Raw genomic sequence first — 72,089 nt, forward strand, 5'->3', positions numbered from 1 at the left:
TGGGACTCAGTCAGTTTAGACTTTTTCTTAGGTCTACCGAAGACACAACGGGGATTCGATTCCATCATGGTGGTGGTGGATAGTTTCACCAAAAGGGCACATTTCATTCCATATAGGAATACTAGTGATGCCACACATGTAGCACATTTGTTCTTCACAGAGATATTCAGATTACATGGCTTGCTGAAGTCTATTATTTTAGACCAAGACGTAATGTTTACAAGTCATTTTTGGTGGACCTTATGGAAAATGTTAGACAACAAACTGAACTTCAGCTCAGCTTATCTTCCACAGATCGATGGGTAAACCAAAGTGGTGAATCAAAGTCTGGGAAATATATTAAGGAGTCTGGTTGGTGAAAATTCTTGACAGTGGGATCGTGTACTTTCACAAGTAGAATTTTCTTATAATGATTTTCCCAATAGAAGCACGGGTAATAGTCCTTTCCAGATCCTCTACAGAATGCACCCACATGGAATACATGAGTTGCAGGATTTGGGTCAGTTGGAGCACAAGAGTGTGATGGTGAATATTTCGCAAAGGAAATCAACGATCTTCATGAACAGGTCAAATTAAAATTACAGCGTATCAAGCAAAGATACAGATAGAAAGCAGATTTGAAAAGGCGGGAGGTACAATTCAATGTAGGGGACTTGGTATTAGCAGACCCACGCAAGGAGAGGTTTCGTAAAGGTGAATACAACAAGTTACAATGGAAGAAAATTGGGCCTTGCAGGATTCTTTGAAGGTTTTCTGTGAACACTTATGAGTTGTAGTTATCTCCAGGTATAGAAATCTCACCGATTTTTAATGTGGCATATCTATACCCATACATTGCGTCAAATCAAGAAGACAGTTCAGAAAGATGAACACGAAACACCCAGAATGAGAACGACTCATGGATTAAAAAGATGCCCCCAGCAAAGCCTTTAGAGATCGAACAGATCTTAGAAACCGAGTTGGCAAACGACTCGAAGAAAAGAATATTGTGGTACCTAGTTAAGTGGAAGGGCCATCCTATAGAAGATAGTTCTTGGTTAGATGCTAGCCAGATTCAAAGTGTTGGGTACTCTATTGAAGAGCTCATGGATAGGAGCCATGAGATTAATTTATCCCACGAGCCTGATGTAGGAGCATCCAACTGAAAAAGGGAGGGCTGGAAATGATTTTTTATTTTTGGTGGAAAGAAAGAAAAATATTTCAAATTTTGTTTTATTTTTTTTACTTAAATTAAGGCTGACACATCCATTTTCCTTTAAAAATTAAGCAAGCAAGAAAAATAGGATTAGTTAAGAGTACGTTTAAAGAAACTGTTAAATAACTGAGGAATAGTTCCTCAACTGTAAGAAACTGTTGTAAGTCATTAAAAAGAAAAAAACGAGATCCTCATGAAGGAGGCTGCCATTCAGAGAGAACAAAGGACATAGAATTTGAAATTACAATTTTTCTTGAATATCTATGAAAGCAAATGAATCTAGAACCTGTCATTAAGGAAGCAGGACAATTTCTCCTTTTCATATGCATTAATGTTTTAGACATTGCATTAAAGAAAAATAGTGAAATAATTCATTAAGAGGTCGAATGACATCGACAAAAATGTTGTGACTGAAGGCATCTCAGACCAGGAACTAGATAAAGCAAAGCCATCAAAGATATCATATCGTTCCTCAAAAAAAAAACCTGGTACATTTACATTCGGCATTCAAGCACACATGAGTATTCGTTACATTTCCAAATTTAACAGTTCATTATACATTTATATAACCCAAAATAGTATAGGTTTCAAAAGCCCACGAACATTGAAAAACAACAATTTGTATGCCAATATTAGTCAAACAACGAGGGTGTGAAAACCCACAAAACCATACAAACACACGGAGAAAGCGAAACCCCAAGGGTTATACCCAACTAAGGTTACTGCAAGTAAAGAAAAGAAAAACCATAATACAACCACAGAGGGATCCTACCATATTTTTCCCCAAGCTTGTGAGGACTCCCAAGAACAAGGTAGCGAAGTAGTGTTCTCCAGGCATGACATGCGCACCACCACAAAAACAAGGCGAGTAGTCAAGAAACTAGTAGGGCAAACAAAACAAAAGGACATTGAGAAGATAAATGAAGGGAGGAATAGTGATTTACCTGGAAAAGGCCTAACTCTGAGCTAGAGGATGAGAACCGAGTCTCTTGCCAGAAGGTTTCTCCCAACAGAAAAACCATAGGAGAAGTTTACTTGCTCACCAAGGAGCCAGAGGGTTAGAGACATAAAAATGAGATGAAAAAATGAAATTGAAACAAAAAATTGCCTTGAGTAGTGTTTTTTGAGCCACCCACCACAGTTGTAAGGAAATAACCTGCGGTTACACAGAACCAGATCAACACTAGAAAAACACCAAAAAAACCGTCACGAGCAGAGTAGAGACAAAGCTTGAGCTGGGTAACAATGGAAAAAATGAAACAATTTGTAGATTGAGAGTCGACTTGAAACCTATGAGAACCAGCAAAATAAACCACCACAAGGAACAAGAGAAGGCACAGCACTAAAAAACAACCACAAGGAACAAGCGAAGGCATAACGCTAACACACTACCACAAGAAACAAGTGAAGGCATAGTGCACCCATAGAGCTGAACCAGATCAACTACGAATACAAGAATGAACTCCTAATTTCCCTCGGCATGTGTGAAATGTCAGAATTTGTGTAACCAAGGCCAGTACAAACGACAAGACAAAACAATTAAGCACATTAAAACCTCAGACCAAAACCCTGTATTGTTTATTTGAAAAATCGACAAGATTTATACGGTCATTGATACGTGTCCCTCCTCGGGATTGCCACCAATGTCATTCCTAGTTGCCATGCAAAGCAGTTCTTATATATTCATACAAACACACGTTTTACATTGGCTAAATTTGATGCGGGAGCATCAACCAAAAGGAAATTATTGTAAATAATAGACATAGGGTCATGCATTAGCTTCCTAAATTCCAAATTAATTAGATATTCTCAAATAAAACTAGGAGAGCTTTTAGGCATAAAGGAGTGGATATGGACTTTAAGGGATAAGGATAGTTTTCTATTTTAGAACAGAAAAAAGAAAGAAAGATGGAACAAAGCTGAAAAGATTCTTTTCCATGTGTATGCATTGCATGTAGAGTTAGAGCTTTTAGTTGAGTGATTTTGGGATTTTTTATCATGCTAAGTTTAATAAATTATGGAGCCTCATAGGCATTGAAGGCAAGGAAGTGTGAGAGTGAGGGAGTGAGTGTGAGAAGTTCTCCTTGGGAGCCTTCGGGCAGTTGTAAAAGGGCCATAGATTTGTATATCTGGCCATGAATGTAAAGCTCTTGTGAATGTTTGTTTTATGTAAATATGAGTATGTTCTGCATGAGCATGATTGCTTAATGAATTCATAGATATGGCATCATTGAATTTCCTTTGGTATATGTTTAACTCTGTGGCAGACAGAGTTTAGATTTTAATTCTTTTATTATGGTGGATATCGTGTTTTTCAACACGCAATTTTTAACTGTTGATACGCTGATATTCAAGTGATTTCATATCATGATATTATTATGAATGCGTGGAAAAAGGATATTATCTTCTGCGTTAAAAACGAATTTTGAAGATCTCTGTTCGGGCCACTGTCAATTTGTAGCTGAGGTATACATTGCTGGCAGTCCATGTAGTCTGAGCTGTTGTCTATGGCAAAGAACAGCGTAGTAATGCGAATGTATGTGGCAAGTATCCCCTGAATAGCTGCGCCATATGAAGATGAGCAAGTTCTGAAATTAGAAGCCGGAAAATATATAAATAGTTTCAATTAAAGCGTTGCATAATTAAAGGCCGCTATCAAGTGTATCTAATTAAGAGTACCGAGCTATAGCTGCGTCGATTGGAAGAGCAGAGGCATGTATATGTCTTTTGCATGGTAAGGAATGTTCATTGGCGTAAGTGGGTGTCCACATATATTGGATGCGCACGTTTAAGTTCTAATTGAAGCTGCGTAAGTGGAGAACTTGAGGAACGTGGATACCGTGGATATATATATGTGGCAGCATATATATTGTTATTGAAGCCAGCGGCGTTATTAGATCAGCGACGGTATATATATATATATATTGGATGCGCCTGTTTAAAGTCCTATTGAAGGTTCGTTCTTTGTATGTTTAATTACCAAGGATAAACAATGTATGCTGGTGCTAGATTACAACCCGTGACATTTATTTATATATGCATATATGCCTGCGGTTGTTTCTTAAATTGTGCATAAATCTATTTGAATGTGTTCATTTTAAGAGTTTTATGAAGAGCGCATGAGTTAAATTCAAGCTCGGGTTGTGTTTAATCATGAGATTACAAGCCATGAATCAAGCTTTATATGCTTGATGGGAGAAAGATCCTGGTAGTAGTGGGCTGGGAGCGGCCTGGGCTGCATCAGGTGGTATCAGAGCTAGAATGCTCAATTGAAGATGTTTGTTTTTTTTTTTGAGAACTGAAGTGGGATGAGTGATTTTTGATCTGATATGCAACTACACAAGTGAACAGGATTGTAGAAGAGGGAAGAAGACAAGATCACGCAAGATCTTAAAGGTAAGATGATTTCCTAATTTGAAATTTGTGAATTGAAGTTTATGGTTGCAGAGAAGTGGCAGTGAACCTGAAGAATCCAATAAGGAATTGGATAAAGAGGACAACTGAAGTGTTCTCAGGAGAGAGAAGGAGATTGCAGAAGCCTAGAGGGAGTAAAGGTGTTGCTCAGGAGAAGGTTCCAGACTAAGGACCGTGCTTACCAAAAGACTAAGTAAGGAGAAGCTTAGTGAGGTAAGATTGTAGCCAGGAGGACTAGCTGTTGCAGAGGCTTTTGCAAAGGAGAATCAACAGAGGTTGAAGAAAGTTGCAGATAAGAGAAGCCTAAGAGCAGTGGAGAATGCTCGAAAGGTTCCAACAGAGGACCAATGATTACCAAAAAAACTAGATCCGGAGGGAAGGATTGGTGAGGTAAGTGGCGGCAAGAGAGTTTGTTGTGGTAGAGGCTTCATGCAACTCATAGGTGAGGAACTCATGGCGAAGGAGATGACTACTGATAGTCATAACAGAGGTTCAGGAAAAGGCCACGTTAGAGGACATAAGAAAGAGGATGCCAAGGTAAATGGCAAGAAGATGAGTCCAGAGGAAGTTGAAATGGAAGAATACATTTGTGAACCAGAACAAGGAGAATTTCTGGGAGATAGTGAAGATGAAGGCTTGAAGACTGAAACTTCAAGTAAGACCAAAGGGTCATATATTTTTAAATCTGACAATTTGTGGATGGTTGCAAGTGAAAGACAATTAGCTGATGGGATGACTGTAGGAATTCGAGAAAGAGAGATTGCAATAATGAAGGTACAATTGCAGGTACTGGAAGAATGGCTACAAGAGAAGAAAAATCAAAATAGAAAATGGACCTTTCCACTGAAGGGAAAGAGAGTGATTTGGTGACAATTGCAGAGGAGGTTGAGGCAAATTGTGATTGCCTTGTTGAAAAAGGGACTTAGAGTTCTTGCGCCAGAGTTGGAGTTTGAAATTCCCACATGCAGATATATTAAAAGAAAAATGTTGAAGGAAGCAGTCAAGACTGAAAAGTCTCATAATTTAAAAACTAATGAGTTGTGCATGTTTGTAGGTACAGAATAGGAAGATAAACAAAATTTAGAGTTTGTGCAAGAAGAGTTGAACCTGAAAGTTGTTCAGATCGATAATGAGTTAGCAAGATCTCTGGAGAAGAAGGAGTCTAATCAGGATGTTGAGGCAGAAAGAGAAGGACCAGCTGATGATTGGTCAAACACTAGTGGAGGTGTGCAAAATCATGTGAAATTTCCAAGGTCTACTCCTAATGAAGTTGTTGAATTGTATAGGAAACTAGATCTCCAGAGAAGAGAGTTGGAGAAACAGAGGACTCATTGGATGAAGAAACAAGGGAAGAGAGCCTTTGGGAATGACAGTCATAAAGCTGAAGATGGTAAGAAGGAAGGACTAGCTAACAGTCTCATGGTGAAGGCAAATCAGCATACTGATGTGCTGATTGGGATGAAACAGCATACTGAGATACTGGCAGAGGGAAGTAAGGCACTAATGCCTTGTGATTTTTGTTTTAACATGTGTTTTGTGAATGCAGGTATGGTCGCCAGTGCTGAGAAACATTTGACTCAGCAGAACAGTCAGTTAAAGAGAAAAGAAGTTCTCTGTTCCAGAAAAAAAGAGGGGGTGGATGATTGGGTGGCAGTCAGAACAGAAACCAGCATAGAAGTAAGAAATCAGTAGCTTGAAGATTTATTAGACAAGGAAATTGAATTAATTAGAAGAATCATGCTGAAAGTGTCTCAGAAAAAGACATCAGCAAAGAAGAGAAGTAGTAGAAGCAGCAAGAGGAAGACAACAGAAGATTGCAAGAGTACAGCTAGTGGAGCAAAACAACATAAAGTGTGGAGACCTGGACAAGAACAGACAGAAGCAGTGGCAAGTGCAAAGTTACAACACAAGATATGGGATACAGGCAAACATAGAGCTGAACACATGATCAGGAGATCATGAAATTTTTCTACCTTGGGAGTATGATGCGGGAGCATCAACCAAAAGGAAATTATTGTAAATAATAGACATAGGGTCATGCATTAGTTTCCTAAATTCCAAATTAATTAGATATTCTCAAATAAAACTAGGAGAGCTTTTAGGCATAAAGGAGTGGATATGGACTTTAAGGGATAAGGATAGTTTTCTATTTTAGAACAGAAAAAAAAAAAAGATGGAATAAAGCTGAAAAGATGCTTTTCCATGTGAATTCATTGCATGTAGAGTTAGATCTTTTAGTTGAGTGATTTTGGGATTTTTTATCATGCTAAGTTTAATAAATTATGGAGCCTCATAGGCATTGAAGGCAAGGAAGTGTGAGAGTGAGGGAGTGAGTGTGAGAAGTTCTCCTTGGGAGCCTTTGGGCAGTTGTAAGAGGGCCATAGATTTGTATATCTAGCCATGAATGTAAAGCTCTTGTGAATGTTTGTTTTATGTAAATATGAGTATGTTCTGCATGAGCATGATTTCTTAATGAATTCTGAGATATGGCATCATTGAATTTCCTTTGTTATATGTTTAACTCTGTGGCGGACAGAGTTTATATTTTAATTCTTTTATTATGGCGGATATCGTGTTTTTCAACACACAATTGTTAACTGTTGATACGCTGATATTCAAGTGATTTCATATCATGATATTATTATGAGTGCGTGGAAAAAGGATATTATCTTCTGCGTTAAAAACGAAGTTTGAAGATCTCTGTTCGAGCCATTGTCGATTTGTAGCTGAGGTATACATTGTCGGCAGTCCATGTCGTCTAAGATTTTGTCTATGGCAAAGAACAGCGTAGTAATGCGAATGTATGTGGCAAGTATCCCCTGAATAGCTGCGGCATATGAAGATGAGCAAGTTCTGAAATTAGAAGCCGGAAAATATATAAACAGTTTCAATTAAAGCATTGCATAATTAAAGGCCGTTGTCAAGTGTATCTAATTAAGAGTACTGAGCTATATCTGCGTCGATTGGAAGAGGAGAGGCATGTATATGTCTTTTGCATGGTAAGGAATGTTCATTGGCATAAGTGGGTGTCCAAGTATATTGGATGCGCACGTTTAAGTTCTAATTGAAGCTGCGTAAGTGGAGAACTTGAGTAACGTGGATACCGTGGATATATATATGTGGCAGCATATATATTGTTATTGAAGCCAGCGACATTATTAGATCAGCGACGGTATATATATATATTGGATGCACCTGTTTAAAGTCCTATTGAAGGTTTGTTCTTTGTATGTTTAATTACCAAGGATAAACAATGTATGTCGGTGCTAGATTACAACCCGTGACATTTATTTATATATGCATATATGCCTACGGTTGTTTCTTAAATTGCGCATAAATCTATTTGAATGTGTTCCTTTTAAGAGTTTTATGAAGAGCGTGTGAGTTAAATTCAAGCTCGGGTTGTGTTTAATCATGAGATTACAAGCCATGAATCAAGCTTTATATGCTTGATGGGAGAAAGACCCTGGTAGTAGTGGCCTGGGAGCGGCATGGGCTGCATCAAAATTTGAGGTAACTCCTACTTATTTTCATTATTCGTCGGTATACGAGGTTAGATGCTATCTAGACAAGGTTACAATTCAAGAATTCGTACCTCACATGATTTCCAATGTTTTTTTTAACCTATAATGCCAAGGTTCATGGAAACTAGTGCTACAACACTCAGGCTCATTCCAACATGTCTTGCAAGGACCCCCTTTTTTTAAACTATAACATCGAGGTTCATGACAACTAGTAGTGTTACAACATTGAGGATTATGTCAATCAATCCTGCCAAGACTGTGAACACTCAACAAATGTTGTTGTTGTTGTTGTTGTTGTAGAACTTGTGAGAAACTATAATGGTGAGAGTCTTGGGAGTCCTAAGAATTGGGCTAGCCAGGACTTTGGTTGTCTGTGATAACGATTTTAAACTTCAGTTTTAGAGGTCTCGAGGGTGAAAATATAAAAAGTTTCAACTCGGCATGCTGCCATTGAAAATTTGTTGGAACCAAAAGTTGGTATGTTTCAATTTAGGCATGAGGCTTTCGAAGGAAAGGAAGTTTATCCAAGGGGAGAAGGTGGAGGTAAATTCTCGTCTTTTTTTTCCCTTTAGTTCTTCTTTATACTATATTATTTTATGCTTGAGCTAGGGTGCTTATCACTCTTAACTTCAGTGAGGATAAGGTAAAATGAAAGTAAATAATAGTGTTGTATCATATATCTTTTCATATTCCATAGGTAAACTAATCTATTTTCTTCACAGGATGCGACCTTCCATCGTAAGGCTTCAACTGATGCTTTTGTGATTTTCGAAGCTAAAACCCTAAGATAGATGTGGTAAACCAATTGACTATTCTAGACCTAGAGAACTGGTGGAAAAAAAAATTTGTTGTTCTAATTCTTGTGGAAATTTTACCACTGTACAATGGGTTGTAGGATTTGACCTAGAGGATAGATGGAAAATTACTTTCATTCTTCTGTTTTGAGGAAATTTTATCATTGTAAAAACGATTGTCAGTCCTGCATGATAGATGGAAAAAAACTCGCATTGTTCTGATTTTGAGGAAATTTTATCACTGTAGAAATGGTCACTATATTTGAGAACATTTGCAGGGGTTTTGAGGGTTTTTAGTAGGCTTGGGCCTGTGGTGGGAATGCAAGCTATTATTGATTTTATACCTAAACTAATGTGGGTTTTTCTTCTGGATGCATACGAGTTTTGAGGAAAATTCAAAATCAAAGGGGGCTTCATGGGAGTGACAATGAAAAGAATGGATTTCCATCACACTGAATTCAAGAGATGAGAGGAATTTCAATTTGAAGAAATGTATCACTAAGTTTACAAGGAAAATAAAAATGTCAAGCACTTTTTGCAGCATAATTTTATTGATGTTCTCTTTAAAAAATTTATCAAAATATTCTTAATGAAATTAGATGAGTAGAAAAAAAATTGATGTTATTTTGAGTCTGTTGTATGAATCATGAGGCCAAGTGAAGCACATATTGAAACCAAAAGCCATCCCATGGAACTGATATACATAAAATCAAGCACAAGATTCCTAATCCAGCAAACAACATTGCAAGGATTGCCTCGACACCAGTTACACGATGCAGTGACAGGGACCTAATTCCAAACAAATGACGCACTAGTATGGTAAGAGGTTTAAAACTTGATGTAAGTTAGATTTAAAAGTTACATGTGCCGATACTTTAAATGCCTAACCATTGAACACAATGGAATTGAATTTGCATGGATTTTCTATTTTTGCTTTTACATTTTTATAACTATATGTTTTTTTAAACTTCAGTGATATAATTTTTGTCGAGATCTCAAATTTCGTTTAAAATAAGATACCTATGTAATGTATCCATAAAAATATGGCATCCAAATAATCAAATCCATTAAGAAAGCCAAACGCTTAGTTAATTAGTTTATTAAGTCAAATGAACAAAATATTCATAGATGTGATAACGCTAATCTCGATGATATTTAATGTTAACAATGGAAGAGTGATAAAAAAAATATCGGAAGACTTGAAATGAAACCAACAAACTTTGAAATTACCACAGAGAAGTATTCATTGTTAGTTTATAGATAAAATTAAATATATTAATTACAAATAGATCATTCTGAAATAAAAAAATAAAAAAAATAAAAATAAAAATTCAATCAAGTTTTTTGAAATTACATGACCAGTTCAGTTTATCAATTTTCAATCCAATGATCTTCACAATTTTTTGTTTTTATTTTTCAATTATTCTATATTTTTTTAAATTAATATACCTTTTAAAATATTATAAATTAGATTATATAGTGTTAATTTTATTTTAGTATTTTAATGGTTAAATTTTATAATTAATAAATTTATTATTTATATTATATGGCATTAATTTTATTTTAATACTTTAATCATTATATTTTATAATTATTAAATTTTTTTATTAATTTAATGATTAGATTTTATAACTAAAAAACTGGCAAGAAAACATTAAAAAAATAAAATAAAATAAAAGTAAACTATACCTCTAAATAAATTAAAAACTACATTCATTTCTTTACGTTAAAGTCCAAATTAGATGAGATAAATGTGAGTGTGATGTTTTTTTGAAGTCCAAATCAGGTGAGATAAATGTGAATGCTCTATTTTATTATAAGAACATTTTTAATTGCATCATCTATTAAACATACATCCTAGTTGGATTGTAAACTTTAATTAGTGAAGTTATTCACAAAATAAATTGGTACTTCTATCTTTATATTTATTGAAGTATGATATTTTATGTTTTTAGGATGATGATGCACTACATTGGACTTCGGAGCCTTGGTGTTGACGATACGTCACCACTTTTGTAACGCTAATTTTTAATGTGCACATAGAAATCTAGAAAAATATTTTGCATGATGAACAAAATAATATAACAATCTGAATGTTGAATGTTACTTAATAGTGACATAATAATTATACTGCATCATTATATTATATTCCAATTATATATATACATATGAATACTAATGTTGAAGACCAATGATTTGATAGTTGACTATGATCATAGGTGGTCAACCTTATGTTAAGCATATTTAATAATGGTCAAGATGATGACATAATCAAACATAATCAATATTTATATGTGAATGTAGACCATGATACTAAAACATGTTCAATTGCACTAAATATATTATTAATCATAGCGAAAACATAGTGATGTTTAACAATAGTCACACATTTTTAACCATAGTCTTGCCATAGTGAACCATCATCAAATATGGTAACACTAGTTAACTATGATTAACCATAATTAATTATGGTCATCATGGTCAACCATTTTTAACCATATTTAGGTCTCTTTAACATGCCTGATTTTCATCAACTATGGTCATTCATGTTCAACCATGGGAAACCAAGGAAAACCATAGTTGATCATAGTCATAATTGGTCAAACATGGTCACCATATTCAACATTTAAAAACCAAGGTCAACCCATCCTCGACATGGCCAACCATTATTAATATGGTCAAATAAGGTCAACCTAGATCATCACGGTGAAATGTAGTCTTCCATTATTAATATAACTAACCATAATATTAATAATATTATCAATAATCCTCTATTGAATTTATAATATTAATAATCCCTTGGATTTATAATATTGATCTCTTGGGTTTCTTAATCCCAAGGGTTTACAATATCAATCCCAAGGTTATTTTTTTTATTAATCCCTTGGATTTGTAATATTAATCCCTAGGCTTTATAATACTAATCTTAGCGTTTATAATTCTAAGATTTAATATACTAATTTTGGGATTTATAATAATTAATCTAACGGTTTATAATATTCGTTTTTATGTTGTTAGGATTTATAATATTTAGTTTAATATGAGGGTTTAATATTGTGATATAGGAATGGTACAATAATACGTTTAATGTCAAACAATCAATCTCATGATGAATATCATAATATTACATGTAATTTATTCAACATCGCAATGTGACATTTCAAAATTATAATTTAATATTAAAATTTATAATAATATGATTTCTAATATTGGATTTTATAATATTATGTTTATAATATTAAGAACCAACTTGAATATCCTTAATCTACAACAAGGCTTATCTATTTTTTTAATTTTTGCAATTGCATCATAAATTACAAAAGTATAGGATACCATTGTGGGAAATGAAAACTCAAGAAACATTAGGAAAATTGTTTTTGGTATTTTAATTTAATAAGTTGGTTTATTATTGAGTTTTTGAAAAAGAGAACATGCAAAAAGGAAAATATGAAATACCGAAATACTGCTAATAAAAACGATTAATAAAGAAATTAAGATTTCATTAATCTAAATATGTTACTTGATATTATAAATATATATCTATTTATTTCCCTAAGTAATTGCCTAGAACACGTTCTTTATAAGGGGAAGTTGCTCTCTCTGCGGACCCCATGGAAGATCAACACACGCATTTCAACTAACTTAGCTGTAATTTAGTTTTATTTGAAATATTATTTTAATTTTAATATTATAATTAATTTAATTAATTTTAATATTAGTATTCTAATTAAAGTTTATATATTATATTTTAGTATTAGATTTTATAATCTTAGATTTATAATATTAGTCTTAGGGTTTATGATATTAATCTTATTGTTTAATATTAATTTTAGATTTATAATCAAGTAAGTTTATAATATTAATAAATGTTTGAGTTTATTAATCTTTTAGGTTTATAAGTTGAAATGTTATTTTTTTTTTCGTTTCCTCTGTATCAGTCAATACGTGCGAAAGGGGGAAGGGAAGCATATTAGACCTTTTTTTATTGTTCATTCCATCGATGTTTTGTTCCTCTCCATGCAGGAAGGGAATAAATAAGTCGATCAAATTTCGAGAAGCTTCGTAAAGTGCCTCCCTAGGAGTTAACCCCCCATTCGTCCATATTTCCAGGAAAAGGACTTCTCGTATTTCATTTCCGCTCCCATAGGAATGAATACTATAATTCGCATCGCGAACAGGCATAAAAACAACATCTATAGGAAAATTTCGTCCTGATAATTATTTGGACTATGTATAATATATCCGCGATTTTTTTCAATTTGTAATCTGATAACAGAAGTAATTGATTTAGTAAGTCTAGCTATATGTTGTGTAGTATCAATTATTTTCATAGAAGGTGGTAATATGATATCTTTTAGGTTTATTATACTAATAATCCCTTAGGTTTATTACTTTATGGGGTTAATTATAGTATTCCCTAAGGTTTATAATATTAATCCACTGAGTTTTAATACTAATCCCTTGGGTTCATCGATCCCTCGGGTTTATAATGTCAATAATTCATTGAGTTTATTAATCCTTGGAGTTTAGAATATTAATCCCTTGGCTTTATAATATTCATCTCAAGGGTGTATAATAATGTTGGGTTATATAATGTCAAGGTTTATAATATTTTATTTTTACTATTAGGGTTTAATATTGTGAGAATGAAATGGTATGAAAATTTATCCAACATTGCAGTGTGACAAGCATCATTGCAATGTGACAAGTAGTTTGACAATCATTATGACAATGATACATCACATTGCATTTTATTGAATGTCTCATTGCAACATTGAATCAGTGAGGATTTAGCATTTTAGTTTATAATATTTGATTTAGGGTTTACAATCTCAAGGTCTATAATATTAATCATTAATCCCTTGGATTCATAATATTAATATTAAGGTTTATAATCCCTTGGGTTTATAATATAAATCTTACAGTTTAATATTAATCCTAGTGTTTAATATTAGTCCTATAATCATAGGGTTTAATATTAATCATATGGTTTATAATATTAATCATATTGTTTAATATTAATCCCATGTGTTTATAATCCCTCGGATTTATTAATCCCCTCGGTTTATAATATTAATCCCGAGTATATAATATTAATCCCTTAGATTTAAAATATTTATCTTCTAGAGTTATTAATCACTTAGGTTTATAATATTAAATATTTCTTTGGTTTATTAATCTCTTAGGTTTATAATATTAATAATCTCTTGGGTTTATTAATCCCCTAGATTTAAGGTTTTGGTTTACAATATTAGGTTCAGGGTTTAGGTTTTATTCTCGTTCACAATATTGGATTTAGGGTTTACAATATTAATGTTTATAATTGTGGAGCTTATAAATTAATCGTATAGTTCTCGATCCCTTCAATTTATAATATTATTCCATTGGATTTATAATATTAATCCCTAATATGTATAATAATATATTAGGGTTGCTAATCTTATGGTGTATTGTCCCTTGAGTTTGTAATATTAATTTGTAGGTTTTGTAATATTAATCCCTTTGGTTTATATATATATATATATATATATATAACACTCAGAGATAAATAAGTATAATTAGTAATAACCTAATGTTATTATTTTGTTTTATGTTTATTATATTATAATTTGAAATAGAAATAGAAATATATTAATTTAATATTATATAACAATATAATACTCTAATAATAGGAAATATAATATTAATATAATAAACATAAATATATAAATATACAATAACATAGTTCAAATTATTTATATAATTATTAATAATAAAATATAGTTAATCTTGAGCAAGTACACCTAATAATTATTAATATGGTTGATATATATACGCTTATCGATGTATATCAACCACATTTACTAACGTGGTTGTAGAGGTGCTTCATATATGTTTATCGACGAAAATTGACCACATTAGTAAATATGGTTGTGCTAGTAATATAACCATTATGTACTTATTGGAAAGTGCTAAATTATAACCATTATATACTCATTCACAAGCGTGAAGTTGATAATTTACTCAAAACATTTATTAAATATTCAACCCTAAAAAAGTTAGTATAGAATAATTATTTTTTAAATAATCAAACCCTAAAATAGTCCATATAGAATAACTGGTTAGTCGTAAACTACATGCAATTCTAGTGGATGTCCCAATTTGCAATTCAATTAAATTTCTTTCGTTGACATGGACAACATTATTTATTGAAGTTGACAATCTAATGACATTGCACCATTAAAATTGTAACCTATTACGAGTGGTATAGTTCAAGAGGCACTACCTGACTTTGTCCCATTATAATTATACTTTCAATGTTTCAAGAAGTTGAAAAACTTATTGGTAACAATGAGGACCAAAAATTGTGTAAAGCATGATTGAGCACAACGGTGGGTTATCTGTGATTTAAGTGCAAACATTCTATGAATCAAAATGTTTTTTTTTCTCATGTCATAAAATTGTGCCATAAAACTCACATGTGGAAAATACCTAAATAGTGTTATATTTGAGGCATTAGGGCGGAATATGTAGAGAGAAGGATTTAGGATGCTGGTAAAGAATAATTTTCACAGGAATGAGCAGTAGTGGGAGGGTGAAGGAGTGATCTTGTTAGAAGGAAGGGTGCACGATACAGTGAGCAAGATTTAGGATAATGGTAAACAATGTATAGGACTTCGCACAACAAGTTTACAGTTCTAAAAATTCTCTGCAATATTTGTTGTGAGGTTATTTATTTGATTTTGTGGCTCCTCTTTTGGTCATCGGGCCTGCTTTATTTATTTTTCCCATATTACTTCCTCCATCCTATCATTTTCTCGAGTTATTTCAAATTGTCTTCTTATTCCAGTGTGCACTATATATTCTATTTTGGATTCTTGTTGAACACTTCTAGTTATATCGTCGGAGCTCTCGTGCTAAATTGGACAGGGATAAATAGGGTGGTGTTCATTGGCTCTAATTTAAAATCTAGGGAGAACCCAGTTTCACTTGGTATTTCATACTTGCGGAAGAAGTGGTTATCAACTTTCTTCATCTCTCTACCTTGCAAAGACATAAAATTTAGATGTGGTCACACATGGTGGAAATTCTTGGGATTTTGTTGTTGTTTCTGTTGCAAATAGAAATTTGTACTCTCACACATTAGGGTTGTGAGTTGCTAGTGTGTTTTCTGTGAACTCCATTTTTTCAGGGTGGGAAATTTTTCAAGTGCATTTTTCACCGGCCAATATTCTTTTGTGAGGTGTATATTTTATTTATTTCCTACGTCCAGGGACACATTTTATCTATTTTTGGAGGATTATCACTATACTACCCTCCCTAAAGTCGTATGCCTTTCTAGGGTGGAATTTATGTAATATATGTGGAAGATCCGTGTGGAGGTGGGGAATAAAATCTATCTTGGTATTTTCACATTGGTCGTTTCTTACCTCCATTTGGGGATGGGCATATTTAATGGTATGTATATGGGATCTGAGTAAGTGATATCACATATCTGATCGACGCCCTTGAAGTTGAAGCTGGAGATATTTTAATTTGAATCCAACGTGCCTTTGTGTTGGTCACTTAGATTCTCTATTGGAATTTTCGATTTTGGACGACGCACGATTTATGGGCTAGGTTTGGTGAGATTTGGGAATTATATATGGTACATTCTATGTGGGGGGACTAATTATTCCTGACATCTATACCACTTTCCTTGGTTATCATTTTCTTTCCATTTTTAGTTTCTTTGGAGGTGTCCTATTTTTATTCTGATCACTACTTTTGGCTTCCCTCAGTCTCCCCACTTCATATGTTTTACATGATAACGTGGTGAACACATATTTTATGCAAACATAAAATCAACTCATAGAATATTAGGATATGTACAAGTCAGATGTATCCTCACACAAGGCTTTCATTCAATCCACTCTAGAGGTTGAGGCAGCATACTAGAAAACTTGGTTGGATGTGGGGAACCCAAGTTCCTCAACTCTCGCACACGGAAACAATTCGTCGGAAAGCCCAAAACTTACTATGCAGTCAAACGATTTGGAGACGTGTCATAGGAACAAATACATATAAATAAATACATATAAACAAAATGACTCGATTACTAGGGCATTCCCTTCCGATGATTCCTATGACATCATACTGGACATCTCTTGGCTTAATGCCCTCGTTATTTTCATAAGGTTGGCGGTGATGAAAATATGAGGATAAACTATTAGGGGGGCATCCTTTCAAGGACCACTATCACTATAAGCCTATCCCAAGTATTGATTTTGATCCATATATCTCCTGCTCAATTTTATTTATCCGACTTTTCCACCTCCCCTCCCCCGCTTTGATATTATGTCCACCCTGAGAGCTTGGTGACTCCCCTTACCCTTGATGTTTTTCCCATGTTACAACCCCCCCGCCCCCTATTCTGCTCTGTCTCGCTTGATTTTCTCCCTTCACTATATGAAATACCCTCCATTCCTTCAGGTGTTATAGTGGGGTCATATTATTATTATCCCACTCCATATGGTTCTCCTCACACACCGAGCCCATCCTCCTCTCCTCCTCCCTATGTAGGTGTTTTGTGGGAATCCTCTCCCCATAACTCGGCCAAAAATGACCTAAATTTTTTATGATTAACCCCTCTCTCACATTAGCTTCCATCTCCATTTATAAGGATGTGGTACGTTATCCCTCCCCAACTATCAACCCTAACTCAGCCCTCAATATCATTGTCAGACGTAGGGGTGGAAAATGGAGCAGACAACTTCAAGGTAGATTGAACCCAATGGCACTCAATTTTCCTTATACTTTTGACCTCCATGATGTTCCCATATTCCATTATGTCAACCCTTAGACCCTTAGAGAAGATGTGCCTGAACCTTTCAATTCATGTTCATTTTCTTGCTCTTGAACATTCGATGCGTGGGGGACTTTTTATTACAAAATAATGTTAGGAGTTCATTTTCAAAATATTTATAATTAAATATAGAAAGCGTTTAAAATAAAAGAATATGGTAATTATATAAATATATAAAAAATGATTATGATAATATTATTATTTATTGAAATAAATATTGAAGTATTAAAATTTATTACTAGAAAGTTAATTATTGCATAATAATAAAAATCATAATAATAATAATAATAATAACATAATTATGTCCACATGGGGTAGCTCAAGAGGCAAGGGCCGTGGAAATGAAGTGTCACCGAACCGGAAGTCTTGGGTTCAAATCTTGGGCTACCCCTCCCCCGTAGAGGGGTACATAATGGACATGTAACTCAGAGAGTCCAGAGAGTCCCGCCCCAGCTTACAAAAAAAATAATAATAATAACATAATTATTATATTAATTATTATAATATTTATTTTAGGTTTTATTATTGGATTTTCTCAATATGAAAATCAATCATGGTCTACCATAGTCAACCATGGTCCAATGTCACTTTGTGAAAACCATGGTCATCCATGGTCAACCATGTTCCAACGCTGCATTGTGACAAAGATTGTATCAATATGAAAATCAACCATGGTTACATTGTGACAAATATTGTCTTTTGCTCCATCGTCAAATTGTGACAACATGGTCATCCTTGGCGAACCATGGTCCAATGTCACATTATGACAAAGATTGTCTCAATGTTAAAATCAACCAAGGTCAACCATTGTCTAATGTCGCATTGTCAGAAAGGTTATCAGAATATGAAAATCAGTCATGGTCAACCATAGTCCAATGTCACATTGTGATAAAGATTTTGTTAATATGAAAATCCACCATGGTGAACCATGTTTATTTTAGGGCTTACAATATTTATCTTAGGGTTTATATACCTTAGGTTTATAATATTTATCCCTTGGGTTTAACATTATTCCTTTGGGTTTATATTCCCCTATGTTTTTATTGTTAATCTCTTGAGTTTATTATTCCTTTAGGTTTATAATATTTATCTTAGGGTTTGTAATATTAATCCCTTGGGTTTATAATACCTTGGGGTTTTAGAATTAATCCCTTGCGTATACAATATCAATCCCTTGGGTTTATCAATCCAAGGGTTCATATTCCTAGGGTATAATATTTTTCATACAGTTTATAATATTAATCCTAGGGTTTAATATAAATCCCTTGGGTTTACAATCATGGTAAACCATGCACAACTAAGGTCGAATGTCAAATTGTGGAAAGTATTATGTCAATATGAAAATCAACCATGGTCAAATTTCGTAATGTGGAAAAGATTGTCTCAATATAAAAATCAACCATGGTAAAAGATGGTTAACCATGTTTATTTTAGGATTTATAGTATTTATCTTAAGGTTTATATACCCAGGGTTTACAATATTTATCCCTTAGGTTTAATAGTATTCCCTTGGGTTTATAATCCCTTGGTTTTTTAATTTTAATCCCTTGGGTTTATTATTCCCTTCGATTTATAATATTAATCTATTGGATTTATTAATCTAAGGGTTCATTTTCCTACGGTGTAATATTATTCATGGGGTTTATAATATAATTTTTTGGGTTTAATATAAATCCCTTAGGTTTATAACCATGTTCAACCATGGTCCAACCTCACAATTTGATAAATATCATCTCTATATGAAAGTAAATCATGCTTAACCATGGTAAATGATGGTTCAAAGTTTCTTTGTGACAAAGATTGTCTCAATATGGAAACGAATGATGGTCAACCATGTTTATTTTAGGGTTTATAATATTTATCTTAGGGTTTATATACCTTGGGTTTAAAATATTGATCCGATGTGTTTAATATTATTCCCTTGGGTTTGTAATACCATGGAGTTTTAGAATTAATACCTTGCTTATATCACATCCGTCACTTGGGTTTATTAATCTAAGGGTTCATATTCCTAAGCTATAATATTATTCATAGATTTTATAATGTTAATCCTAGGTTTTAATATAAATCTCTTGCATTTACAATCATGGTTAACCATGGTAAATGATGGTCCAATGTCAAATTTTGCTAAAGATTGTCTCAATATGAAAATCGACCATGGTCAACCATGGTCCAATGTCGCGTTATGACAAATATTGTCTCACAATGAAAATCAATGATGGTAAAGGATGCTCAACCATGTTTATTTTAGGGTTTATAATATTGATCTTAGTGCTTTTATACCTTCGGATTATAATATTTTCCCCTTGGGTGTAATATTATTCCTCTAGTTTATGATCCCTTGGTTTTTAGTATTAATTCCTTGGGTTTATTAATCTAAGGGTTCATATTCCCAGGGTATAATATTATTCATATGGTTTATAATATTAATTTTTGGGTTTAATATAAATCCATTTGGTTTATAATCATCATCAACTATGGTCCAACACACATTGCAACAAGGATTGTCGCAATATAAAAATCAACCATGGTCAACCATGTTCTAATGTTGTATTGTGTCAAAGATTGTCTCCTAGTCCAACATCACATTGTGACAACCATGGTCATCCATGGTCAACCATATTCCAACGTTAGATTGTGACAAAGATTATGTAAATATAAAAATCAACTGTGGTAAACCACGTTTATTTTAGAGTTTATAATATTTATCTTATGGTTTATATACGTTGGGTTTATAATATTTATTCCTTGGCTTCAATATTATTCCCTTAGGTTTATAATCCCTTAGGTTTTTAGTATTAATCCCCTGGGTTTATTATTCCCTTAGGTTTATAATATCAACACCTTAGGTTTATTAATTAAAGGGTTCATATAAATTGGGTTTGTCAATCCCTTAGACCAACATTACATTGCGACAACCATGGTCATCCATGGTCCAATGTCGCATTGTGACAAATATTGTCTCAATATGAAAATCAACCATCGTCAACCATGACCAACCATTGTCCTACGTGACATTGTGCTAAATGTTGTCTCAATATGAAAATAATGGTCAACCATAGTCCAACCTCGCATGCAACAAAGATTGTGTCAATATGAAAATCAACTATGGTCAACCATGTATATTTTAGGATTTATAATATTTATCTTAGGGTTTATATACCTTCAGTTTATAATATTTAACCCTTAGGTCTAATATTATTCCCTTGGGTTTATAATCATGGTCAACCATGTGAAACTATGGTCCATTATGGTCCAATGTCACACTGTGACAAAGATTATCTCAATACGAAAATCAACCATGGTCAAATGTCGCATTGTGACAAAGATTGTCTCAATATGAAAATCAACCATGGTAAAACATGATTACCCATGTTTATTTTAGGGTCTATATACCTTTGGTTTATAATATTTATCCCTTGGATTTAACATTATTCCCTTGGGTTTATAATCTCAACCCCTTGGCCTTGTTAATTTAAGAGTTCATATTCCTAGGGTAAAATATTATTCATTGGGTTTATAATATTAATCTTTAGATTTAATATAAATCCATTGAGTTTATAATCATGGTCAACCATGGTCCAACATCATGATTGTGAAAAATATTTTCCTAGTATGAAAATCAACCATGGTCCAATGTCACATTATAACAAGGATTATCTCCATATGAAAATCAATCATAATCAACCACGGTCCAACGTCGCATTGTAACAAAGATTGTCTCTATATGAAAATCAACCATGGTCAACCTTGATTGTTTTAGGGTTTATAATATTTATGTTAGGGTTTATATACCTTCAGTTTATAATATTGATCCCATGGGTTTAATACTATTTCCTTGGTTTTATAATCCCTTGGGTTTTTAGTATAAATCCTTTGAGTCGATTATTTCCTTGGGTTTATAATATCAACCCTTCAAATTTATTATTCTAAGGGTTCATATTTATAAGATATAATGTATCCATAGAGTTTGTAATATTTCTCCATCAGTTAAACATAAATCCTTGAGTTTAATTAATTAATAATAAATAATATAAATGATAAAAAAACATAATTTATGTTAATAAATAGATAAAAACCATATTTATATTAATAAAATAATAATAATACTAATATTATTATTATGATTATTATTTAATAATTAATTAATAATAAATGAAATAAATTTCTCAGAAATGTTTATATTAATATTTAATTATAAATATTTAATTAACAATATTTATATTAATAACTATTAATAATTATTTAATTATTATTATTATTATTTGTTAATCAATTATGAATGAATGAATGGTTTATTTAATAAACGAATTAATTATTATTAAATTAATAATGCTATTAAATTATTAATTAAATTTAATAATAATAATAATATTAGTTAATATAAGTAGTAGTATTAATTAAGAATAATCATAATAATTATAATTATTTGTTTTTAGCCTATATCAACCACATTTACTAATGTGATTGTGGATGTGATTGATATAGCTTTTGGTCGTATATCAACTACTTTTACTAATGTGATTGTGGATGCGGTTGATATAAGTTTTGAGTGTATATCAACTACATTCACTAATGTGTTTGTGCTAGTTAACCTACTTTACTCAAAAATACCTAAATGTTATTCTTTATCAAATAATTTTAATTGTAAAAATAAATTAAATTTATAAAACCAAATTTCATACACATTTAATTTTTGTCCAACTTTTATTTAAAAATTTTGATATAAGAAATTACATCACAATCATTCAAATAATTTTAATGATAAAAAATTATAAAATATAATTAAAATAAAATAAAATAAAATACAAATTACATTAATTTGTTCCAATCTCAAATGTGTAGCCTTATATATTCTTTTAAAATGCCATTCTATCTCATGATATTCATAGTAGAAGAGAGGCATCTTTAAATTGATTGCAAATTCCTTGAATATTGGAGAATGAGACAAACATGAATGCGGTCAATAAATTAACTGCACCTATGTCTGTCTGATTCCTGAATATTCGGAAAATCTGCGATAAACTTAACCTCACGGATAAAAAAGAAATACCTATATCATTTGGAGACTCCTAGAAATTATGTGCCTTTCAAGGAAATGAAAGTGCTAGATTTATATATTCTTTTAAAACGCATTCTATCTGATGATATTCATAGTACAAGAGAGATACTCACTTATATCATTTGGGGACTCCTGGAAGTTGTGTATTTTAATGAAATGAAAGTGATTTGAAATTTTTTCCAAAACGAATGCAATTTGAAAATTTTGATAGAATGTCTTGTCTGAAGAAAACACTTTATTAATTCCTCGACGTCCATATCTATGTTTCGCATGCATTATTTTTCAATGAAGGATGATATTGCACGTGCATTGTTTCTGAGCTTCTCCAACCGCCATCCTTATTGACGCAGTAAAATGCATGGGCCTCTCAAACATATTATGTTTTAGTGTTTTTAATAGGAATTGGGATAATTTTATTTTGGTCAAATTTTATTGGTTGCTGACTAAAATGAGTTTTTGAGTATAGTCACTAAAAACTCCAAAACATTTACACGGCAGAGAATTTAGAAATAAAACTTGTGATTCTAAAAAAAATTCATATTAAATTTTTAAACAAATTGAAATTAAAATAAAAATACAAATATATATATATAAACTCTCCAATACATAAACCAGATATACTACAATATACTATCGGTCGGTAATAACTCATTATCCCATTAAATCACAATCTCAACCTTCACCTCCTCGTGAACACGACCAAATCCATCGCTACATCAGCCACCAGGGCAGCCACCAATTCTACCGATGGATAACACCAGCTCCCACGACTCCTGCAGTCCACCGTACACCTCCAAACCCTTCTCTAGATGGTTAAATTTATGTTGACTGCAAATTTTTTTAGTATATTTCAGAATTTGATTATTAAAAGAAAAATCAATTGTTTAACCACTCCTAACTGTTAGACAGTCACTATATTCTAAAAATATCTAATTTACCTAAAAATAAATTATCAATATGCCGATCTTTAAAATTCTACCCACGTCATGTACTCCAATCTTTGTCTTTCAATTTTTGCCAATGTCATTTACTCCCATATTTATATTTCTAACTAACTTTACTTGACAAGAATAAGCAACTTCCACTAAAAGTCCAAAAGAAATAAGGAACTCTTGATCATCTTGGTAATGTTAGGAACACTTAATCAATACAAGCAATGTCTTAATACACATACAGGCACAAAGACACGAGGGTTCTTTCACATCCATTAAGGATCCAAAAACCAATATTGCAGTATTACTCAGAGAAAATGGGTTGAGAGGGACTTCCAATCACTACACTAGGGATATTACATCGTTAAAGACTAAAAAAACTGCCAACTCCCATAGAAAAATCTATTGCCGCGCCATCAAACCTTCGATATAAAATCCTCAACTCCAAGATTCATCCAATCATAGATCCATTCAAGAGAAGGATAAGCTCATTACTCTTCCAAAGGAAACCATCTGAATACAAGTGACACAAATTTTTCTTCGAAGAGTAAAATATATTCATTTAGTTTTTAATATAATTAATTAATTTCCAATTTACATAATTATTTAATTTTTATTATATATAAAATCTAATACTTAATCGTAGTAAAATTTAAAGATTTTAAAAAAATTTCATGATTATATAGAAACAAAATCCAAAATATGAGTGATAAATAGGGATTAGGATAATTTTGGATCTTCTCTTGGAACTGTCATGGTTTTCCATGGTGTAAAGGTCCTATTCTAAGTTGGATCCCTAGGGATAATGATCTTATTTTTCAGTTGAAACTTGAGAGCATAATGAATCTAGGGTTTCTCACCTTGACAAATTTATTCTTTGGTAAACTTGGAATAAGAAATCCTTTCGGAGGGGTCTCTGTGGTATAGTCTGTTATATAAAGAGCATTGTTTCTTCTCACATCTAACTTCATAAAATCGATCCCATCAATCCATACATTTGGATCGAGATCTCCAATTCTACCACTAGTATGATTTTTCTTGCAATTTGCTATTTCACTCCTATTAACTATACTCTCTATAATAAAAACAACTTGGATCAAAATTGTCCTTTCAATACCTTATAAAAAGACATCCACAACCTTAGGAATGGAGGTAATATCATCTTTTTTGGGGACTTCAATGTTAGAACTGTTACTAACCAAGCTATTATGTTAAGTAACAACTCTAACCTTGACCCCATGTGGCTTGATGAAGATTATGACTCAACTAATAGATTCAAGAGAAACTTTGAAGGCATAACCAAGAACTTATTTGAAAAGAATAAGCAACTTCGAAATAAGGAACTCTTGATCATCTTGGTAATGTTAGGAACACTTCATCAATACAAGCAATGTCTTAATACACATACAGGCACAAATAAATGACGGTTCTTTCACATCCATTAAGGATCCAAAAACCAATATTGCAGTATTACTCAGAGAAAATGTGTTGAGAGGGACTTCCAATCACTACACTATGGATATTACATCGTTAAAGACTTAAAAAACTGCCAACTCCCATAGAAAAATCTATTGCCGCGCCACCAAACCTTCGATATAAAATCCTCAACTCCAAGATTCATCCAATCACAGATCCATTCAAGAGAAGGATAAGCTCATTACTCTTCCAAAGGAAACCATCTGAATACAAGTGACACAAATTTTTCTTCGAAGAGTAAAATATATTCATTTAGTTTTTAATATAATTAATTAATTTCAAATTTACATAATTATTTAATTTTATTATATATAAAATCTAATATTTAATCGTAGAAAAATTTAAAGATTTTAAAAAAAATTCATGATTATATAGAAACAAAATCGAAAATATGAGTGATAAAAAGGGATTAGGATCATTTTGGATCTTCTTTTGGAACTGTCATGGTTTTCCATGGTGTAAAGGTCCTATTCTAAGTTGGATCCCTAGTGATAATGATCTTATTTTTCAGTTGAAACTTGGGAGCATAATGAATCTAGGGTTCCTCTCCTTGACAAATTTATTCTTTGGTAAACTTGGAATAAGAAATCCTTTCGGAGGGGTCTTTGTGGTATAGTCTGTTATATAAAGAGCATTGTTTCTTCTCACATATAACTTCATAAAATCGATCCCATCAATCCATACATTTGGATCGAGATCTCCAATTCTACCACTAGTATGATTTTTCTTGCAATTTGCTATTTCACTCCTATTAACTATACTCTCTATAATAAAAACAAATTGGATCAGAATTGTCCTTTCAATACCTTATAAAAAGACATCCACAACCTTAGGAATGAAGGTAATATCATCTTTTTTGGGGACTTCAATGTTAGAACTGTTACTAACCAAGCTATTATGTTAAGTAACAACTCTAACCTTGACCCCTTGTGGCTTGATGAAGATTATGACTCACCTAATAGATTCAAGAGAAACTTTGAAGGCATAACCAAGAACTTATTTGACACTGAGCTCCTCAAGCTTGGTAGTCCGCAAAAACTGATTATTGGCAATGGTATTAACAAGTGGCCTTCCTCTAGCCAGATGACCTGTTTCCATGGGCCGGGCAGTAGTGTCATGGACTATGCAATTTCAGACACCCATGTCCTTAATCTATTACCAAATTTGAACTAGTTAACGGTTACGAGCCTGAATTTGGCCACATGCCTTTATCTTTTAACCCCTAAATATTGCTACACATACCAGCCAGATGCGAAAATCCAATGAAATCCAAAGAAACACTCGTTTCAATCACAGTAATATAGACCTTCTTTTAAATGATTTAAAGAAGGATTTATGCTCAGTGACATATAATAACAACATTGATCAAATTTATTACAGTTTTAATACTACCCTTTCCACTACCATTAACAAGTTCTCTACTGAGGTTTTGTATAAACATATTAACAAAACTGCCAACCCTTGGTATGACAAAGACTATAAAATTACCAGGAAAGTGATCAGAGATGCTCCTAATGAAACTGTAAAGCTCCAGAATATTAGTATATATAAAGCCCTCATAAAAACAAGAAGTGATCCTATATTAACAAGAGACAAGAGCATTTTCTACGTTTCTAAAGTTGTTCCCAAATCGTCTTGGCAGAATGTGCTTGTTCGTAAATAAAAAAAATCATTCAATCCAATTATAGAATTGGGACATCTATCTTAAAAGGTTTTATGACTTCCCGAACACATTGAGTCTGGAATTAATAAGCTTGCTAATGGGAAAGCTAAAGATATCGAAGGATACCGAACTGAAATATCTAAACTAGGAAGATTTATCCTCATCTCCACAAGCTTCTCAATTTGGCTATAAAGCATGGCTTCTCTATGCCTTGGACGCAAAGCCTTATTGTTCCTATATTTAAAAATGCAGACAAAAACACTCCCTCTAACTATAATACCATTATGATTAGACACATATTTGCAAAAATTTATCGGCTCATTTTGGAAAATAAGATTAGTCTTTCACTAGAAAACCATGGTAAAAGAGCTAAAGGGAAAGCTGGGTTTAGGAGACATCACTCGACTATCGACCATCTTGTCATTCTCAGGATCATTTGTCGAGGAATGTCACAATAGTAAAGTTGATCTCTTGTGTTGCTTTGTGGACTTTAGAAAATCTTTTGACACTATTCCTTGGGACAAGCTCTCGAAACATCATGATGAGATAATGGTTCCTCCTAAGTTGACGAATGATGTGATTCACCTCTATGAGATTGTTGTTGTCAAGATTAACACCAACAAAGGGTTGTAAAGATATTAATTGCAATATCAGGGTTAAGCAAGAGTGTCCCATATCCCCTACTATTTTTTGAATTTACTTCGATAAGCTATAGGGGTGTTTGGAAACTACGGGTTGCAAGGGCACCGAGCTTGCTAGTATAATCATTACTCTTCTCCTTTATGGTGATGATATCCTTTTTCTTGATAGAAGCCATGCTGACCTAGATAAGCAACTTAAGACTCTTCATGATTACTACTCCAATATGGGTATGATGGTTAATACCGGCAAAACTAAAGTTATGATTATCAAATCCAAAAATATCAACCATACTAATTTTGTCTATGATAATAATTTCTTAGAACATGTTTCTTCTTATAATATTTAGGTATTGACATTCCTCATGAGGTCAACTGGAATTATAACATTCAGAAAAGGATTATTAAAGGCTGGAAAGATTATTATGAGCTTGAAAACAATTTTAAGTCACCAATATTTGTATTTGGAGTAAAAAAAGTTCCTTTTTTAGACCCTCATCACCCATCTTGTCTTATACGGATGTGAAGTTTGGGTTGCAGTATATCCAAAGAGTCATGGAGAAATATTGAGATGATTAAAAAATAATTCATTACCTACAACCTCAAGATCAAGGGAAATAACCCCTATCCTATCCTCCTGATCGAAGTTGGCCTTACCCCGATTGAAAGTAGGGCTATGTTTAAGCATATGATGTATAAGAAGAAGATCTACAATGTGGAAGCCAAGAGGTTTCCCAAAATTGCTTCTAACTTTAGTTAAAACCCCCACCTCTGCCTCAAGCATGGGTGGTATAAGGATGCCCAATCTTGGCTAAACCATTGGGGGATAAAGGAGGAGATCATCCTTGGAAGAAGGGATAGTGTGAAAGATAGTATCACCTCCAAAGTTAAGGATAAAGGAGATGGAGGGTAAAAGAAAGCTAGTTCATATTATAAGGAGGTGATCAACCCAACCCTTGATAACCATAATTATCTCTCTGTTTTAACCAACACTAAGAAAAAAATGAACATCACTAGGATTAGAACCAATTCTCATAAATGTCAAAGTGAAACCGAAAGGTAGTCTAATCCCAAGGCTCCTTGGGATGGTAGAATCTACCAGCTTTTCTAGATGAAGAGGGTGGAAGATGAAAAAGACTTTCTTTTAGATTTCTTGACTCTTACTCGCATCCACTTCCGTTTTCATAACATCTATAACACTTCCAATCTTCTTGACATGTTAATTAAGATCGACTACAATGATCTTGAAGCGCTTCTTTCCCTTCTTCTTTATCATAGAAATAAGATCTTGAATAATCTCAATAATATTGTTTTTCTTCTTAAGGTCCAACATGCCACATTGGTCTTAGTGGACATCAATCACCACCACCATCATCATCAACTAGGTTTCCAAAAAAAATTCATAACTTTTATTTTATTAATTGTTAAAACTAGTTTGCTTTAACCTACATTTCATTCCATTCATTGTCTTGACTCATTTTTGAAATTTTTAATACTCACAATAATAAATAATAAAGTCCTTGGGGCTAAAAAAAATTAATGACCCTACATTATTTCTTTATCAATAACTATTTATATGAATTATTTTTTATAAAATTTAATTTTTTTTTTATTTTAAAATAAACTAAATAGTTATCTTTTTACAAATTATATTTAAGCATATTCAATTTTATTATTTATTAAATTTTAATTTTTACATAAATATTTTTAATTTTATTAAAGAAATTAATATATTTATGATACAGGTTAATTTGAATATATTTTAAATTAACTACTATAATTTGAATAGAAAATTTGATATACTTCTAGTAGGTTAATTTTAATATTTTTTGAAATTAATTAATATATCAAAATATTTGTATCTTACTGTATTAAATTATTTAATATATCTAAAATTATATAATATTCTATAATAAACATTAAATTTTTTAATATCTTTAAGATAATTTTAAAAGATTTAAACTAAATTATAGATGAAATAGGTTTAGCTATACAATTTTAAATAATATTTTTTTTTTATATAAAGTGAATAATTATCTTTTTACAAATTATATTTAAACATATTAATTTAATTATTTATTAAATTTTAATTTTTAAATAAATACTAAACTCATACATACATATATATAAAATCTTATACACAATTTTCTTTTGAAATTTTCTACACACTAACTAAATAAATCTAATTTGAATAAAAAAACTAATATATTTTTTTTTGGTAAGTAACCACCCACGGGGGATTTCATTGACTTATCCGAAGGAATACCTTAACAATACACCAATTCACCATCAATCCAAAACCACATGAGCTAATAATATGTTTTATTAATTTTAATATATTTTTTAAACTAATGTCCATAATTTGAATTAAAAGTTTAATATATTTCTAATAATATAAGTTAATTTTAATATTTTTTAAATTTAATTACTCTAACAAAATATTTGTATTTTACTATACTAAATCATTTAATATATCCAAAATTATATAATATTTTATAATTTGTATAAAGTTTAACTTATTTAATATATTTAAGATATTTTTAAAAGATCTAGTCTAATTTAGAGATGAAATAGTTTTTTTCACCTGAATCCAACCTTATAATTTTAAGTAATATTGTGTTTTGTTATTATATAAAATGTATTTTTTGAATGGATAAAAATTTGAAGTCAATTTTTTAAAAATATTTCTCTAATGTTAATTAAAATTAATCGAAAAAATACTCTTACTCTATAATTTAATCAAGTCATAAAAAATACATAATATATATTATGAAAAGATTAGAATGAGATAAAACCTTAGTGTGACTTTAGATGTAAATATTTACTTATTAGATTTTTAGGACAAAGTTTTCTTAGGTACCAATCTTTAGGTCTCCTCAAAAGTAGGCCCAAATCTAATTATGCATTGCTGTGACATGTAATTAACAAGTTAAGATCACATAGAAGTAGGCCAAAATCTAATTATGCATTGCATTGCATTGCTGTGACATGTAATTAACAAGTTAAGATCACATAGAAGTAGGCCAAAATCTAATTATGCATTGCTGTGACATGTAATTAACAAGTTAAGATCACATACAATTAAATGACTAGATCACCCACTCTAACCTCTAAAATTTTGATATTTAAAATCCATGTGTAGTGGTCCTACCGATATAATTAAATAACTAAATCTCACTTCTATTTGATATTTAAAATCCATTTGTAGTGGTCCTGCCGAGATAATTAAATAACTAAATCTATATTATATCAGCACATTTAAAATACTCTCCCATGAAATATATGAAAACTACGCACTGCAATAATATGTCAGAAGCACCTTGGAAAAACTCAAACGGAAATAAAAGTGAATTAATATTCATGGATATGGATAGCAATTAATTACAACGTTTTCTGATATCTCGTAAGGATTCAGTTGACAATGGTCACGAACATTTCGTTATAAATGCTGATGCCTTCAGTGGAACTTGACACGTGTCATGATCACGCTGGTTTTAAATTCCTTCGGCTTTAAATTAGATTTTTGAGTTGGATGATCTCGATTTAACATTTTTATTATGGATATGGATATGCACTTGAAAATCTGTATTAAGTAGTTGAAACTATTTGCAAGAATAATTGCATAAAAGCAGTGTAGTTATTTATATCAGTGTAGTTATTTATATCTCAAAAAATCAGTGACATAGTTATTATATTGTTGTTTTATGATATGCTTTATACTCTATCAACTATTTCCAGGAGTATTTTTATATGTAGATTTTTTTGAATATTTTATATATACTTTCAATATAATATAATGATTTTCTTTCAAAAAAAAGAAATTATTATATTATTTTTCTTTGAGAAAAAAAAATTATTATATTACCCAAAAAATCATTGAAATAGTTATTATATTGTTAAAATTTTCTTATGACATTGTATTATGTAAAAGTTATAATAAAATTTTCAATTTATTTTTAATTGGAAATTTAATTTTTCAATTACATTTAAATATAAATATTTATTTTTCAGAATTAAATATTGTAATTTATATAAGTAAATGTTATAATGATTATAAATTTTTAAATATTTAAAAAAATTGATTTATAATAATTCAATAACTGAATTTACTTCTGTAAATAAAAATTCAATTATATTTCATACTCATTAGGCATCCTTATTCTTTCAGACCCATTCACTCCTCCTCAATGGGTAACCGAACAACACATTTTCTGGCCTTTAGTGTAATGGTGGTTGTTGTTTTAATGCTTCAATGCCTCCACATGGGCAGTGCAACACGCCTAGAACGCCAGAATTATCACACCGTCTCGGCTGAATACTTCAAATGGAAAGAGCCACAGGGAGCTGTCGAATGCCCAGGTTCACTTGCAGGTCAGCTGTTTGGCTGTTCGGTATTTTATTTTTTCTTCTCACGGTATTTCATACTTAATTATGTGATGAGCAGGCTGCATAAATTAGAGCTTGCATTGGACTTCATCCAATGATTTTCATGACCAATTTCCTTTCATATCTGCTCTTTAGATCTGAATGAATAGCTTGTTTTGCTTTAAGGGTTTAATCTCAAGATCTGAATGAATAGCTTGTTTTGCTTTAAGGGTTTAATCTCGGAAAATTGATTTTTCAATAAGGAAATGTTTTGACCTTGTAGTTTTCGAATAAAGAAATACTTTAACTATAAGATGTCAAGCAATTTAACTCATTTTTGACATTAATGTTATATTGATTTAAAATAAAAATTTTATCAATTTAATCAACCTTACTTACTAAAACTAGACCAATTCACCTAACTCTACATACTAATACCAATAACATACTAATACCAATAGGTCAAATAGACTAATTTAGTCTCAATAGACATTAACCACTATCATATCATCAACAAACCACTTATAAAATTTTATGCAGTATTCCTCTGTTGTAGTTTTATGCATCAACAAACCACTTATAAAATTTTATGCAGTATTCCTATGTTGTAGTTTTATGCCGTATTTATATGTTGTATGAAAAGAAAAATATATAATCAGATTTTTTGTGTACAGGTGAGGAAGCGCTAAAGCCAGGAGTGAATATAAGACTGGATCATATTCACGGGGCCTGCTCACCCCTCAAGCCCACCAACTCGAGCCCATGGATACCCTTGGTGTCTCAGATTTTCGAAGGAGACAATGCTCGTTTGAATACAATTATGGGCAGGTCAAAAAACGGCAGCACTTATTCTCCACAGAGCGATGTTCCTATTGTATCTGGAAACGTTCTGGGTTCAAAACGATATATTGTAATACTAGGGATTGGCACACCACCAACGAGACAGTTGCTGATAATTAATACGGACAGCGATTTGTCATGGATACAATGCGAGGATTGCAAAAGCTGTTATTCACAGGTAGATCCCATATTCAATCCCAATGCGTCATCTTCTTATAAACGCATAAACTGTACTTCGGAGGCCTGTATTGAATTGAGCAACACCTGCGATGATAACCGGTTATGCGTTTATGAAGAAGATTACTCGGATTTGTCGACAAGCATTGGAGATTACAGCAATGACACCTTGACTCTGGGTTCGGATTCTTTCGAGGGCTTCGCCTTTGGATGTGGGCATCTCAATTCAGGGAACTTTAATGGGACGTCTGGGCTTTTAGGATTGGGGCGGGGTCCAACTGGGTTTCCTAACCAGACAAGAAGCAAATTTGGCGGCGTATTCTCTTACTGCGTTCCGGGTTTCCTATCCTCCAATTCAACGGGCTCGCTCAGCTTCGGTGAGAGTTCGATTCCTGCCACTGCCGCTTTCACCCCTCTCCTTACAGATCCGGATTCTCCCAGCGTGTATTCCGTGGGACTCAACGGCATAAGCGTCGGAGGCGAGAGGCTCTCGATTTCCTCTGCTACTCTTGCAGGAAAAGGCACATTTGTGGACTCTGGAAGCACACTAACTCGGCTTTCCAAAGCCGCATACGATGCACTGAAAACTTCGTTCCGGAGCAAAACCCAGAATCTTCCGAGCGCCTAACCGGACTTGTTCCTGGACACCTGCTACAACCTGTCTGGCTACAGCGACGTCAACCTTCCGACTATAACTTTCCACTTCGCGAACAATTCTGATATGACTGTAAGCCACAAGGGGATTTTGTATCCCCTCAAGGATGACGGATCTCAGACGTGCCTGGCATTCTTCGCTACACAGCAAACGGACAATATTACCATTATCGGGAACTTCCAACAACAGGAAACGCGGATTGTTTTTGACAATAAAGGCGGAAGAGTTGGCTTCGCCTCTGGATCCTGCTCTATTTAGAACTCTGCTCCAAATAATACTAGTCAATTGCCCAGGCTTTAAAATTGACGCCCGTTTGCACGTTTTTGTCCATTTTAGGTCTCAAGTAGAGGTGATTTTAAAATATCCACGTCATGTTGCTGGCGGGTAAATAATTGAGAAAAGTGTCAAAATGACAGGTACACAAAACAATATATATATATATATTTATTTAAAATATTTATGATTTTGGGAAAGGATATGAAGCATAGGAAAGAAGTTGAGTGGTACTTAAAACTAAAATTAAAATATTTAAAATGGTACTTAATTTTAAGTGGGGTATTAATTAAATTTGACATTATTTACTTGAATATTTGAATTAATTTAAAGATCCACTAAAATTTATTGAATTTTAATCAAATTACTTAAAAGTCCTGAAAACTTAAAAGTATTGCTTAAAAATCATGATCGTAGTGGCATGCATTCACTTACTGCCCACACGGATATTTTCTGCTTTTAAAATATTTGAAATTAAATAGACGCTGCTCCACTCTCGGCGCCAGCCCAACTTCCGCCATCTATTAACCGTACCCGCTACCAACCTCCATTGGATTAATATAAAACGTTTGGCTTATGCTTCAGTTTAGTTATATTTTGTTGCAGCCATAAATGTTAGAATAATTAGAATACAAACGTTTTTAATTTTTAATTTAATATAACACATTTTTATTAAAATTTTAATATTAACTTTTATTTTTAAATAAAAAATTTAGAATTGAAATAATGTTAATTATATCTATCTACTAAATAGAATATGATAAAATTATTTTTCCCATTAAATCTACTAGGTTAGTTTGGGGTGATGTTAACAAGTTACAACTAATTAACCCTGTATTTTTTCGATGGGTGATTGATGGCATCAGGTGTGTAAAACTAAGTTTGTAATGAATTGACACTGCAATGCACCATCAAACATAAATAAGCATTGAATCGAATTTTCCCATCATACTATTACCACTATAATCCCATTTGCACACGATAACTTTAGCGTCCTTTGTATTTTTTGACAACATTGAATTTGCTTCAAATACATGGTTTGAGGTTTCCTAACTTCTAACTTGACCTTCGTCGCCAATTTGGAGGAACAATAAGAAATTAGGAATGGCAGTGGAATCTGCAACCCTATCTAGGAAATTGGAATCTGGAATCATTGCCTTCTTTGCATGGACATGTGAATTATCAACTTTCGTCCAGTTATGTGACATATAGATTTAGTACCTACAACTTGAAACCACATTTGGTAAATTACCGAGCTTGATAGTTGAACTACCTTTAGCATCATCCATGTTGATGTAAGAGTAACATTAAAAATTCAACAACTCTTGAGCCTTGATCAAGATTTGGTATTTGGTGTGGTCTGTGGAAATTTGTTTGAGCTTCACGTCTGAAATTCAAATAGTGCTGGAAATTTGTTGGAGCTTGAGGTCTAAATAGTGCTATAAAATTGTTGGAGCTTGAGGTCCAAATAATGTTGGAGCTTGAGTTCCCTGTTCGAGGAGAGTCAAATCTAGGTCTCACTGTTAATCTGAATAAATGCACGACAATCCAATCTTGTTAGTATTTCTTCTTGTCATGAAATTTCAATGTGCGTGTGTTCTTAAAAGATTTTTCGGAATCTTGAAATTTTTCTATAATTCCCATGGGCATATATTTTGATTAATATATTCATGTGGACATCATAATGCTACAATTTCTCACCTTGCTTCCTGTCTAGAGTTTGCCTTCAATTCTCTTTGTTTTTCATAAATATAGTTACGTGGTAACATTATTATGTGGTAACTGTAATGTAGTAACTAGTAATATTTTTTTAAGGGTGGTTCACAAGTATTGGGTGGCTGTGATGTGATATTTTTTTTAAGAGTGGTTCGCCAATATTAGGTGGTTGACATTTCAATTGGCGAAATATTTAGCAACAAAAAATCAACCAACTAAACTAACTTTTGGAAATGTAATAACAAATATAACTTCATAGCTTGTATATTTTTTCTATAATTCCATAGATTTTAAATTGCATTTACACAAATTTATAATTCTATCCCCACCCCTGAAAGCATTCTAGGAAAATAGTGTTTTTTTACTGATTTTTAATTCCTTCTATTGATATGCCATTCAAACGAATTATGATAAGACTCACAGTTTAACAACCTCAAGAAATACAATTACTTTATGGAATTTTAAAACTTCCTCAAAATTGAGTTTTTATATTGGTTCATTTTTTATGTTTAATGGAAGAAAAACTATATAATATGGACTAATTTTTTTAGATGGACTAGACAGTGCTTTATGGCATATTAAAACTTCCTCAAAATTGTAATTTTATATTGGTTCATTTTTTATGTTTAATGGAAGGAAAGCTATATAATATGGACTAATTTTTTTAGATCGACTAAACACTGCTTTATGGCATATTAAAATTTCCTCAAAATTGTATTTTGATATTGGTTCATTTTTTATGTTTAATGGAAGGAAAGATATATAATATGGACTTATTTTTTTAGATGGACTAAACAACTTTGAGAGATTAAAAAAAAAGGAATATAGTGTTAAGGCAGAGTGACTGAATTTTTTTGTTTATAATTTTTTAATAGAATATAAATTTATGATGATTTGTTTTAATATAATTATTTGTATTAGGTTAGTATTAGAAAAAATAAAATAAAAATAGTATGGTTATCAAAAGTTAGATAAAGTGTTAACATAATTTTGATAAATTTCTAAAATAAAATTGCATAATTTTTTTATTGATGGGTAAAAGTAAATATTAAAACTCATGTGAAGGGTAGTTTGAAACTAAAACCGTCATTAAAAAATTCCATGACGGGTAGAGGGACCTGTCAAATTTCACCCTTGATTTCCCCCAACCTCCATGTATGGTATTGTGTTAATGAATTGTAAAGTTAAGTTCCACCCGTTTTTGAAAAAGAGGACAATCGCTAAATAAGCAGTCCAGATGGTTAGGTGAAGGTGACGTAAGATGGAAATAAGTTGAGAAAAAGCTTTGTTACTAAAATGGATAGAGTCTAGTGGTTTTTAGTGTGAGTTTTTGGAAGTTTTGCTCGTGGGTTTTTCTGGTTTAATTCCTTTAAAATCCGGTAGTAATTTATTGAGATCATAAGTTTTATGAGTAATCACTGCACAATCGAAGTGCCTTAGGAGTGTTTGAGGGTGTTGAATCCATATATATACACTCAAAAAAACCAATTTAAATAACACAGATGAAGATTTCGATTTAATATCATAGGTGTTCCAATTCTTATAAGAGCACCAAGTTGGTTGAATTTATTTTTGTTTTTGGTAGAGGAATGAAGGGAGCAGGGGACTGGTAGGAGCTAGGGTTTGCAGAAATAAATCAAGTGTTGGACACCATGGATGGGCGTAAGGGGGGAGAACCACTTCCTTCTACAATCAGGCAGTTTCCAGCCATGGCAAGAAACCGCTGGAGGTTGAAAAAGGATTATCAAGAGAAGGGAAGTTAGAAAATGAAGACACACATAAGCAGAATAATAGGTGGGAGGAAGACATAAGAGAAAAAGGAGAAGAGAACAAGAATCAGAAAGCTGAAAACAAAAAACAAAATGGTCCATGTAAGCTTAAGGCCACCATCATACCTAGAGTGGTATTAAGTGATCCAGCGCTGCAGGCACATAGGGATCACATGACGACTTACACAATAATTTGTAAATTTATAGGGTTATGGCCAATGGAGAAAGCACTATAGGCATGGATTAAATATCATTGGAAACCTAAAGGGGATATAGACCTACACCTTGGATCAAAGGGTTTCTTCGTTGTAGTCTTCACTATGCAGCTGCAGGCCTCTATATGTGGCCTTGGATGATGAATTTTGTCCTGAAGCGTGAGACTTTCACTTCGGTCCCGATTTGGGTACAACTCTACTCCTTACCACTAGATTACTGGCAACCATAATATTAATCAACAATAGGGAATGAACTAGGGCGTTTTGTTAAAATATCTCAGGCAAATAGAAGGGGAAATTACACTTCCTTCGCCCATATATGTGTGGAGATGGATCACTCTCGAGCTCTACCAAATGAAGTGATCCTAGAATTTTTTGATGAAAAATGGGTACAAGCAGTGGATTATGAACATGTTCCTTTCAGATGCTGCAAATGCCATGAACATGGGCATCTATTTAGGGAATGCCCTCTCAACAATACAAAGACTAGAAGTAAAGTTACAGTAGAGAAAGAAATTGATAGATTTCACAAGGAGGGAAATATAGGTAAAGGAGGGAAAAGGTTACAAAAAGAAAACCACAATGAGGAAAAGGAAACAAACCAAAATAGGTACAAGATATTGGAAGAAGAAGAGGAGTTAGAAAAGGAAAATCAAGCCATGGAGGACAACCCAGGGGAGAAGGAAAAGGAAGAAAATATGGAGGAGACATAGGATATTGACCAACAAAAGGAGACTATGATGAGCAACATAGAATTTGAAATGGACTAAGAAATGACCCCGAGTGAGGTGGAAATGGAGGATCATGAATTGCAGGATATTCTCAAAAGAGAACATCTAGATCTGGAAAAATTCCTGAAACAGGGTACCACAGTAGGTATGGGTTCATTACCTCAAGAGGATTTAATAGACTGAAACAACTTTTTCTATGGAGAAATCAGGCAAGAGGGTTGGAAAGTAAAAGAAACCTCGAGAGACAGGGCAACAAAGGGGTGAAAACCTTGAAAACCACATCAGGACTCACTCCCAAAAACCCAGGAAGGAAAAGGGGAAGAAAAAACAAAACGAGTTACTAATAGAATGTGGACAACTCATGATAGACTCAGGTAAGATGAAAGATCTAACCAACTACACTTTTACAAATATTTCTTAATGAAGCTCACATCTTGGAATATTAGAGGTCTAGGAAGTAAAAGGAAACAAAGGAATCTTAACAATAGAATGAAAGAATAAACTCCAGATATGATTTTCATCCAGGAAACTAAATGTTCAATCCAAAAAATAAGAGAAATACATAGCAGATGGCTTAATGGATATGAATTTCTAGAACTAAAAGCAGATAAAAAATCAGGAGGTATTCTCACACTTTGGAACCCTCAAAGAATAGGCATAGTGGATGCTAAAGCATTTAGGAATTATTTATCAGTGGATATTCAGCCTTTAGGAGACAAGGAAATTTATTTAATCACAAACGTTTATGGCCCATAGAAGCTTGACAACAAACTCAGACTACTTACTTCTCTAGAGGATCTAAGATTAAGAATACCATGGATTTTGGGAGGGGACTTTAACATGATAAAATCCATGTCAGAAAAAAAGGGTGGGACCAGAACTCTAGGCAGAGACTCTATAGCATTTCAGAATTTTATAAACAACATGAAGCTAGTTGACACAAATACAAGTAATGGCCTCTTTACCTCGAACAAGAGAAGAGGAGGAGAGTCTCAAGTAGCCTCAAAGCTAGACAGACTCATTATCTCAGAGGACCTTATGCTCATAGGTCTTGATATGACAGCCAAGATTGTCCCCTTTGGTGGCTTGCACCATTGGTGTGTTCAACTTGAGGTGACTGGCATAGGAACCCCGAAAAATAGACCTTTTCGGTTTGAAAATATCTGGCTCACCCATCCAGACTTTATTAGCAACATTGAAAAATGGTGGAAAGAACATTTGCAGATCCAGGGGACAAGAATTTTTCTTTTACACAAAATGTTGAAACATATCAAACTCAAGCTCAAAGATTGGAATAATAATGAGTTTGGCAATACTTTTGAAGAAAAAAATGTAGTTGGAAGGAAAATGCAGGAAATTAATCAAACCCTAATCACTGATGGCTTTGATGGGGAAAGAAGTGAACAAGCTAACAAGCCTCAACAGAAATGGGAGGACTTATGCAAACAAGAGGAAATATTTTGGAGACAAAAATCAAGAGTACAATGGCTAAAAGAATGGGATAGAAACACAAGGCTTTTCCACAGGTCTACAATGGAGCACAAGTCTCACAATAGGATCTCAATGATCAAGGATTCCAGAGGCCACCATCTCAATACCCACAAAGAAATAGAAGTTGTGCTGGTTCAACATTTTCAAGGCATAGCTGAGGAACCTCTCTTAGATAGATCTCAATTTATCAGGGACTTCACAAAGCACATTCCTAAGCTAGTAACAAGAGAGGACAATTATAATCTTAATAGGTCAGTTAATGAAGAGGAGGTCAGTTACATCATCAAAGAAATGCATAATGGAAAAGCACCAGGCCTGGATGGTTTCAATGTACATTTCTTTAAAGCATGTTGAAGTATTGTCAGGCAAGATATACTGGATGTGGTGGAGGGTTCTAGGAATAATAGAATAGTATTCAAGGCACTCAACACATCCTTCATCTCCTTTATTCCTAATAGGACAATGCTATGACACCAAACAGATTCAGACCTATAGTTTTATGCAATGTGGTGTATAAGATAATTTCCAAAATAATTGCCAATAGACTTAAATGCTTCTTCCTACTTTGGTCTCTGTGGAGTAAACAAAGTATGTGGAGGGCAGACAAATTCTCAATAATATCAATCAAGCTCATGAGGTGGTTCATTCATTGATAAGTAAAAGGTAGGCAGGAATGATTATGCAATTGGAACTTGAAAAGGCTTATGATAAGTTAAATTGGGCCTACATAAAGAAGGTCCTCCTAGCTTATGGATTTTACCACAACTGGGTGAGATGGGTAATGGCTCTGGTGACTACCTCTAGTTTTTCAATTCTAGTCAATGGTTATCCATCAAAGACCTTTAAACCTTCAAGAAGCCTCACGCAAGGAGATCCTCTCTCCCCCTTTCTCTTTATTCTTATGATGGAAGGACTAGGTTGATCCATCAAGTCCGCTAGAGAAGCAGGTAAGATCTAGGATCTCAAACTATCCAGGAATGAACATGCTTTAACCCATCAACAATTTGTAGATGATGCCATGCTACAGGGCATCCCCATGGTCAAGGAAGAGCTAACTTACAAACAAATCCCGTGTGACTTTGCTATGGTGGTGGGTACAGAGGTAAGCCTTTCCAAATCAAAGATTTTCTTTTTCAATACTAACATTGTTATTCGGCGAACCATTTCCAGAATTCTGGGCTTTCAAAGGCATATGCTTCCATCCAAATATTTGGGAGTACCGCTCATAGAAAAACCTTTGAACAAGACAGTTTCGGAGCCTGTGATTAATAAGCTGCAGGAAAAGACTCAAAAATGGACAAACAGATCTTTGAACTTGGCGAGAAGACTGGTGCTTACAAAAGCTATCCTTCAATTAGTTCCCATATTCATTTTTTCAACCCTTCCAGCTCAAAAAGGAGTTATGCAACAATGTAGAAATTTCCAAAGAGATTTTCTTTGGGGCAAGGGGGAAGAAAAGAAGAAATCAATCTTGGTAACCTGGGAAAAGATATGCAAACCTAAAACACAAGGAGGTTTAGGATTGGATGATCCTGAAGTGCTAAACAAAGTTTTGGGGGCAAAATTATGGTGGAGATGGATAAAAGATTCAGATGCTCCTTGGGCACAAATTTGGAACCAGAAATATGCCAGTAATTGGCAAGACAAGGACCATATAAGAATATATGGAATCATCAAAGGCTCCCACATCTAGAACAATGCTTGGGAGAATAGAGGCATAGTTCAGAAAAATAGTTTCTGGAATATTAGAGCTAGAGACCTGGCTTGGTTTTGGGAGGATAAATAGCAACAGGAACCTAAGTTGTTAAGAGAAGACATTGCATATCTTAAGCATGATATTGACACCAAAAGGTTACTACGAGTAAATGAATTTTGGGATCAGAAAAATAGTGGAGGAAAATCGAGAACTTGGAAGGAAATAGATTACAGGGATAATGGGCCCTTGAAAGCACAGGATGAGGCTCTAACAGCCATCCTGGATCAAAGAAAGATCTTGATTTTAGCTAATTCTGACCGAATAAGATGGGGAAATAACAATGAAGAAACCTTTAATCTTAAGGAGGCAAAATCCATAGCCCTTGAGCTTGATTCTACAAAACCAAATGGGGTTTGGAAGAATATTTGGAAGAACGAGGAATGGATGAAAACCAAACTATTCATGTGGCTTGTGCATCATAAGAAAACTTTGACCTGGGAGAACATTCAGAAAAGGGGTGTTTATGCCCCATCCAGATGCTAGCTATGTGATTCACAAGAGGAAACTATGGAGCACCTTCTCAACCTCTGCATATTTACTTCCACTTTGTGGGATGGGATTGCCTCAATATTCAGAGAAACAGATAGGGACAGAGGAAGCATGACCAATACCCTAAAGAATTGGAGTAGAAACTTCTCTGATTATGAAACGATAAACAAAGCTTGGGCTTTAAATCCCAGCTTCCTAATTTGGGATGTCTGGAAGGAACCCAACCATAGAATTTTAAAAAATAAAAAGAGTTCCTCTGAGAGTATCATGGAACAAATTTTAAAACAGCTCAAGGAGACAATTGGAACTTTAATGAAAACACCCCCTAAGAACCCCCCTTCAAATGTTGATGTGCAGATATTACTTCAATTGGGTATGCATGGGCTGATTCCTTAGGGCAATAACAGACTGGGAGCGCAACCAGTCACTGAAAATGATTTCTGGCATCCTCCACCCCAGGGATATATGAAATGTAACATAGATGGGGCCTCAAAAGGAAATCTGGGCATGGCTGGTTATGGAGGAGTGATAAGGGATGAGAAGGGCTATATACAATACATTTTTCATTGTAACTTGGGAAGAGCCACAAACAATATGGCGGAGCTAATGGCCCTAGAGAAATGTTTAGAAATACTAAAAAACAACAATCTTCAGAACATCACAGTTGAAGTAGACTCAGAGTTGGTTATCAATTTGGTCAAGAGAATCTGTTGTGGTTCAAATCTACAAAAATTTTCGAGGCAATGGAGGCTTCTTCAGGTCTATCAAAGAATTCATCTGCACCTTCAGAACGTGAGAACCTTAAGGTTCACACATGTTCGTAGGACTACCAATAAATTGGCGGATATACCTTCCAATAAAGGCGCTCTCTGTGCTAGGAGCAACAATAAGTATAGATGGCAAGAAGTTCCCAGGGCAGATTGAGGGATGATTTTCTCAACCAAGTGAATGTGGACCAAGAAATATATTAGAATACGGGTTGCTAGAAGAGTGCAAAGGTTGGGTTTTAGAAAAGAAGCTGTCAACATGAAGTGGCTATCCTGGGGTAATTTCAAAAAAAACAACAACATTCAGTCCTCTGTCAGCTATATCAGTCCAGAATAGCTCAGACCCAAGATTCTAGAGTGGCCAAGGATTTATTGTAACTATCTTTCACCATGGATCAACTCATATTTTCCCTGCAAGGAGATGGGGTGGGGATTTTCCAGTAAGAAGGAACAGTGCAATTATTATGAGAGATATGGTTCTGTCAGAAATGGACGCAGCGAATCAGGAGTTTTTGGGTTTTTGGAAAGCCCCAAAAACTGAAGTGGTTTTCTTGAATTGAGCCTGATGCCACTCATTGATTGACACTTGTTTCAGGAAAGAAAGAGAATGCCGCCTTTATTGGGCGGGTATTCCTCTTGCTCCTCTTCAATCCGATATCCCTCTCAACCATTGGATCAAAAGGTTGGGAATCAAGGGCCATGATTCAAGGTGCATCTTCGTGGGTCCGAGGCAGATTCTTGGCTTCCTCAGCGGACCCGAAATCTTCTAGGTCTAAGATCTAATTCATCTTTATGTCCACCACTTGGTTTTCTATACCGCTCTCAAGGTGGTTTTAGGTTCATCGGGTGTCCTCAATTCCGGAAGTGGTTTCATAGAAAGGAGCCCAATGCCACTCATTGCAACACATGGCTCTAGCAGGAGAGAGAATACCACCCTCATTGGACGTGTATTCTCATGGCTTCTTTCCCTCTCGATATGTATTTCAATTGTTAGATCTTGTAGTGGTGGATCAATGGCCCAGGATCACTGAGCATGTTGGGGGGGTCCAGGTTAGACACTTGGTTTCCTTAGAGGTCCCGATTTCTGTATTTTGTGGGTCTTTTTTCATTTTTAAACACTCTGCGATGCGGGAAGGATCCTGGAGCTCAGATCGAATGATACAATAGTCTCTTAACTTAGGTCATGCGCAGCTGGCGCTTTTCCCAAAACGCCTATAAATAGCCATATCTCTGGCCTTTTCTACCCTGGTTTTTTTTGTATTTTATGTAATCTTTTATACAAAGAAATGAAAAGAAGGTTTGACTCTTGCTTAAGAAAAAAGAGAAGATTTCACCTCTATATCTTTTTTCTAATTTTTATTTTTATTTTTATTTTTTTTCAAATTACAACACCTAAATATCCAAAAATACACACTAAATACAACTCCAAATAGAATAGAATCCAACTTTACAAAGAGCCAAAGAGCCAAATGGAATTGATATATATCTGCATACATTAAGTTAAATGGTGGAAAAAAAATAGTGATATGTAAGTGAGTTTTAAATGATGAGACATTGCTAATATCCTGAAATTAAATTTTTTTAATTATCTATATATATATATATCTATTTTTGTATTTTTCAACATATTGACCCTGCAAAAAAATATGGTTTTAGAAAAATGATAATAAAAGATTTAACATATATATATATATATATATATATATATATATATATATATATATATATATATATATATATATATATATATATATATATATAATTGAAAGCATCAGGTAATAATTTTGAAAGCATCAATTTTATAACTGAATTACTTATAGATATAATTTAATGGATGTATAAAAAAATTATGAAATATTTAAACAATCTAATCAAAATAGAGAATATAAGTGAAGCAGTGGTAAATTTATGAGCATGAAATCTAAACATATTTAAAATTAACGGAGAATAAAATTAGTATAATATTTCATTAATAGTCAATCTATAATGATATTAATGATCTTTTTCTAATCATGAGCAATTAATAACAATATATGTTGTAAAATTATAACTAGTTGTCATGGGCGGGCCTCTGGAAGCTACGCTGCTGATGCAGGAGCATATGACTAAAAAGGCGACAGCTGGAAATGGTTTTTTATTTTTGCTAGAAAGAACGAAAAACATTTTGAATTTTGTTTTATTTTTGTTTTACCTAAATTAAGGCTGACACGATCATTGTCCTTTAAAAATTAAGCAAGAAAGTAAAATAGGATTAGTTAAGAGTATGTTTAAAGAAACTGAAAGGTAATTGAGGAATAGTTAATCAACTGTAAGGAACTACTAGTAAGGCATTAAAAAGAAAAAAACTAGATCCTCATAAGGGAGGCTGCCATCCAGAGAGAAGAAAGGACATAGAATTTGAAATTGAAATTTTTTCTTGAATATCTATGAAAGCAAATGAATCTAGAACCTATCATTAAGGAAGCAAGACAATTTCTCCTTTTCTTGTGCATGAATGTTTCACACATTTTGTTAAAGAAAAATAGTGAAATAATTCATTAAGAGGCCGAATGATATCGACAAAAATCTCGCGACTGAAGGCATCTTAGACCAGAAACCAGAAAAAGGCAAAGCCAACAAATATATCATATCCTTCCTCAACAAAAAAACCAGGTACATTTACATTCAACATTCAAGCATACCTGTGCATTCGTTATATTTCCAAATTTAACAGTTCATTATACATTTATATAACCCAAAATAGTATATGGTTCCGAAACCCATGAACACCGAAGAAACAATAATTTGCAGGCCAAGACTAGTCAAACAGTGAGGGTGTGAAAACCCACGAAACCATACAAACACTCTGAGAAAGCGAAACCCCAAGGGTTATACCCAACTAAGGATAGTGCAAGTAAAGAAAATAAAAACCACAATACAGCCATGGAGGGATCCTACCCTATTTTTCCCCAAGCTTGCGAAGACTCCCAAGGACAATGTTGTGCAGCTGTGTTCTCCAGGCACGACCTCCACACCACCACAAAAACAAGGCGAGTATTCAAGAAACCAGTAGGGCAAAGAAAACAAAAGGACATTGAGCATATAAATAAAGGGAGAAGCAGGGATTTACCTGGAAAGGGCCTGACTCTGAGCCAGAGGACGAGAACTGAGTCTCTTTCCAGAGGGTTTCTTCCAACAGGAATGCCATAGGAGAAGTTTACATGCTCACCAAGGAACCAGAGGGTTAGAGACATAAAAATGAGATGCATAAATGAAATTGGAACAAAACATTACCTGAGGTAGTGTATGTTGAGCTACCCACCACAGTAGTAAGGAAAGAACCTGTGGTTACATAGAGCCAGATCAACACCAAAACCAACACCAAAAAAAATCATCACGATTAGAGAAGAGACAAAGCTTGAGCCAGGTAACAATGGAAAAAAATTGAAACATCTTGCATATTGAAAGTCGACCTAAAATCTTCGAGAACCAGCAAAATAAACCACCACAAGGAACAAGCGAAGGCACAATGCTAACAAACCGCCACAAGGAACAAGCGAAGGCACAATGATAACAAACCACCACAGGGAACAAGCGAAGGCACAATGCTAACAAACTACCACAAGAAACAAGTGAAGGCACGACGCACCCACAGAGCTGAGCCAGATCAATGGCGAGTACAAGAATGAACAAACAATTAAGCACATTAAAACCTCACACCAAAACCCTATATTGTTTATTCGAAAAATTAACAAGAGTTAAATGGTCATTGATACATGTCCCTCCTCAATATTGCCACCAAATTTTCTCTCAGTAAAGATGGAGGTAGGAAGAAGGGGTCAAGGTAAAGCCATCAGATGAGTAGATGAAGGGCTACGGGAAGAGATTAGGACTTTAACTGCATGCTTGGTAGCATTGGAAGCAGGAAAGTGTAGAGATCTAGAAGGTGGGGATAACAATGAGGAGGAAAACGCAGCCACGACAGATGGGTCAGATGAAGAGGGACCAGACATTAAACTATTGAGGTCAGTTTTGTTGGCTAGTAGCAAGCCAAGACTGGAGCTTTCTAATTATGATGGCAGTTTGTCCACAGATGCATTGTTAGACTGGATAAGTGAGCTAGATAGATATTTTGAATATGAAGAAATCAACGAAGACAAGAACATCAGGTTTGTTGTCACCAAGTTGAAGAGACATGCAGCACTGTGGTGGGACAGTGTGCAGGGAGAAAGGATAAGATTGAACAAACCATTGATTAAAAATGGGACATGATGATTGCTAGGATAAAGAGCAAGTTTTTGCCTAAATATACCAAATTTCCCTTTATAGGCAAGTACAAAACTTGAGACAATGAATGATGACCGTAAAGGAATATACTGAAGAATTTTATAAAGTAAACCTAAGAGCTGGCTATGTTGAAGATACCCCTGAAAAAACAATGAGGTTTGTAAATGGTCTACGGATTGAGATCCTAGAAGAAATTAGTATTATTTCCCCTAAGACCATAGAGGAAGGGTGTATAGTAATTTTGGGTTATATAATGTCAAGGTTTATAATATTTTGTTTTTACTATTAGGGTTTAATATTGTGACAATGAAATGGTATGGAAATTTATCCAACATTGTAGTGTGACAAGCATCATTGCAATGCGACAAGTAGTTTGACAATCATTATGACAATGATACATCACATTGCAGTCTATTGAATGTCGCATTTAAACATTGAATAAGCGAGAATTTAACATTTTAGTTTATAATATTTGATTTAAGGTTTACAATCTTAAGATTTATAATATTAATCATACAATTTTTAATCCCTTGGATTTATAATATTAATATTAAGGTTTATAACCCCTTGGGTTTATAATATAAATCTTAGAGTTTAATATTAATCCTAGTGTTTAATATTAGTCCTTTAATCATAGGGTTTAATATTAATCATATGGTTTATAATATTAATCATATCGTTTAATATTAATCCCATGTGTTTATAATCCCTTGGGTCTATTAATCCCCCGAGTTTACAATATTTATCTTTTGGAGTTATTAATCACTTAGGTTTATAATATTAAATATTTCTTTGTTTTATTAATCTCTTAGGTTTATAATACTAATAATCTCTTGGTTTTATTAATCCCCTATATTAAGGTTTTGGTTTACAATATTAGGTTTAGGGTTTAGGGTTTATTCTCGTTTACAATATTGGATTTAGGGTTTACAATATTAATGTTTATATTTGTGGAGCTTATAAAATTAATCATATAGTTCTCAATCCCTTCAATTTATAATATTATTCCATTGGATCTATAATATTAATCCCTAATATGTATAATAATATAATAGGGTTGCTAATCTTATGGTTTATTGTCTCTTGGGTTTGTAATACTAATTTGTAGGTTTTATAATATTAATCCCTCTGGTTTATATATATATATATATATATATATAATGCTCAAATATAAATAAGTACTATTAGTAATAACCTAATGTTATTATTATGTTTTATGTTTATTATATTATAATTTGAAATAGAAATAGAAATATATTAATTTAATATTATATAACAACATAATACTCTAATAATATAAAATATAATATTAATATAAGAAACATATATATATATATATATATATATATATACAATAATATAGTTCAAATTAGTTATATAATTATTAATAATAAGATATAGTTAATCTTGAACAAGTAAACCTAATAATTATTAATGTAGTTGATATACGCTTATCATTGTATATCAACCACATTTACTTATGTGGTTGTAGAGGTGCTTCATATACGTCTATCGACGTAAATTGACCACATTAGTAAATATGGTTGTCCTAGTAATATGACAATTATGTACTTATTGGCAAGCGCTAAATTATAAGCATTATATACTCATTCACAAGCGTGAAGTTGATAATTTACTCAAAATATTTATAATGGTCAACCCTAAAAATGTTAATATAGAATAATTGTTTTTAAATAATCAACCCTAAAATAGTCAATATAGAATAATTGGTTCATCATAAACTACATGCAATTCTAGTGGATGTCCCAATCTGCAATTCGATTAAATTGCTTTGGTTGATACGGACAACATTATTTATTGAAGTTGACAATTTAATGACATTTCACCATTAAAATTGTAATCTATTACCAGTTGTATAGTTCATGAGGCACTACCCGACTTCGTCCCACTATAATTGTACTTTCAATATTTCAAGGAGTTGTAAAACTTATTGGTAACAATGAGGACCAAAAATTGTGTAAAGCGTGATTGAGCACAATGGTGGGTTATCTGCAATTTAAGTGCAAACATTCTATGAATCAAAATGTTTTATTTTCTCATTTCATAAAATTGTGCCGTAAAACTCACATGTGGAACATACCTAAATAGTGTTATATTTGAGGCATTATGGTGCAAGATGTAGAGTGAAGGATTTAGGATGTTGGTAAACAAGAATGTTCATAGGAATGCAAAGGAGTGGGAGAGTGAAGGAGTGATGTTGTTAGAAGGGAGGGTGACGATACAGTGAGCAAGATTTAGGATGATGGTAAACAAGGTATAGGACTTTTCACAACAAGTTCACGGTTCTAAGAACTCTCTACAAGGTTTGTTGTGAGATTATTTATTTCATTTTGTGGCTCCTCTTCTGGTCATTGGGCCTGCTTTATTTATTTTTCCCATATTACTTCCTCCATTCTCTAGGGATGCCACCCTATCCTTTTCTTGAGTTATTTCAAATTGTCTTCTTATTCCAATGTGCACTATATATTCTAATTTGCATTCTTATTGAACATTTCTAGTTATATCGTCGGAGCTCTTGTGCTAAATTGGACTGGAATAAATAGGGCAGTGTTCATTGGCTCTGATTTAGAATCTAGGGAGAACCCAGTTTCACTTTGTATTTCATACTTGTGGAAGAATTGGTTGTTGAATTTCATCATCTCTTTACCTTGCAAAGACATAAAATTCAGCTGTGGTCATAAATGGTGGAAATTATTGGGATTTTGTTTTGTTTCTGTTGCAAATAGATATTTGTACTCTCACACATTAGGGTTGTGAGTTGCTAGTGTGTGGTCTATGAACTCCATTTTTTCATGGTGGCAAATTGTTTGAGTGCATTTTTCACCTGCTAGTATTCTTCTGTGAGGTGTACATTTTATTTATTTTCTGCATCTAGGGACACATTTTATCTGTTTTTGGAGGATTATCACTATACTACCCTCCCTGAGATGGTCTATGCTTCTAGGGTGGAATTTAATGTATGTGGAAGATATGTGTGGAGGTGGGAAATAAATTCTATCTTGGTATTTTAACGTTAGTCATTGCTTACCTCCATTTGGGGATGGGCATATTTAATGGTATGGATATGGGATCTGATTAGGTGATACCACATATTCGATCGATGCCCTTTGAGTTGGAGTGGGAGATTTTTTAATCTGAATCCATACTTGCCTCTGTGTTGGTCACTTAGATTCTCTATTCGAATTTTCAATTTTCGACGATGTACGATTTATGGGCTCTATCTTCACGTGGATGTATGGGCTAGGTTCGGTGAGATTTTGGAATTATATATGGTACATTCTATGTGGGGGGACTAATTATTCTTGACATCTATACCACTTTCCTTGGGTGTCATTTTATTCCATTTTTGGTTTCTCTCGAGGTGTCCTATTTTTATTTTGATCACTACTTTTGGCTTCCCTCAGTCTCCCCACTTCATATGTTTTACATGCTAATGTGGTGAACACATATTTTATGCAAACAGAAAATCGACACATAGAATATTAGGATATATACAATTCAAATGTATCCTCACACAAGGCTTTCATTCAAGCCACTCTAGAGGTTGAGGTGGCATACTAGAAAACTTGGTTGGATGTGGGGAACCCAGGTTTTTCAACTCTCACACACGGAAACAATTCGACGGAAAGACCAAAACTTACTATGCAGCCAAAGGATTTGGAGACGTGTCATAGAACCCTGGATAGAGAACACCGAGTAGGGAAGAAGGATTTTGGCAAAATAATTGGGACATTGATAGACAAGAAACTCTTGAGTTTCGGTTATGACATTCTTTGGGACTGAGTTACTAGTCTATAGAAATGTGAGCTCCTAGGTCATTGGGACTTTGCTGATTTACTAGAGCCAGAGGACCAAAAAACAATGGTCACCCATTTTGGGTTACACCCCTAAGGTGAATCGATTGATGAATCATCGGTACAACTTCCATTTTCTACATTAGTATGATCTAGAGTACATCAACAACAAGCCTTGGGTTAGGGGTGAAGTTTCCTCCATCTTCATAGATGGTACATTGGCTTTAACCCTCCAAGGGATACATCAAAGAATAATATGGTCTAGGTTAAATTACTTGGTCTACCCATTCAATTTTTGACTCAACGATTTTTAAAGGAGATCAGGGAGGTGATTGGAAGCTTCATTTATATGGACCTAGGATGTTTTGGGGAGAAAGACAAGTAGGTGGCATGGATCTTGGTGGAGTTGGGTTTCTCGGGGGGTCTCCCATAACACATTGACATGGAATAGGAACAAATACATATAAACAAAATGATTGGATTACTGGGGCATTCCCTTCCGATGATTCCTATGCCATCATATTGGACATATCTTGGCTTAATGCCCTTGGAAGTTTCATAAGGTTGGTGGTGATGAAAATCCAAGGATAGGCTATCAGCGGGGGCGTCCTTTTGAAGACCACTCTCACTATAAGCCTATTGCAAGTATTGATTTTAATCCATATATCTCCTACTCATTTTTATTTATCCCACGGTTCCACCTCCCCTCCCCCCCTCTGATATTATGTATCCTTCCCTGCACTTTGATAACTTGGTGACTCCCCTTACCATTGGCCATGATGTTTTTCCCAGGTTACAAGCGTCCCCCCTCTTCTTCTCCATGTCACCTAATTGTCTCCCTTCACTTTATGAAATACCCTCCATTCCCTCGGGTGCTATAGTGGGGTCATATTATTCGTATCCCCCTCCTTATGGTTCCCCACACACACCAAGCCCATCCTCCTCTCCTCCTCCCTATGTAGTGGTTTTGTCAAATCCTAACTTAGTCAAAAGTGACCTCGATTTTTTATGATTAAATCCTCTCTCACATTAGCTTCTCTCTCCATTTATAAGGGTGTGGTATGTTATACCTCCCCAACTATCAGCCCCAACTCAGCCCTCAAAATCATTGTCAGACGTAAGGGTGGAAAATGGAGTAGACAACTTCAAGGTAGATTGAACCCACTGGCACTCAATTTTCCTGATACTTCTGACCTCCGTGATGTTCCCATATTCCATTCTGTCAACCCTTAGACCCTTAGAGAAGATGTGCCTAAACCTTTGAATTCATGTTGATTTTCTTGTTCTTGAACATTCGATGCCTGGGGGACCCTTTTAAACAACTTTCTCCCAGGCACCTTTTCTATTTTTTACGTCCTTCCATTATTCGGATACAGGAAACGATGAATACCTCTCATAATGTCTTTGAATATTTCTAATATATCTTTCCAGAGTGGCACATGGTGGCTGTAGACTCATGTGGACATTCAGGTGTTTTGGCAGCCCTTTGAGATCCCAGATGAATGTCTTTATTGGCATATAAATGTTTTGCTGGTATCTTTTTGACATGGCAGACTCGCGAAGTTTCTGCTAGAATCCATTTCCTTAATATCTATGCCCCTTATAAAGACAAGTCTTTTTTCTGGAATCATTTAGAGGCCAAGGATATTATGAATATTGGTTCCCTTGTCATGGCAAGAGATTTCAATACCACACTCTCCATGCAGGATTGTTGGGGGGAAAAATTGCAGGCGGGATCCTTTGGTAGATAGACTACAATCAAATTTTACTGATAATCATCTGTTGGAGATATCTCCCTTTCCTCTCCCTCCTACCTGGTATAATGGTAGAGTTGATAAAAACCATATCAAGAAGTGATTGGATCATTTCCTGGTTTATGATAACCTTGTGGAGAGATTGGGTAATTTGAGATCCTAGGTGGATAAGGCATACATATCATATCACCTTCCAATTGTATTATAGTGGTAGACCATGAAAATTAGATTGGAAATTCCCTTCAAATTCAATTGAACTTGGTTGGAGGATGAATATTTCAACAAATTAGTTACTTCAACTTGGAAGGAAGTGGCCTAGTACCAATGAAGTCTTACATGCAACACATAACTGAGAAACTACAACTCCTTAAGAGTCGGGTTGGGATATGGGAAAGATATAAAAATAATTGCATGTTAAAGGAGTTCAAGTCCCTTGTTGTGGATATTGAAAGACTGGGCATATATCTAGATGGTGGGGATCCAAACACTTCTTTATTGGAGTAGCTTAAGGAGATGGAAGGAAAGAAAAGACAATTTTTCCCACTCTCTCCATTAGCCTTTATATTAGTCATGGACGGGCTCAGCCTTAAAATCAAGGAGGCTAGATCTTCTAGAATTTTCTATGGCATCAAGTTGGGTATAAATGTCGATATATATCATAGTTCTTTTGTTGATGATATCCTCTCATTTGGGACAATATCTAGATCTCACTGGTTGACTATACGTTATATATTTATGAGATTTGGAGATGGATCGGGGTTGAGGATAAATGGGGAAAAATCATTACTTTTATTCTCTATAGGGGATGAGGAGGTGATCTCATTCATTGTTGGTATATTCGGAGTTGAAACTAAGGCCTTTTTGAGTGCTTTACATATATGGGATTCCATCTCAAGCCCAACAAATATAGGTCAACTAATTGGTTATGGCTACTAGAAAAATTTCAACGCAGATTGTTTGGTTGGTCAAACAGATGGCTTACTTTGGCGGGTATGTACACCCTAACAAATGTCGTACTACAATAGATAAAAATACATTGGGCATACCTATATTTACTTCCTTGTTTTATTATTTCTTAGATGTGGATTATATTGGCACACTTTATTTGGGTTGGAACTAGGGTAGAAAAGGAATTCCATTTAACAAGATGGGATAGTATCATGAATCTGAAGGAATATGGAGGATGGGGGATCTTGGAGGTGAAAATATTTGTATGGTAAGTATTGGTAAAATCCATGTGGAAGACTCTAATCCAAGATGGGATATGGAGGGAAATTATTCATGCAAACTATCTGAAAAATCAAAGTGTAACTAAGTGGATTAGAGATGGCATGAAAGGGGAAAATATGGGTTCATTTATATGGTTGAGTTTTCACAAAGTTAAATATTGGTTCCTCCTACATCTTCGGTGGTCTTTCGTCAATGGAAACTGCATGTTATTGGTTTCGACAACATTCTTGGAGTTCAAAACTATGTTTGCCTCCCAATGGAGATTATCAATCGCTTACATGCTAGAGGATTTTTTATTCTGGCTCAGGTCATTCATTGGTGGTAGGGCTCATTTCCTGTTTGGAAGAGGGATATAAAGATTGAACTGGTTGGACACAATGCCAAGGTCTGGGATAATTACATCTCGGAACTTAGAAGAGTGGTATTGTGTCTCTCTCAGGGAGGCAATTTCATCACCTGGGGTAGGGTTCTCCATCAGGGATGTGTAGAGGTAACAGAGGTGTACATGTATATTTTGATCACAAGACACTCTTTAGATAGTAAATTGTTGGATCCAGAAAACATGGAAACTGAAGGTTCATGTTAAGATCATAGTATTCACCTAGTTGTCTGGTAAGAGAAAACAATGACTTGGGAGAATATACATAAGAGGGGCGTACATGGACCTGGATGTCTCCCACTATGTCATTCTTCTTTGTAAACTATACAACGTCTTCTCATGGATTGCTATATTTCAACATAGGTATGGCACTAAATGTCCCTGATTTTAATATTCCTTTTAGTACATACTTCTCTGTTGAACAATGTTTATGCTGGTGGTTGGAATTGGGTGGCATACTACAACCTATTCCTCTATCTATATTTTAGGAAATATGGTTTGCTGGGAACAAATATATTTTTTAAGGCATCCCTATCAACATCTACAAAACATGCTCCTACATTGGTACTTGGATGGATATGCAGAAAATTCGAGTACATACTGACAAAGATTTAAGTGTTCGTCTAATACCACCATGCATTCAGTTTCAAGCAAGGTACTTTGATGATGCAACACAGGTGATGATATGTGGCTATGGTACCAGCGTTAGGATCTGCGATAGAAAACAATACAAATACATTCGCATGGTGCCACATGCACTAACATGAGGGCTGAAATATTGGCACTATGGGGCCTCCTTTGGTTTACCAAGAAGCTTAATTTGAATACCATTCACATATACAGGGATTCCAAGTCCCACATTGACAGTGTGCTAGGGAAAACTGGCCCCCCCAATTTGATGGATGGCTCAATCACATTCAAACCCTTAAGTCTTATTATGACTGCATTACCTTTTACCGTATCTACAGAGAATCAAATGCTGTTATAGTATGTTGTCCAAAAAGGGTCTTACCGAGGCTACGGGATATATGCACTTTCAGTACCTGGAGGATAGCATTGTTATATGGCCAACTGCATGTAAATCCCATAACTTCTTTGCTTTCAATGTCCATTATATTTGCTAAACATTTTATGCATTCATGTCATTGTTATGTAGTCTCATTATGGGTCAACCTTATGCACTTATTTTTGTTTACTTTTTTGCCACATATGTAACCTTAGCAAGACATTATAGAACTTATAACACTTTGTAGAATGGAGATTATATATATGCACAATATTTTTGACAATTGTACTGGTACTTAATATAAACCATCATAGACCCATCTTAAGTACGGATCTAACATGCGCCGAGAGGGGTCAAATTTCTTCATGTGCAAACTTTTTTAGAGTGCAAAATACAAAGTATTATTCTTCATTGTTTAAAATGTATTTTTGAATACTAAATAGAGTATATATAGGACCAAATAAAAAATTTAACCATAAAACTTATTTTTTTCTATATATAGATATATATGAAGTTGATATTGACATAAATTAATTAATATAGATCTTGAAATAATTTATTTAAATCACTTGTTGAAATATTTTTGAAAAGTATAAAATTTAAACATGTGATTCACAATTTTTTTATTTCTAATTACTTTAGAGTGTATATATATATATATATATAATCGATGTTATTTTTCTATTTATTTATTTTTTAAAAAACAAAAATAGACTCACAAATTTACACATCCCTTATACTAAACTGTAAAATAAACCTAATAGCTCAACTAATATTTTTTATTATTATTATCTATTAGAAACCGTATATTTATAGATATGAAAGGATGCCACTCTCGAAGTTAACGTAATAATTTAGAAGTCTCCTAATTAGGTAATAATTTTTTCTAAATTTTGGCATTCGAATGTATAAGCAGCAAAGCTAATCATTAATTTAACAGATTCATATTTACAATCACATCATAAATGAATATTGATTGTGTATGGGAAATCTGCAATGTAAACTTTTAAAGGAATATTGATAGTATATTGATTGTGATTTATACATGTGATTGTTTTCAAAAGGAAATGGAAATGAGGAAAAAATCGCAATAATAAAATGTTAACTTTTTATTATATACTATTTTATTACATTCTATTTTATTAGAAAATAATGTTAGGAGTTTATTTTCAAAATATTTATAATTAAATATAGAAAGCGTTTAAAATAAAAGAATATGGTAATTATATAAATATACAAAAAAATATAATAATAATAATATTATTGAAATAAATAATGAAATATTAAAATTTATTACTAGAAAGTTAATTATTGAATCATAATAATAATATAATTATTATAGTAATTATTATAATATTTATTTTGGGTTTATATAACTTGGTTTGTAATATTTATTTTAGGTTTCATCATTGGATTTTCTCAATATGAAAATTAATCATGGTCAACTATGGTCCAATGTCACAATGTGACAAATATTGTCTAAATATGAACATCAACCATGATCACATTATGATAAAGATTGTCTCTTGGTCCAACATTACATTGTGAAAACCATGGTCAACCATGGTCAACCATGTTCCAACGCCTCATTGTGACAAAGATTGTATCAATATGAAAATCAACCATGGTTACACTGTGACAAAGATTGTCTCTTGCTCCATCGTCAAATTGTGACAACATTGTCATCCTTGGCGAACCATGGTCCAACGTCGCATTATGACAAAGATTGTCTCAATGTGAAAATCAACCATTCTCGACCATTTTCTAATGTCACATTGTGAGAAAGGATGTTAGAATATGAAAATCAACCATGGTCAGCCATAGTCCAATGTCACATTGTGACAAAGATTTTGTCAATATGAAAATCCACCATGGTCAACCATGTTTATTTTAGGGCTTACAATATTTATCTTAGGGTTTATATACCTTAGGTTTATAACATTTATCCCTTGGGTTTAACATTATTCCTTTGGGTTTATATTCCCATGTGTTTTTAGTGTTAATCTCTTCAGTTTATTATTCCTTTGGGTTTATAATATTTATCTTAGGGTTTGTAATATTAATCCCTTGGGTTTATAATACCTTGGGGTTTTAGAATTAATCCCTTGCATATACAATATCAATCCTCTGGGTTTATCAATCCAAGGGTTCATATTCCTAGGGTATAATATTATTCATACAGTTTATAATATTAATCCTAGGGTTTAATATAAATCCCTTGGGTTTACAATCATGGTCAACCATGCACAACTAAGGTCCAATGTCACATTGTGGAAAATATTATATCAATATGAAAATAAACCATGGTCGAATTTCGTAATATGGCAAAGATTGTCTCAATATAAAAATCAACCATGGTAAAACATGGCTAACCATGTTTATTTTAAGGTTTATAGTATTTATCTTAAGGTTTATATACATAGGGTTTACAATATTTATCCCTTAGGTTTAATATTACTCCCTTAGGTTTTTAATATTAATCCCTTGGGTTTATTATTGCCTTCAATTTATAATATTAATCTATCTAAGGGTTCATTTTCTTAGGGTGTAATATTATTCATAGGGATTATAATATAATTTTTTGGGTTTAATATAAATCCCTTGGTTTTATAATCATGTTCAACCATGGTCCAACCTCGCAATTTGATAAGGATTATCTTGATATGAAAGTAAATCATGCTTAACCATGATAAACGATGGTTCAAAGTTTCTCTGTGACAAAGATTATCTCAATATGAAAACAAATGATGGTCAACCATGTTTATTTTAGGGTTTATAATATTTATCTTAGGGTGTGTATACCATGGGTTTATAATATTGATCGCTTGTGTTTAATATTATTCCCTTGGGTTTATAATACCTTGGAGTTTTAGAATTAATCCCTTGGGTTTATCATATCAATCACTTGGGTTTATTAATCTAAGGGTTCATATTCCTAAGGTATAACATTATTCATAGAGTTTATAATATTAATACTAGGTTCTAATATAAATCTCTTGCATTTATAATCATGGTCAACCATGGTAAATGATGGTCCAATGTCACATTGTGCCAAAGATTGCCTCAATTTGAAAATCAACCATAGTTAACCGCGGTCAACCATGGTCCAATGTCGCATTATGACAGATATTGTTTCAATATGAAAATCAACGAAGGTAAAGGATGCTCAACCATGTTTATTTTAGGGTTTATAATATTGATATTAGTGCTTTTATACCTTGGGATTATAATATTTATCCCTTGGGTTTAATATTATTCCTCTAGTTTATAATCCCTTGGTTTTTAGTATTAATTCCTTGGGTTTATTAATCTAAGGGTCAATATTCCTGGGGTATAATATTATTCATTTGGTTTATAATATTAATTTTTGGGTTTAATATCAATCGATTTGGTTTATAATCATCATCAACTACGGTCCAACGTCACATTGTGACAAATATTTTCTCAATATGAAAACCAACTAATGTCGCATTATGCCAAGGATTGTTGCAATATAAAAATCAACCATGGTCAACCATGTTCCAATGTTGTATTGTCTGAAAGATCATCTCAATGTGTAAATCAACTATGCTCAATAACCATGGTCACATTGTGATGAAGACTGTCTCCTAGTCGAACATCACATTTTGACAACCATGGTCATCCATGGTCAACCATAGTCCAACGTCACATTGTGACAAAGATTATGTAAATATAAAAATAAACCATGGTAAACCATGTTTATTTTAGAGTCTATAATATTTATCTTAGGTTTTATATACCTTGGGTTTATAATATTTATGCCTTGGCTTTAATATTATTCCCATAGGTTTATAATCGCTTAGGTTTTTAATATTATTCCCTTAGGTTAATAATACCTTCGGGTTTTAGACTTAATCCCTTGGGTTTATAATATCAATACCTTAGGTTTATTAATCGAAGGGTTCATATACATTGGCTTTATCAATCCCTTAGACCAACGTTACATTGCGACAATCATGGTCATCCATGGTCATCCATGGTCCAACATCGCATTGTGACAAAGATTGTCTCAATATGAAAATCAACCATCGTCAACCATTACCAACCATTGTCCTACATCACATTGTGCTAAATGTTATCTCAATATTTAAATCATGGTCAACCATAGCCCAACCTCACATGCAACAAAGGTTGTGTCAATATGAAAATCAACTGTGGTCAACCATGTATATTTTAGGATTTATAATATTTATCTTAGGGTTTATATATCTTGTGTTTTAATATTTAACCCTTAAGTCTAATATTATTCCCTTGGGTTTTAGTATTAATACCTTCAGTTTATTATATCTATCTCGGTTTATATACCTTGTTTTTGTAATATTAATCCCCCAAGTTTCATATTATTCCCTTGGTTTTATAATGCCTTGGGGTTTTAGAATTAATCCCTTGGGTTTATAATATCAATCCCTTGGGTTTATCAATCTCAGAGTTCATATTCCTAAGGTATAATATTATTCATAAGGTTTATAATTTTAATCCAATGTTTAATATAAATTCTTTGGGTTTATAATCATGGTCAACCATGCGAAACTATGGTCCATTATGGTCCAATGTCACATTGTGACAAAGATTGTCTCAATACGGAAATCAACCATGGTCAAATGTCGCATTGTGACAAAGATTTTCTCAATATGAAAATCAACCATGGTAAAACAAGATTAACCATGTTTATTTTAGGGTCTATATACCTTTAGTTTATAATATTTATCCCTTGTATTTAATATTATTCCCTTTGGTTTTTAGTATTAATCCCTCGGGTTTATTATTCCCTTGTGTTTATAATCTCAATCCCTTGGGTTTGTTAATCTAAAAGTTCATATTCCTAGGCTGTAATATTATTCATAGGGTTTACAATATTAATCTTTGGATTTAATATAAATCCATTGAGTTTATAATCATGGTCAACCATGCTCCAACATCATGATTGTGACAAAGATTTTCCTAGTATGAAAATCAATCATAATCAACCATGGTCCACCGTCGCATTGTGACAAAGATTGTCTCTATACGAAAATCAACCATGGTAAACCTTCACTGTTTTAGGGTTTATAATATTTATCTTAGTGTTTATATACCTTGAGTTTATAATATTGATCCCTTGGGTTTAATATTATTTCCTTGGTTTTATAATCCCTTGGGTTTTTAGTATAAATCCTTTGAGTTGATTATTTCCTTGGGTTTGTAATATCAATCCTTTGGGTTTATTATTCTAAGGGTTCATATTTATAGGGTATAATGTTATCCATAGAGTTTTTAATATTTCTTCATAAGTTAAATATAAATCCTTGAGTTTAATTAATTAATAATAAAAAATATAAATTATAAAAAAACATAATTTATATTAATAAATAAATAAAACCATATTTATATTAATAAAATAATATTTATAAGTAATAATAATAATAATTAGTTAATTATTAATATTATTATTTAATAATTAATTAATAATAAATGCATTTTTTAAAAATTAATTTACAATGTTTATATTTTTTTTTCACTTACTGGTTCACGGATACCTGGGTCAGTGGGTAGCCGCTACGTCCAGGGTTTTAAACACTGAGTGGACGCCACCCGAAGGGCATCAACACCCCTCGGCCTATTTAGTGACCTAACCCCAAGAGCTTTCGGGATTCGACCCTGTAACCTCCCATTCGCGAGGCACTTGATTTGACCGATTGAGCTAACTCTTGGGGCTGAAATACTTAACAATGGGGACTCAACCACTTGAGCTAACCCTTGGGACTAAAACATACATACTATCTTTTCTGGTTTTGAAGCTATGATTTCTGAGGAGGCAACACATGCTCTTAACCATTAGGCCCACTCAGATTGTATATTACAATGTTTATATTAATATTTAATTAACAATATTATATTAATAAATAATAATAATAATTTAATTATTATTATTATTTATTAATCAATTATGAATGAATGGATGGGTTATTTAATGAATTAATTAACTATTATTAATATTTTTTAATTAATAATGCTATTAAATTTTTAATTAAATTTAATAATAATAAATATTAGTTAATAGTAGCGGTAGTATTAATTAATAATAATAATCATAATAATTAGAATTATACGTTTTTGGTCTGTATCAACCACATTTACTAATGCGATTGCGGATGTGATTGATATATCTGGCCTATATCAACCACATTTACTAATGTGATTGTGGATGTGATTGATATATCTTTTGGACGTATATCAACTACATTTACTAATGTCATAATGGATGTTGTTGATATAAGATTTGAGTGTATATCAACTATATTTACTAATGTGTTTGTGCTAGTTAACCTACTTTAGTGAAAAGTATCCAAATGTTATTCTTTATCAAATAATTTTAATTGTAAAAATAAATTAAATTTATAGAAAAAAAAATCATACACTCATTTAATTTTTGTCCAACTTTTATTTAAAAATTTTGATATATGAAATTACATCACAATCATTCAAATAATTTTAATAATAAAAAAATATAAAATATAATTAAAAAAATAAAATAAAATAGAAATTACATTAATTTGTTGCAACTTCGTAATGCCTCCTCTCTCAATGTTTTGTTCTCTTTACAAGCATGCAATCTAAGATGTACTTTCCAATCTCAAATGTGTAGCTTTATATATTCTTTTAAAATTCCATTCTATCTCATGATATTCATAGTAGAAGAGGGGCATGCTTAAGTCGATTGCAGATTCCCCGAATATTCAAGAATTAGATGGACATGTCAATTTTTTGGCCGCACACATGTCCGTCCAATTGGAATTGGAATTGGGATACTTTTATTTCCGTAAAATTTTATTTGTTGCTGATTAAAATGAGTTTTTCACTATAATCACTAAAAACTCAAAAACATTTACATTGAAGAGAATTTACAACTAAAACTTGTGATTCTAAAGAATTTATATTAAATTTTTAAACAAATTGAAATTAAAATAAAAATAGAAATATATATATATATATATATATATATATATATATATATATATATATATATATATATATATATATATAGATATATAAGCCAGATAGACTACAATATATGATCAATTGGTAATAACTCATTATGCCAATAAATCACAATCTGCAGCTTTACCTCCTCGATAACCTGACCAAATCCATCGCTACATCAGCCACTAGGGTGGCCACCAATTACACTGATGGCTCCAACACAAGCTCCCACGACTCCTCCAGTCCACCACACACCTCCAAATGCTTCTCTAGATGGTTAAATTTATGTTGATTGTTAATTTTTATAATATTTTAGAATTTCATTATTAAAAGAAAAATCAATCTTTTAACCTCTCCTAATTGTCAGGCGGTCACTATATTCTAAAAAGTATCTATTTTACCTAAAAATAAATTATCAATATCATATATTCTGATCTTTAAAATTCTACCCATGTCATGTACTCCAATCTTTGTCTTTCAATTTTTACCAATGTCATTTACTCCAATATTTATTATTCTAACTAACTTTACTTGGCAAGAATAAGCAACTTCCACTAACAATCCAAAGAAATAAGGAACACTTGATCATCTTGGTAATGTTACGAAGACTTCATCAATACAAGCAATGTCTTAATACACATACAGGGACAAAGACAGGAGGCTTCTTTCACATCCATTAATTATCCAAAAACCAATATTGCAGTATTACTTAGAGAAAATGGGTTGAGAGGGAATTCCAATCACTACACTAGGGATATTACATCATTAAAGAGTAAAAAAGCTGCCATCTCCCACAGAAAAATCTATTGCCATGCCATCAAACCTTCCATATAAAATCCTCAACTCCAAGATTCATCCAATAATAGGTCCATTCAAGAGAAGGATAAGCTCATTACACTTCCAAAGGAAACCATCTAAATACAAGTGACAAAAATTTATCTTCAAAGGTAAAATATATTCATTTAGTTTTTAATATAATTAATTAATTTCTAATTTTTACAATTATTTAATTTTTATTATATATAAAATCTAGTATTTAATCATCGTAAAATTTATAAATTTTTATAAAATTTCGTGATTATATAGAAACAGAATCCAAAATACAAGTGAGAAATAGGCATTAGGATCACTTTGGATCTTCTTTTTTAATTGTCATGGTTTTCCGTGGTGTAAAGGTCCTATGCTAAGTTGGATCCCTAGCGATAATGATATTATTTTTTAGTTGAAACTTGGGAGCATAATGAATCTAGGGTTCCTCACCCTGACAAATTTATTCTTTGGTAAACTTGGAATAAGAAATCCTCTCGGAGGGGTCTTTGTTTTATAGGCTGTATATAAAGAGCATTGTTTCTTCTCATATCTAACTTCATAAACTCGATCCCTTCAATCTGTACATTTGGATTGAGATCTCCAATTCTACCACCAGTAGGATTTTTCTTACAATATTCTATTTCACTGCTATTAACTATACTCCCTATAATAAAAACAACATGGAACAAAATTTTCCTTTCAATACCTTATAAAAATACATCCACAACCTTAGGAATGAAGGCAATATCATTTTTTTTGGCAACTTCAATGTTAGAACTGCTACTAACTAAGCTATTATGTTAAGTAACAACTCTAACCTTGACCCCTTGTGGCTTGATGAAGATTATGACATAGGTAATAGATTCAAGAGAAAATTTGAAGACATAACCAAGAAATTATTTGACACCGAGATCCTCAAGCTTTGTAGTCCCCAAGAATTGATTATTGGCAATGGTATTAACAAGTGGCCTTCCTCTAGCTAGATGACTTGTTTCCATGGGTTGGGCAATAGTGTCATGGACTATGTGATTTTAGACACCCATGTCCTTAATCGTATTACCAACTTTGAACTAGTTAACAGTTATGAGCCTAAATTTTACCACATGCCTTTATCTTTAACCCCTAAATATTGCTACACATACGAGCTAGATGCAGAAATCCAATGAAAGCCAAAGAAACACTCATTTCAATCACAGTAATACAGACCTTTTCTTAAAGGATTTAAAGAAGGATTTAGGCTCAGTGACATATAATAAAAACATTGATCAAATTTATTATAGTTTTACTACTACCCTTTCCACTACCATTAACAAGTTCTCTACTGAGGTTTTCTATAAACATATTAACAAAACTACCAACCCTTGGTATGATAAAGACTATAAAATTACCAGGAAAGTGATCAGAGATGATCCTAACGAAACTGTAAAGCTCCAGAATATTAGTATATATAAATCCCTCATTAAAAAGAAGAAGTGATCCTATATTAACAAGAGACAAGAGTATCTTCTACCTTTCTAAAGTTGTGCCCAAAACGTTTTGGCAGAATGTGCTTGTTCGTAAATAAAAAAAATAAATCATTCAATCCCCTTAGAGAATTGAGACATCTATCTTAAAAGGTTTTATGACTCCCCAAACACGTTGAGTCTAGAATTAATAAGCTTTCTAATGGGAAAGCTAAAGATATCAAAGGATACCAGAGTGAAATATTTAAAATAGGAAGATTTATCCTCATCTCCATAAGCTTCTCAATTTGGTTGTAAAACATGGCTTCCCTATGCCTTGGACGCAAATATTTATTGTTCCTATATTTAAAAATGCGAAGAAAAACACTCCCTCTAACTACAATACCATTATGATTAGAAACATATTATCAAAAAATTATGGGCTCATTTTGGACAACAAGATTAGTATGTCACTTGAAAACCATGGTAAAAGAGCTAAAGGGAAAGCTGGGTTTAGGAGACATCACTCGACTATCGACCATCTTGTCATTCTTAGGATCATTGTCAAGGAATGTCACAATAGTAAAGTTGATCTCTTCTACTACTTTGTGGACTTTAGAAAAGCTTTTGACACTATACCTTGGGACAAGCTCTCGAAACATCATGATGAGATAATGGTTCCTCCTGAGTTGAAGAATGATGTGATTCACCTCTATGAGATTGTTGTTGTCAATATTAAGACCAACAAAGGGTTGTATAAAGATATTAAATGCATTATTAGGGTTAATCAATGGTGTCCCACATCCCCTACTATTTTTTCCATTCACATCGATAAGCTAGAGGGGTGTTTGGAGACTGCGGGTTGCAAGGGCACCGAGCTTGCTGGTATAATCATTACTCTTCTCCTTTATGCTGATGATATCCTTTTTCTTGATAGAAGCCATGTTGACCTAGATAAGCAGCTTAAGACTCTTCATGATTACTGCTCCAATATGGGTATGATGGTTAATACTGACAAAACTAAAGTTCTGATTATCAAATCCAAAAAGATCAACCGTAGTAATTTCTTCTATGATAAAAACTTCTTAGAACATGTTTCTTCTTATAAATATTTAGGTATTGACATTCCTCATGAGCTCAACAGGAATTATAACATTCAGGAAAGGATTATTAAAGGCTGGAAGGATTATTATGAGCTTGAAAACAATTGTAAGTCATCAATATTTGTATAAGGTTCCCTTTTTTGACCCTCATCACACATCTTGCCTTATACGGATGTAAAGTGTGGGGTTGTAGCATATCCAAAGAGTCGTGGAGAAAGTTTAAGATGATTAAAAAAAAAATTCATTACCTACAACCTCAAGATCAAAGGAAATAACCCCTATCCTATCCTCTTGATCGAAGTTGGCCTTCTCCCATTAAAAGTAGGGCTATGTTTAAGCATATGATGTATAAGAAGAATATTTACAACATGGAAGCCAAGTGGCTTCCCAAAATTGCTTCTAACTTTAGTTAAAAAACCCCACCTCCACCTCAAGAGTGGGTGGTATAAGGATGCCCAATCTTGGCTCAACCATTAGGGGATAAAGGAGGAGATCATCCCCGGAAGAAGGGATAGTGTCAAAGATAGTATCACCTCCAAAGTTAAGGATAAATTGTGGGATGATAAGGAGATGGAGGGTAAAAGGAAGCTAACATATTATAAGGAGGTGATCAACCCCACCCTTGATAACCATAATTATCTCTCTGTTTTAACCAACACTAAGAAAAAAATGAACATCGCTAGGATTAGAATTAATTCTCATGAACTTAAAATTGAAACTGGGAGGTATTCTAATACCAAGGCTCCCTGGGATGGTAGAATCTACTAGCTTTGTGATACGAAGAGGGTGGAAGATGAAAAACACTTTCTTTTAGATTTCTTGACTCTTACTCACATCTGCTTTCGTTTCCCTAACATTTGTAACACTTCCAATCTTCTTGACTTGTTAAGTCAGATCAACTATAGTGATCTTGAAGCACTTCTTTCCCTTCTTTTTTATCATAGAAATAAGATCTTGAATAATCTCAATTAGATTATTTTTCTTCTTAAGGTCCAACAGGCCACATTGGTCTTAGTGGACATTAATCACCATCATCATCATCAACTAGGTTTCCAAAGAATTTCATAACTATTATTTTATTAATAGTTAATATTGGTTTACTTTAACCTACATTTCATTCCATTCATTGTCTTGACACATTTTTGAAATTTTTAATACTCACAATAATAAATAAGAATTTTCTTGAGAGATAAAAAAAATTGGTGACCATACATTATTTTTTATCAATAACTATTTACATGAATTATTTTTTATAAAATTTAATTTTTTTTTTATTTTTAAAGTAAACTAAATAGTTATCTTTTCACAAATTATATTTAATCATATTCAATTTAATTATTTATTAAATTTTAATTTTTAAATAAATATTAAACTACTCTACCATAAATAATTATAATTATAACTTTTATTGATTTAAAAAAGAAAAATTACATATAAATGGTATACATAGTTTTTTAAATTTTATACACAATACATAAATATTTTTAATTTGAATAAAAAAATTAATATATTTCTAATACATGTTAATTTGAATATATTTTAAAATTAACCATTATAATTTGAATTATCTAGGAGGGCATGCCCTGGGCTTTTTTCGACGGAGCATCTTAAAATAACAAGGCCGGTGCAGGATTGTGCATTCATCTGAATCCTGATCACTCTCTAAAAGCATCTATAGGTCTAGGTTCTGGCACTAACAACTTTGCTGAGCTGTCCGCCTTGCGCCTTCTTCTTTGCTGGCTTCTTCAAAGAAACATATTCACAATTCAAATTTTTGAAGACTCTTTGAATGTCATAAACTGGGTTAATAGGAGTGCTATATGTCAAAATCAAATTCTGAAGATCATTTTAGAAGAAATATTGCATTTAAAGTCATCATTTAACAGTTTTATCATCTGCCATGTCTACAGGGATAAAAACGAGGAAGCAGACCAGCTTCTTAAGACTGGTTTACAGCAAGCTCTGGGAAGCTGGTCAATAGTTGAATTAAGACAGGGGCAGTCCTTTACCTCTGTTCGGCCGCCTTTTGCTCCTCCACAGTGATCGCGGCTCTATATTTCTTTTTGTTTCTGGTTCATGGGCACCACTATTTATACTTCCAGCATCTTTTTCTGTTATATTTCGAGTATTGCAATCAGAAAACTCTCTTTATACTTTTCATAACAACATGATTTTGTGAACTTATAGCCATGTAAGGGGTTGTTTTCCTTCTCTGAAGGAGACCCTAAAATATTTATGTTAATTGTTCTAAGCCTCCTGAAGGGAGGAAGACATGATAGTTATTATCAGACTTCTATTACAGCAGTATAGGATATATTTCAAACTTCTCAATCAGTCAAGAAAGACTGAGATTTTTTGTGTTTTTAAAGAATGACAAATCAGCAAGCATCTGAATCATCAGAAATGCTAAAAGCATATGCAATGTAACTTTTTATTTTCTTAATAAAATATTCGCTTTTTTCTTCGGGAAAAAAAAAAAAAAAACCACTATAATTTGAATAAAAAAACTAATATACTTCTAATACGTTAATTTTAATATTTTTTAAAATTAATTAATATAAAAAAATATTTGTATCTTATTCTATTAAATTATTTAATATATTTAAAATTATACAATATTCTATAATTTGTATAAATGTTAAATTTATGAATTTAGGCTTTTGGGATCCATATCAATTTTGAGAAGAATCTTCGACAAAAATCACATTGAGATATTTTTGTCGACGCGTTTCGAACCAACCAGTGTGGTTCATCGACGCGTTTCGAACCAACTAGTGTGGTTCATCGTCAGGACAAGTTGAATGAGCAAATCTTGCTATGCATTATAAATAGACTAGGCAGAATATCCAATGACCAAATTTCTAGATCAGGTAACAGCTAAAATGATAACAGCTAGATTTGACCAGGAAATGGCTAGTTTGACTATGAAGGGCATAATTTATTTAAATAAGTAAATTCAGTTATTAATTTCCTTATTAAAATAAACATAAATGGACAATTTTATAATTATAAATATATGTTAGAATAAGCGAGTTAATATATTATAATCATAAAATAATTCAAGTAATAGAGAATAGTTAATTATATTTTAATTAAATATAAGTTAATTATATTTTAAATAAAATATAAGTTAAAGGGACATTTAAATCTTAATTTAAATTAAGTAAATAAATGAATAAATTGTACTAATATTTATAAACATCTTTGATAACTAAAAATTTATCAAAGATGTTTATAAATTAAATAGTTATCAAAGATGTTTATAAATATTAGTACAATTTATTCATTTATTTACTTAATTTAAATTAAGATTTAAATGTCCCTTTAACTTATATTTTATTTAACATATAATTAACTTATATTTAATTAAAACATAATTAACTATTCCCTATTACTTGAATTATTTTATGATTATAATATATTAACTCGCTTATTCTAGCATATATTTATAACTATAAAATTGTCCATTTATGTTAATTTTAATAAGGAAATTAATAACTGAATTTACTTTTTTAAATAAATTATGCCCTTCATAGTCAAACTAGTCGTTTCCTGGTCAAATCTCGTTGTTATCATTTTAGCTTTGGTCATTGGATATTCTGCCAAATCTATTTATAGTGCATAGCAAGATCTGCTCCTTCAACTTGTCCGGACGATGAACCACACTGATTGGTTAGAAACATGTCGACAAAAATATCTCTACATTAAATTTATTTAACATATTAAAGATAATTTTACTATATTAAATTATTTAATATATCTAAAATTATATAATATTCTATAATTTGTATAAAGTTTAAATTATTTAATATATTTAAGATAATTTTAAAATATTTAATCTAATTTATAGATGAAATAGTTTTAATTATACAATTTTAAATAATATTATTTTTTTTTGTTATATAAACTAAATAATTATCCTTTCACAAATTATATTTAAACATATTCAATTTAATTATTTATTAAATTTTAATTTTTAAATGAATATTATAATTATCTTTTCGCAAACTATATTTAAACATTCAATTTAATTATTTATTAAATTTTAATTTTTAAATGAATATTAAACTCATACTTACCTACACATATATAAATCTTATGCACAATTTTCTTTTCAAATTTTTTACACACTACATAAATAATTTTAATTTGAATAAAAAAAATTAGGATATTTTATTAATTTTAATATATTTTTTAAATTAATTACGATAATTTAAATAAAAAAATTAATATACTTCTAATAATAATATATGTTAATTTTAATATTTTTTAAAATTAATACTCTAGCAAAATATTTGTATTTTACTATCCTAGATCATTTAATATATCCAAAATTAATATATCCAAAATTATATAATATTTTGTAATTTGTATAAAGTTTAAATTATTTAATATATTTAAGATATTTTTAAAAGATTTAATCTAATTTAGAGATGAAATAGTTTCTCTACCTAAATCCAACCTTATAATTTTAAGTAATATTGTGTTTGATATTATTTGAATGCATAATTAAATTTAAATTCAGATTTTAAAAAATATCTATCTAATTTTAATTAAAATTAATGGAAAAAAATACTCTTTCTCTATAAATAACCAAGTCATAAAAAATATATAATATATATTATGAAAAGATTAGAATGAGATAAAACCTTAATGTGACTTTAGATGTAAATATTTACTTATTAGATTTTATAGGATAAAGTTTTCTTTGGTACCAATCTTTAGGTTTCCTCATAAATAGGCCCAAATCTAATTATGCATTGTTGCGACAGGAAATTAACAAGTTGGGATTAGATACAATTAAATAACTACATCACCAACTCAATCCTCTAAAATTTTGGTATTTAAAATCGATTTGTAGTAATCCTACCAATGTAATTAAATAACTAAATCTATTATATCAGCGCATTTACCATTTATAATGCTCTCCATGAAATATATGAAAACTACGCACTTCAGTAATAGTCAGAAGCAGCTTCGAATAACTCAAACCTAAATAAAAGTGAATTAATATACATGGATATGGATAGTAATTAATTACAACTGATCTGATATCTCGTATGGATTCAGTTGACAATGGTTACGAACAATTCGTTATAAATGCTAATGCCTTCACTAGAACTTGACACGTGTACATGATCACGCTGGTTTTAAATTCCTTCGGCTTTAATTAGATTTTTGAGTCGGATGATCTCGATTTAACATTTTTATTCATGGATATGGATATGGATATGCACTTGAAAATCTATATTAAGTAGCTGAAACTATTTGCAAGAATAATTGCATAAAATCAGTGGAGTTCTTTATATCTCAAAAAATCAGTGACATAGTTATTATATTGCTAAAAAACAGTGAAATGCCCAAATTTTGTGATGATATTGTATTATGTAAATTTATGATAAGGTTTTCAACTTATTTTTTAATTGGAAAAATAATTTTTTTCAATTATATTTAAATATAAGTAGTTATTTTTCAAAATTGAATATTATAATTTATATAAGTAAATGTTAAACTAATAATGATTCTATAGTGATGTAAATTTTTAAATATTTAAAAATGTTGATTTATAAACTTATAAATATTTAAAAATGTTGATTTATAATAATTCAATAACTGAATTTACTTTTGTAAATAAAAATTCAATTATATTCCAAAATGCACCAATTTTATTTTAAATCTATTTTAATTTCCAATTTAAAAATATTGATTTTAAAAATAATTTAATAGCAAATTTAGAAATATTAAAATATTTTATTGCTGAGTTCAGCGTTGGTCAAAGTTCGATTCATGCTACTGCCGCTTTCACCCCTCTCCACTCAAATTCCAATTATCCCAGCTTCTATTTCGTGTAATTTACCGGTCCAATCTATTCTAGTTTCCTTTAGTATCATCAACTTCCAAAATAGATACCATTTCAAACCATAATAAAATATTTCATGATCTCTATAAACTACGGAAAGAAACTTTTGAGGAAGCAATCCAAAATATTTACTATGAATCAACAAGTTCAACCTATGGTAGATCCTTCGAAATCAAAATTATTAGAAAAGGAACAAGATCTACTTCCTTAGCACCATTAAAAATGGATCTATTTAAATTCTAAAACTTCTTTGAAAGCAAAGCATAACCACATCCATTAATTTTTTACCTTAAATAAAATTTATCAAACCTAGTAAACAATAACATTGACATAATTATATTCAACATACAACTAGCTCCTTGGTTAGAAACATCATCTTTAGCAGACTTTCTAATAGATCAAACATTATATAATGGAGCATATATAATCATCCACAAAAGACCACATGAGATTTCTATTACTAGTGCATAAAATAAGGATTTTCCACTTCATATATTGTTCTTAGAAATATAAAAGATGTGTTAATGTTTCCAAACTTACTTGTACAGAAAGAGTTGATGTAAAAGACCATTTCTGATTCTATAATGATTTACTGAACTGTAAATATTGTAAAGAGTTTCTGTAGAGCTATCTATCCTAAACAGAGTATGAGACTTTAAGAAAATTTTCTATTCTAA

The 72,089-nt window shown here is 32.4% G+C and overlaps 1 pseudogene; it reads left to right on the forward strand.

The window, feature by feature from the left end:
• The first annotated feature begins 31,709 nt into the window (after positions 1-31,709).
• On the forward strand, positions 31,710-33,817 carry LOC149239857 (aspartyl protease family protein At5g10770 pseudogene; annotated as a pseudogene).
• The last annotated feature ends 38,272 nt before the right edge of the window (positions 33,818-72,089 follow it).

Source organism: Pinus tabuliformis, chromosome 8 (genome assembly GCF_031772625.1).
Source record: "Pinus tabuliformis cultivar Carrire ecotype Pingquan chromosome 8, CPIR1, whole genome shotgun sequence".
NCBI lineage: Eukaryota > Viridiplantae > Streptophyta > Pinopsida > Pinales > Pinaceae > Pinus > Pinus tabuliformis.